At 35.8% G+C, this 72,089-nt stretch overlaps 1 non-coding gene and 1 pseudogene across 1 annotated transcript; one reads left to right on the top strand and one right to left on the bottom strand.

Moving 5' to 3' along the window:
- Nucleotides 1-7,961: 7,961 nt before the first annotated feature.
- LOC114209029 (U6 spliceosomal RNA) lies at nt 7,962-8,063 on the bottom strand. Its single transcript, XR_003609221.1, has one exon. It is a non-coding gene; the product is annotated as a U6 spliceosomal RNA (small nuclear RNA).
- Nucleotides 8,064-41,812: 33,749 nt separating this feature from the next.
- LOC114204759 (prohibitin-2 pseudogene) lies at nt 41,813-43,098 on the top strand (annotated as a pseudogene).
- Nucleotides 43,099-72,089: the final 28,991 nt, after the last annotated feature.

Genomic DNA, 72,089 nt, shown 5'->3' with positions numbered 1-72,089 from the left:
TGAGAAGATTCAAGGATTATGAGGTCAGTCTCTGCAGATCATCTACCTCTCTTCTTTGGTAAATTGTTTTCATAGATTTTCCCATAAAGGTTATTTCTGTACATGTCTGCCTCCTATAGACTGAGTTTCTGGAGGATTGGGATATCCAGTTGAAAATCACAACACCTACAGAGTCACAAGTGCTATTTAGCACTCAACAAATAATTAATGAAGACATAAATGTTCAGCAAATACTTGCTCTATATTTTATAATGGAATTTTCCAAGCATTTATTTAAAATTTTTAGATAGAGAAACAATTTTTCCAACTGATATTTTAAAATAAGATAAAATTAAGAATATAGGTGAAAATTATGTTTTGTTTTCATTAATTTCAGATGATTCTGTTGAAGTTTTGCTGAAAGAAGGATCAGTGAGCATAACTTATTCAGAAAAAAAATAAAGTTAAATCGCCCAGCTAAATAAAAATGTTGCATTAATGATGTTTGTAGATAATTGATAACCTCAACAAAGAATTTGTTCAAATGTGTTTGGGAATTGGAGATGAAGGATTTTGTGATCAGTCATGGCCACTTTTTTTTTTTTAAGATTTTTTATTTATCTGAGAGAGAGAGAGAGAAGATGAGTGGTGGGGGAGGGACAGAGGGAGAGGGAGAAGCAGACTCCCCACTGAGCAGAGAGACCCAACATGGGGCTCAATCCCAGGACCTTGATATCCTGACCTGAGCCAAAGGCAGATGCTTATCCAACACCCAGGCACCCCTCATGGCCACACTTCTAAGACCATACAGCATAGTTTCTTATATTGGAAAAGGAAGAAAAATCAAAATCAAGAAGAAATGATTATGTGGGTAGCACAGTACCATCATAAGTATTCAGTGATGTTAGGAAGGAAGAAAGAAAGGAGGTAAGGAAAGAGACTGGAAAGCAGGGGGTAGGGAAGGAAGCCTATCAGAAATTTTATTTGGTCAGAGCAAGTGAAAGGATTTGCTTGGGTTTCCTTATCCTTCACCTTCATACACAGAAGACAGAGCAAGACAATATTCTGGGGGGAGGAGGGGAGACCCCATTATCCACATTTAGCAGTATGTCACTATTAACTAGATTTTAACAATCATGTTATACAGTAAACGTGTTAATTAATCCAAAATAAAAAGAAGAAATTACTATGATTATGTATTTAAATCTTTCATTTTAAAAGCCATAAAATATTCGCAAATCTGCTAGCTACTTATTGTGGCCCTTAAATTTCACTTTGTCTCTTTAGTAGCCTACATCCCAAATGTAGATATAAATGTTGACAATATTTACATTCTCTATAACTCTCTAGCATAATTCTCTAACAGATGTAAGTCTATTTGGATTTTTCTAAGGCAGTCCAGAGAAGTGAAGGGGTTTTTCCTCACTTGGGGGAAAAAAAAAACACATCAGAATAGGTTTTATTTAATGTTTATTTTTAAAATACATGGATTATGTTTATTTTCTAAGAATATTAAGGGGCAGCAACCCTACCTATTTGTGATAAAGTCCCTACAGGAAAGATAATACTAGACATATATAGGAGTACCTCGGTGGTGCATTCAGTTAAGCATCTGACTCTTGCTTTTGGCTCAAGTCATGGTCGCAGGGTCATCAGATCAAGCTCCATGTAAGGATCCATGTGGGGCATGAAGTCTGTTTAAGATTCTCTCTTAGGGCACTTGGGTGGCTCAGTCGGTTAAGCAGCTGCCTTTGGCTCAGGTCGTGATCCCAGGGTCCTGGGATACAGCCCTGCACTGGGCTCCCTACTCAGTGGGGAGTCTATTTCTCTCCCTCTCCCATGCACCTGCTCTCTCGCTCACTCTCTCTCAAAATCTTTAAAAAAAAAATTCTCTCTCTGCCTCTGCCCCTCCCTCGCTCTCTAAATAAAATTTTTTTAAGTTAAAAAAAAGAAACCTATATGGCAGATAGTATTAGCAACTTGTATTTAATGAGCATTTACCAAGTTCCTTAAGGATCTTAAAACACCTGCCTTCACACCTTTAAAAAATATGACAATAGTTTGATGCTGTTATTTTAAAATATTTATCCTGGGGCACCTGGGTGGCTCAGTTGTTAAGCGTCTGCCTTCGGCTCAGGTCATGATCCCAGGTCCTGGGATCGAGCCCCGAATCGGGCTCCCTGCTCGGCGGGAAGCCTGCTTCTCCCTCTCCCACTCCCCCTGCTTGTGTTCCCTCTCTTGCTGTTTCTCTCTCTATCAAATAAATAAATAAAAATCTTTAAAAAACATATTTATCCTATGCTCCTGTTTGGTCTTTTTGGCAATAACATTTTCCCTTGTTATTTTGCAAATTCACTATGATCCACCTCCATTTACTGCTTTACATAATTTCCCTTGGTTGTTCCATACTATTTTATGGGATAACCTACACATCTTTGTCTTCAAAACATGCATTTGCATTTTCTTCAGCACTGTTCTTTGAATTTCCATTTTTCATCTGTATCTTAGATAAGTAGCTCTTAGTTAAGAAGAATAAAGTACAAGAGAGAAAAAAAAAGGGGGGGGTGGAAACAACTAAACTGAACTTGAATTTAAGAAGTTGCCAAACTGACACTTCCACTACTCAAGAAATTGCAGACTAATCTTTTGGTTGGATTCAAGTTATTCAGAGTGGAGTGAAACTTCCAGTCCACACACTTAACAGTTCTGGGAAGCCAGGATGGCAAGAGTGACCAAAATGATCAAGGTGTTATTATTTATATCCATCTATAAAACAAATATTAAATGTAATTATTTTATCTATTTTTCTATGCCACTTTCTTAGATAATGACTAGTGATACCACCACCACATCCAAATGCAGAGCTTCTTCCTACATAGTATGATCCCCACATACCCATATATCTAGATGCCTTGTATATATAAAAGCAGGAGGTAGATGGGAGAATGGGTGAAATAGGTGAAGGAAATTAAGAACACACTTATCATGATGGGCACTGAGTGATGTATAAAATTCTCGAATCACTATATTGTGCACCTGTAACTCATATAACACTGTAAGTTAATTATACTAGAATTAAAGGGGGAAAAAGGCACAATCAAGAAACATGCTTCAGCCTGTTTTAATGCTATATCACTTCTCTCAAGATAATTATAGACACCAACTATTGTTCTATGCTCGGTATGATTCATAGATTTGTTGCCTTTGAGGTTTACTAGGTCACTTTTAAAATCTTAACTAAAATCTAACTTTATATACAGAGGGCATTACCAGTATCCTTCCTTTGCCTCTCTGTGACAAGGCATATTCACCTGCAGAATAAAATGTAAGCTATTTATATACTATTAACAATACTACTTATATCAAAGGGATAATTTTTTATATATTGACTTCTGTAAAGTAATAAAGATTTGACATTTTAAGGTTATATTAACTTTTTCCTTATGAATCTGTCTTTTCCTAGATTTTATAATTTTTTTCTTTTAGCATACAATATATAAATTCCATTTATCTATTACAGAGGAACTAGTTACCCATATTATCCAGTTAAGATAGTAAAGATAAATACTATATAATAGATATTTAGGAATACTAAATTTTTTTCATAAAATACGTCACTGTCTGATTTTGGTGGATAAGCAGCTAATAAGGAGCAGCTTAAAAATATATAATTCACTGGTGATTTTTCAGAACTACTGTGTTCTAATAACAAGAAACAAGCCAGGGATGATAAACATTTCAATATCTACTTTGAGGCCAGGCAGAGCACAATTACAGGAACAATTATTTCATATACACACATCCATATATTTGGGTGAGAGCCTAGAGAATTTATCACATGAAAATGCAGCCAATATAAAAGTACTGTGTTTAGATAAGGTAAATGGTTTTTTTTAGATATCTCTTATCAAGACCTAGGTTTAGAGCACAGATCCCCTCGCACTAAAATTAAAGCAGCACAGCCTTCGCCTACACGTCTAGGAAGTGGTGTTAGTCCTGCAGCAGAGGCAATAAGGGGTTTACATGCTATTTCTCTTGCTAATAGAATGAAGACAGACTTACTAACTGGAATTGTTTTTCTATTTTCCGTCACAATTTTGCTTCCTTCTCTTTATCTCTTTTCAATTTATGTTCTTTTCTTTCTCTCTCTCTCTCCCAACACCCTTCTTCCAAAAACGCCTCACATATCCCAAAGCTTTAAATGCTTCATTTTTTCCTAGAAAAGTTATTAGAGATCATCATCCATGGGCAAGAAAAACTGAAGAGTAGGAGTCCAGTGGACTATAACAGAATACTGTAAGACTGGGGATATGAAAGAGCAAAAGAGCAAAACCACTCAAAGAGATCTGGATAAACTCCTTAACCATGCAGCAAAATGCAACACGAAGTTGAAAAATTACTGTTATCATCAAAAATTATACAGAGAATAGTACACTGCTTTTCAGGACAGTATGGTCTTGATTCAGCATAAATAATATGCAAACTACAGGGCAAATAACCAAGCTAAAAATAACAAAGGAATGCCCAGAAACAAAGTAAACCAAAACCAAGAAATCCAAAGCTTGCAAAAGCATCCAAAGAGTATGCAGTGTGTCTGTCTTTAAGTACACTGAAGCCTAGTATTGAATAATGTCATGATTTCTATATCTCCCTTTTGAACTTACACATACTAAGTTATTCTTCCAGTCATTATTAATTTTTAAAATCACCTATTTATCAAAATAAAACATGCTCATTGATAAAAATTGAAAAAGTGTATTAAAAAAAGTTTGACAAACACCTAAAACACATATTGTTGTTAATATTTTGGCATATTTTACATTTTCTTTTTAATTTTACTGATTTTTAAAGAAGTTCCTGCCGCATTTATAACTTGAGTCTTCTATTTTCACAACGTATAATTCTTTATATTTATCTCTATTGGGAAATTTATTTTTTTAAAGATTTATCTTTGAGAGAGAAAGAGAAAAAGAGAGAGAGCACACGTGCCAGGGAGAAGGGGCAGAGGGAGAAGCAGACTCCCCACCGAGCAGGGAGCCCAATATGGGACTCGATCCCAAGACCCTGGGATTATGACCTGAGCCGAAGACAGATGCTTAACTGACTGAGCCACCCAGACGCCCTCTCTTGGGAAATTTAAATGGTTTCATTTCACTGGATTACTGTATTGCTTAAACCATTATTAAATAAGCACCACCTTTAAACATTAGTTGGTTAGATAAATGGGCATTACCTCTTCATGATAATTAGAGAACTATATTAAAGTCCTGAACATCACCAGGATATACTGGGTTATTGGTCAGTAGTAAATGCTAGGGTGTGCCGCCCATGCTTTCCCTAACTTCAGATTAGGGCCCTTATTTCCTCAGTTGCTAGAAGTGTCACCTGCTGCCAGTTCACAACTGAATCCCTCCCCTAGAACTCTCACCAGCCCAAGAGAGCTGCCTCAGCCTGGCTTGAAAATCTTCCCCAGTTCCTGGGGCGCCCGGGTGGCTCAGTCATTAAGCGTCTGCCTTCAGCTCAGGTCATGATCCCAGGGTCCTGGGATCGAGCCCCGCATCGGGCTCCCTGTTCGGCGGGAAGCCTGCTTCTCCCTCTCCCACTCCCCCTGCTTGTGTGCCCTCTCTCGCTGCGTCTCTATCAAATAAATAAATAAAATCTTAAAAAAAAAAAAAGACAAATACCACATAATTAAAAAAAAAAAAAATCTTCCCCAGTTCCTGATCTATACATGGATACTAAGCCCCAGCCCTCCTGTTTCCACTCCCACCTCCCAGGGCCACCCAGTTGCAGCACTCCTTGTGGCCCTGCGGTATGGGTGCCAGATCTTGCTTCCTTCATCCCCTCCCTCCCAGGATGTTTTATTCCATTGGAGCTGTTATAACAAAATACCATAGACTGAGTGGCTTACGAACAAAAGGCTTATTTCTCACGGCTCCGAAGGCTGGGATGTCCAAGATCAAGGCACCAGCAGGTGTGGTATCAGATGAGGCCCTCTTCCTTCTGTAACCTCACTTGGCAGAAGGGGTGAGGGAACTCTCTCGGATCTCGTTTATAAGGGTACTAATCCCAATCATGAGGGCCTCACCCTATAAAATAACCACCTCCATAATAACATCACCTTCAGGGTTAGGATTTCAGTGTATGAATTTGAGGGGTCACAAACATTCAATCTGTAGTACAGGTTTTGATACTGAGAGGACTCCCCAATAAACGTGCTGTAAGCAAATCTCCATTTCAGGGTCTAGGATTAAAGACAGTTTATTTCAAGTTTTCAAAGACCAAACAATCCGTAGGAAATAATATCTATTTGTTATTAAGTTGGAATCTATAAATCATTCACTTATGCCCTGTGATTCAATTAATGATTGCCTATCTTATATTATAATTTACCTGGATTGAGATATACATTACTTAGCAACATTAAGACAATATATATTCCTTTTATGTGCACTCATGATAGTGTTCATAACACGAATCTTGGTTTTTACCTATTTAATAATTTTGTTGTTTGACAATATGACACATACTATTTCTTATATGTGTTATTCAATCATTTCATAAGCATGATAAAAAGCACTATATATCTGTCCTATAAGTTTTTGTAACTGTATGTTAATTTATACTTAAAATGTTCAAAAGTGGATAAATCCTCTTTTAAAACAATTTTATGGGAAAATATGAAAAAAAATTCCTTAAAGATGTTAAGATGCAGAAGATGTGATCTGCTCTTTCTCTTTGAGAGAATGTGTCTAAAGAAATTAGCAGAACAAGCAGAATGTGCCCGGTAACATCAGTAACCTAATCACACAGACGATCTTAACGTGATATGACCCAGGGGGATGGCACAGGAGATAAAATACCATGTATCTTCATTATAATTTTGACACATGAGGTGAAATGAAAGAATTAAAAAGAAACCCAGTTGTCTGAGAAGCACAGTTTTGTTCTGACCATGAAAGAAATATAATCCACAGAGGAAATTTACATTGAATTAACAATTTGAGTAAGTCAAACCTGATACCTTATGCCATTAGGACAAAGGGTAGACAATGATCACTAGAAAAACTTTAAAACACAGTATTTTGTATTCTCTGATGCTTCTGATCCTAAGAAGTAATGATTATGTAAAATGCATTTGATAACAAATATTCATAAATAACATTGTAGTGTAATTAGGTACCCCTAGACTCTAAGTTCCATTATCCCAATGAGCAACAGATTTTTGTGTGATTTCTTGCTTAAAAGTAGGTCAAAGAATGTCTGAGAGGCCACCCTTTAGGCCAGTGTCTACAATAAATGTTTCTAACTGCACTCTTAAATTTTGTCAGTCACCTGAAAAAATTGTATTATACTTCTCGCAAGTAGGGCTGGCCAAGTGAGTAAAAATAGCTCAAGCACTTCTTAGCAGTCAAAACATACCACTCAAAATCCATGCCACAAATGATGTTCTTAGACAAAGCTCAGCCCAGTATAACAGACCACAAAATTCACTATTCCAAAATCAATTGCATTGGAGAACAAAGAAAGAAAGGAAAGAAAAAAGCAGAGATAAATGTTACATTGATCTCTAAAACTGAGTTTTTTTTAAAAAATTACTATTCAATGAACACATTGAACTAATAAAAAATATCCCTTAGGAGTTAATCATAAAAATCAGGGCGCCTGGGTGGCTCAGATGGTTGAGCGTCTGCTTTCGGCTCAGGTCATGATCCCAGGGTCCTGGGATCGAGTTCCGCATCGGGCTCCCTGCTCCTTGGGAGCCTGCTCCTCCCTCTGCTTCTTTCTCTCTCTCTCTCCCTCTCTTCTCTCTCTCCCTCTGTCTCTCATGAATAAATAAATAAAAAATTTTAAAAAAATAATAAAAAAATAAAAAAAGGAGTTAATCATAAAAATCAATTTTTATCTATTGAATTTTCTCATGGCATAGTGGTTTCAAAACATTTAGAGGTGCAGAAAACATTGCTCTTTTAAAAAATTTTTTTAAATATGAACGCTTCACAAATTTGCATGTGATCCTTGCACAAGGGTCATGCTAATCTCTTTCATTCCAATTTTAGTATTTGTACTGCCAAACCGAGCATAATATTCTCTTTGTAATAGAAATCTTGCTTTTTCTATATACTGTTGTGGAAATACTAAAAAAAAAAAAACTTGTAGAAAATTTTTGATGTATAATTTAACGTTCTTAATTTTTATTTTACTCATGTTAGCAGATAGAAAAAGTTGACCACCAAATGAGTTGAGCTTTCAATACATACTAGAAATTGATTCCCTAAGTAAAGTCTTTATTGGTAACTTTCAGTTTGATATATTATTTTAAAGACCGAAGACTGCTATATAGAAGGATAGGACACATACATTTAATATACAGCAAGCCAAGGTATTCTGGCAGAAAGAGACTAATATGAGTCACTAATATACATATTAATTATTAGATAGTTTACAAGGAGGTAATGCCATCTACTTTATGAGTAGGTTAAAAAGTATATTCTTGGGTTTCAAAAATATGAGCAATAGGTATTGAACAGCATGTTTACTTAGCAGAGCAAACATAGAAAGATTCAAGTTATATTACTAAATGTATTATTGTTAAGCATCTTAAAATTGAGATGTTGCCCAATATTCTAAAATAGCAAAATGTAAGAAAGTAAAAGACTTATTATTCAAATGATAATAGTGCTAAATTTTTAGAAGGATATAGAATTTATTAATGCTTTAGTGTCCTCATAAATAAAGTATGTATTTGATATACTTTGCTCTACAAATATTTCCTAATGGATACAGAGATACCAAGGCTTTACTTTGCACAATCTTTCATAATAATTCCTAAAATAAGACATCCCAACTCATTTTTGAGCTGGCAAATAACAGGTAATATTTGATTTAAAAAAAAGTGTGTGGGAGGTGGGGGGGAAGCTGATACCAAAAATGGCAGCTTACTTGGAGCACTTGTATTATTTTAAATACTATTTAGTATGAGTGAACAATTCCTGTTTCTAAAAACCATACATCTATTCCACAAGCTAAAAAATAACATCTGTATTATACTTGACACAACATACTTGGTGTTCACATACATGTAACTTAATCTCTCATAAAAACCTCTTAATTGTACCAATAAATCTCTCTCTTAAGTCAATTCACTTCTCCAATTCTACCACCACAAATCTTAATCAAGTGACCTAATTCAAATTTCATCTGAACTACTGAATGACTTCATAAAGGACCTCCACAAATTTACTTTTTCCTCTTCATCTTGATAAATTAAAATCTATAAAAAAAATCAACACTCAGACTAAAAACTACTAGTCTTTATATCACCTATAAGGTCTACATTCTGTCATGCTCATTTTTGTCACAGGAATATTTTACATGCCATTTTGGTGTGGGATTTCATCTGTTTCATTACTCATTTCCATGAGCTTGAAAGATTATCAAGCATATGCCAAAACTCAAGAAATGTTTTCTGAAAGAATAAACATCGGGTGAACTTAGAACACAAATCAACGAAATTGAGCACAGAAAATCAATAGAGACAAAACCAAAAGCTGGTTCTTTGAAAAGATCAGTAAAATCTGTAAGCCTCTAGCCAGGGTAACTCAGAAAAACAGATAGTTCACAATTACTAATATCAGTAATGAAAGAAAAAACATCACAAAATATCCCATGGACATTAAAAGAATAAAGAAATACTATGAACAACTCTATGACTATAAATTTAGTAACTTAGATGAAATGGAACAATTCCTTGAAAGACAGAATTAGCCAAAATTCACCCAAGAAGAAACAGACAATCTGAATAGGCCTGAACAAATCTTTTACAAGCTTTTTCTTTTCTTCCTTTTTTTTTCATTTTTTAAAAATTTTTATTGTTATGTTAATCACCATATATTACATCATTTGTTTTTGATGTAGTATTCCATGATTCATTGTTTGTTCATAACACCCAGTGTTCCATGCAGAATGTGCCCTCTTTAGTACCCATCACCAGGCTAACCCATCCCCCCACCCCCTTCCCCTCTAGAACCCTCAGTTTGTTTTTCAGAGTCCATCATCTCTCATGGTTCATCTCCCCCTCTGATTCACCCCCTTCATTTCTCCCTTCCTACTATCTTCTTTTTTTTTTTTTTTAACATATAATGTATTATTTGTTTCAGAGGTACAGGTCTGTGATTCAACAGTCTTACACAATTCACAGCACTCACCATAGCACATAACCTCCCCAATGTCTATCACCCAGCCACCCAGTCCTTACACCCCCCACCACTCCTAATCTATTAAACAAATTGAATAAACAGTAAGTAAACTTCTAAAGTAGAAAGCACGAGGCCCAGATGAGTTCACTGGTGAATTTTATCAGAAATTTAAGGAAGAAATTATACCAATTCTCTACAATTTCTTCCAGAAAGATAGAAGGAAAAGGAATTTTTTTTTTACTATGTTAGTCACCATACATTACATCATTAGTTTTTTGATGTAGTGATCCACGATTCATTGTTTTCATATAACACCCAGTGCTCTATGCAGTACCCTCCTTAATACCCATCACTGGGCTTTCCTAACTCATTTTATAAGACCAGAATTACTGTGACACCAAAACCAGACAAATATATTACAAGAAAACTACAGACCAGTATCTCTCATGAACACATATACAAGTTTCTCAACAAAATATTAGCAAATCAAATCCAACAATGTATGAAGAATTATATACCATGGCCAAGTGGGATTTAAATGAATCTAGACACAATCTTACATTCTTCACAAAAACTAACTCAGAATGGATCACAGACCTAAATACAACATGTCAAACTATATGACTATTAAAAGATAACATAGGAGAAAACCTACCTAAATGACTTTAGGTATTTTTATTTATTAATTTTTTCTAAAGGCTCACTCTTTTTTTTTTAGATTTTAATTTATTTATTTGACAGAGAGAGACACAGCGAGAGAGGGAACACAAGCAGGGGGATGGGAGAGGGAGAAGCAGGTTTCCCCCTGAGCAGGGAACCCGATGCGGGGCTCCATCCCAGGACCCTGGGATCATGACCTGAGCTGAAATCAGACGCTTAACTGACTGAGCCACCCAGGCACCCCTAGGTATTTTTAGATACAACACAAAAGGTATGATCCAGAAAAGAAATAATTGATATACTGGACATCATTAAAATTAAAAACTCTTCTGTAAAAGAGAGAATTAAAAGAAAAGTCACAGACCAGAAGAAAATATTTGAAAAAACATCTGATTAAGCACTATAATCCAATATATACAAAGAACTCTTAAAACTCATCCATGAGAAAACAAACAACCCAGTCATGTTCACTGCAGCATTATTCACAATAGCTAAGACATAAATAATTTAAGTGTCTGATGATGTGTGAATGGATAAAGAAATTGTAGTTATGCACACACATAGACAAGCATTGGGATATTATTCAGCCTTAAAAATGAAAATGATCTTGCCATTGACAATAACATGGATGAACCTGGAGAATATTTTTCTAACTGAAATAAGTCAGACACATTAAGAATAATACCACACGAATTCACCTATATCCAGAATCTAACAAACTCATATTCATAGAAACCAAGCAAAACACTGATTAGTAGGGATGGGGGGTGGGGGAACAGGGACATGTTGGTCAAAAGGTACAAAGTTGCTATTATGTAGGACAAATAAGTTCTAGACATCTAGGGCACAGCATGGATAACTATAGTTAATAATACTGAATGGTATACTGGAAATTTGCTAGAATTAGATTTCAGATGTTCTTACCACACACAAAAAAAGTAACTATGTGAGGAAATGAATATGTTAATTAGCTTGACTATAGTACTCATTTCAGTCGTATATGTATATCAACACATTGTATTATAGGCCTTAAATTTTATTTTTATAAAAGAAAATTACACAATTAAAAGAATTAGCCGAAGACCTTTACAGAGACCTCATCAAGAAAGATGTATAGATGGCAAATAAATGCACAAAAAGATGCTCTATGTCATGTTATCTGGGTAATACAAATTAAAACAAAAATACCACCACATACCTATTACAATGACCGAAATTCAGAACACTGACCATATCAAATTCTGGCGAGCAAGTGGGGCAGCGGGAATTCTCTTACATTGCCAGTGGGAATGAAAAAATGGTAAAGACACTTTGGAAGACAATATGGCTGTTTCTTGTAAATTTACTCTTATCCTATGATCTAACAGTTGGGGTTTTTGGTATTTACCAAAAGAATCGCCAATTTATGTCTCCACAAAAAACTGCACACAGGCGTTTACAGCAGCCTATTCATAACTGCAAAAGTGTGGAAGCAACCAAAATGCCCTTCAGTAGGTGTATGAATAAATAAACTTGGTAATCTGGACAATGGAATATTATTCAGCCCTAAAAAATGAGCTATCAATCCACTGAAAGACACGGAGAAAGCTTCAAACACGTTTTATTAATTGAAAGAAGCCAATCAAAAAAGGCTACATACTGTATGATTCTAAATGTAGGATATTCTGGAAAAGGCAAAACTATGTAAAGAGTAAAAAGATCAGTAGTTTCCAGAGAGGAGGAGGGAGGAAGGGATCAATTAGTCAAGCAGAGGATTTTTAGGGCATTGAAACTACTCTGTATGATATTATAATGTGAATATCTGGACAATACATTTGTCCAGACCCATGGAATGTACAACACCCACAGTGAACACTAATATAAATTAGACTATGTGATAATGATGTGTCAATGCATCAGTTATAACAAATGTATCACTTAGATGGGAAATGTTGATAATGGGGGAGACTATGCATAAGTGGGAGGCAGGAGGCTTATGAAAAAAATCTCTGTACCTTCTACTGAGTTTTGCTCTGAATCTAAAACTGCTCTAAAAAAACTAAAGTCTATTTAAAAATGAACTTTAAGATCCTTTCTTATACTAATATTAGGTAACCATTGGAAAAATACAGTTGTTCTTTACTTTCTAGATTGAAGTAAAGAAAAAATAGATGCATCATGCTGCCTTGTTAGCAGCATCACACACAGTCAGTTTGTTAACAAGTAATAGGGAGGATGACACAGAAGAGGGAGGAGGCAACAGGTTCAAAAATAGAAAGAAAAGAAATTAAGTTAGAGAGACTTATAAACCTAAATACATGACCTGACCAATTGAGAAATGGGCATTATCCTTAAATTCCTCCCCAAGAAAAGAAACACTATCGTTCAACTTCAATTTGAAAACTTCTGGTAATGAGCAATTGGCAACTTGCTACAACACAAGACAGAATTTTTATTTTTTAATGGAACTCATTCTTACAATTAGCTTCCCTATAACTTCCATTCACCAGGCTTAATTCCAGATTTTGAAGCTAAACAAAAATCAATCTAATTATACTCCTACACAGCAGTAGCTTCTCCCATGATAACTATTACATCTTTACTATGTCTTCTTTCTATATATTTACAATTCCTTTTGGTGTTTCTAGTATCATAGGGTTTCTATTAATGTGTCTTTCCCATTTTACATTTCCACCCTTCTGCAGTTTGTCAATTAGCTCAATTCCCATATTTTGGTGATTTCCTTTCTTCATTGAAAAAATGTATTTTTTTTTTTTTGTATTTTTACATATAGCCTGGTTACCTTAGTTTGCTTGGCAGCTTTGCCACACAACTAAATAGTACTGAGTTTATGATGTACTAAAGTTCTATCTTTTCTGTGTTGGGTTCTGATAAAAAAAAAAAAAAGAATCCTCCATGTCCTATATATTGAGAGTTTTTTTAATCCAGTTTTATTTCTGCCATTTAAAAATTACACTTTGTTAATAAAAAGAAAAGAAATAAAATCACACTTTGTTAGTTTCTTGCCTACGCCAAATGCCTTCCCTTCTCAGATATGTTGCACGTGTTGCTCTATCTTGAATGCTTTTTCCTCTTCATTTTAGTCTTTCTTATCCATTACTCCTTCAAAAAGGTTTTTCCTTTTATATCACTTTATATCATCACCTCTATTTCATCACCATCATTTACTATATCAGAAACCTCTGTACTATTTACAAGCACTTACAGATGTTACTTGTAACATCTTGTTACTTGTAAGGAATACTTGTAAGATTTCCTCAATAATAACAATTTCCATAAAGACTTATGTCTGTTTTGTCCACTATTTTATTCTAGCACCAGTACAGTGCCATGTATCTATTAGATATTAAGAAAATTAATCAAAATTTGGAAATAAGGCTGTAGGAGGAAGATATGACCTCTCAACATCATGCTAGGACAACGTTTAACAAGCTGGCCTTAGAATTAGTCAAGTCCTGAAGACAATTTACTTCCTGCTTCGCTTACCTATTTATTGTACAACTGGAGCCCAGACACTGTGAAATTACATGTTAATTTAGATTTTTGTCATATAAGAATGACGACTTCAAAGTTCGTAGTATAACTGACTTGTAAAACATTAACCAGATCTATATTTATCTATTTATCTCACTCTTTTACTGTCCATAATTACCCTTTCTCATTCTTCTTTGATCCAGATTTACCATTTTACTATTTTCTCATTAATAAAATCAATATAGCTTTGGCAAATATTAACTTGGATAGTTTTGAAACCTATGGAGTTTCCTTCAGAACGTCCAAGAGAATTTGATTGTAGGGTCCAATAAACTGTGTTGCCTGAAAAGTGCATTTTACAGAATAATTAAGTTCATAAATGCTTTTTTTTCTTTTGGCCCCTGAAGGTAACAGGAACAACAGAATTTTATCTTTACCGAGTCTCTCCAAACCCGAGTCTCTCCAAACCAAACTTAGTTACTTTGACACTATATGCTTAAAGAGGCTTAGTCAATTAGCAACTCTTGCTAAACCTAGGTTAATAAGCAGACCTACACATAAAAAGAACAACCTTTTTGTCATCAAGACTGTTTAGAAATTTATCAACATGGGAGAGTACTGTTAGTAAAAGTTAAATATTTAAATATCTAAGACAAGGATAGGCAAACCTTTTTTTTTTATTTAAATATCAAATTTAATCCCACTTGTCATTCTGTTCAGTGGCTGGAATGTGAGATCTAAGACCTTTGTCTGCTGGACCCCTCAGGCTACTTGGTTCTCACGTGTTTCTCCTTGGGCTTGAGTGGGATTCCAGCGTTTTTTTTTTTTTATGTTACATTAATCACCATACATTACATCATTAGTTTTTGATGCAGTGTTCTATGATTCATTGTTTGCATAAAACACCCAGTGCTCCATGCAGTACATGCCCTCCTTAATACCCATCACCAGGCTAACTCATCCCCCCACCCCCTCCCCTCTAGAACCCTCAGTTTGTTTCTCAGAGTCCATAGTCTCTCATGGTTCGTCTCCCCCTCCGATTTCCCCTTTCTTAAGAGTATTTTAGGTTTTGCAGACCATACAGTCTGTATCGCAACTACTCAACTCAGCCACGAACAGGGCATAAATTAATGGATGTGGGTGTGCTCCACTGAAACTTTATGAAAACAGGAGCGTGGAGAGCATACATACTTTGTTGGCCTTCGATCAAGGGAAATATGCCTGTGTTTATATTTGTTGTTGTTTTAAAATTTTTATTTATTTATTATTTGAGAGAGAGAGAGATGGAGAGAATGAGTGGGAGGAGGGGGCAAAAGGAGAAGCAGACTCCCCGTGGAGCAGGGAGCTCAACGCAGCTCCATCCCAGGACCCTGGCATCCTGACCTGAGCTGAAGGCAGATGCTTAATCAACTGAGCCACCCAGGCGCTCTCTTCGTTGTTTTCTATAAAGCAGAGGCATAGGTTCTGCAAGTTTACATGTTAATTTGCACATTTCTGTTCAGCATCAAGGATAATATCCAAAGATTATTGTTCTATTGCCTTGTAGAATATTAACCATTTGTGTAGCTAACCTAGCAATCACAGTTTTTTAATGCCTTTTTGGGAAGACTATATAATCTTATTTCACTAATTCTCATTTGGGCCTGATTTACCCCTTTCCTGGTTCCTTCAATAATGAGTTGACTAATTTCAACATTTTATTCTATATCTCTAAGAAAATATTTTAAAAGTTTGGAAATTATACATGGACAATAAAAAATACATGGATGCTTTTTGAATCCTAGTTCTGCTAGCTTAGATACTTTAGATTCTAAGTATCAACTCTCTCTTAGATTTGGGTTATCTTTAGTGGTAGGATCTGGGATTTCCAAATAGTGCGGCCTCTCATCTCCAGAAGAAATTAAAATGTGATTATTTAAATGTATCAAGACCAAAATGTTTGCGACAAAGAGTCAGGGACCAAGTAGACTGTTTCACGGTACCTTTACTCCCTAAGAAAAATAAGCTGAACATGTATATTTTACTTGCATTTAGTCTTCTACATTAAGGAGGTATTTTTTCAACTCTATGAATAATTCTAACTCCTAAATTGCAGTTGTTTCTCAGGCCACTTAGGGCAGTAAACAGAGATCAGGCCTGTGCTTAGAGAAAAGACGTTGTAGGCCTGGAAGATAGACAATGGTTACAGAGAGAAACTTCTTTAACTACTTTCCTTCAGGACAGAGAACTTGAGCCTTTGATCCATCCAATAAAATTTCTCTTAAGTCATTAAAGACACAGAGGCAAGATTCACTCACAGTTAAATTGCTGCAGAGCACAGGATTTCTGAGTAATAAGCATCCTTCTTGGTCTTCACTAGGCAAAGTTCTTTATGGTTTAGAAACCTCAGAGAAAGACATGTATCGTATGACCTCACTGATATGAGGAATTCTTAATCTCAGGAACAAACTGAGGGTTGCTGGAGTGGTTGGGGGTGGGAGGGATGGGGTGGCTGGGTGATGGACATTGGGGAAGATATGTGCTACGGTGAGCGCTGTGAATGTGTAAGACTGTTGAATCACAGATCTGTACTTCTGAAACAAATAACGCAACATATTTTAAGAAAAAAGAAAAAGAAGAAGATAGCAGGAGAGGAAGAATGAAGGGGAGTAAGTCAGAGGGGGAGACGAACCAGGAGAGATGATGGACTCTGAAAAACAAACTGAGGGTTCTAGAGGGGAGGGGCTGGGGGGATGGGTTAGCCTGGTGATGGGTATTGAGGAGGGCACATTCTGCATGGAGCACTGGGTGTTATGCACAAACAATGAATCATGGAAGAGTACACCAAAACAAATTATGTAATATATGGTGATTAACATAACAATAAAAATTTAAAAAAAAAGAAACCTACAGTTAGACCATAAATGTAAAGCATGGACTAATAACCAAAATTAGAGATTTACTCCAGTTACAATTCTAGAATCTAGACCATTGATTGGAAATTCCTTCCTTTTTACAAGAGGCTTTGGTGCTCTGCCATCTCCTGAGCACTAGGTATGATGGTTTCCATCTTGGCCTCTGTTCTGCAACAATGGAACTAATACAGTTCCTGCTTTAAGGTTGTTTCCCAGTGGATTGTACTCTACAATGGGAGTTATTTTTACACTTGTCAGACAGAAATTGAAAAATTTAGCTACATGGGGGAGGACAGTCTTTTCACCACGGTTTTAATACTATCTCTCTTTTGTTTCTTACTTCCTTTGTTGTGTTTTCTACCATGAACTCTAGCTTGGGGCAGGGTATTAAGATTTACAGTCCTGTCAAGCTGAGGAATATCAGATTCTCAGCCACCCAGTGTCATTAGCTGCAGGCACCAAGAGCTTTTCTTCCTTAGGTTGCATTTATTTCTTCTGTTTTCAGAAAGACTGTTTAGAAGAAGCTAGTCTCTTTCTTGGAGGAACTTATTGAAAGCACAAAAAAAAAAAAAAACCAACAGCTGACACATTCTAAAATACTGCCATTTCTCTACAGAATTTCCAAAAGCCCTAGCCTCAGAGTACTAAAAATCTGAGAACCAAGTGAATCTGCATGAGCATGGCAATATAATTAATTTTTCCACTTTATAACAGTTATCACTCATTTCTCAACTAAGGTTTGGGAGAATCCTCATTCTATTAACAAATAAGCTTAGCCCACAGTTTAAGTGTTCCAATTTTAATACTCTACTTCCAAGGATCAATTTCAGAATTAAAACTCTTTAAGTTCCAAGTAACTCAAAGGGGCATAAGCAAAAGCAGTGTTTCATTTACCTGAAAATTCCAAATAATCAAACCTTGCTGCTAGAGTTCTGTCTCTCTCAGCCTAGACATTCTTTTGTTGGTGACATTCTCAGTTAAGCTTTCCTCGTGATACAAAATGGCCACTAGAAGAACACAAACTCCTATTCCTCTAGTTTAGTGCCAGAAGAAGGGGCTTTCCTTTTTGCAAATGGTTGCAGAAACATCCAGGACTCTGCTTGTTGTCTAGCTGATTCAATAGGCTTGCCAGAGAGATGGAATTATTTGACTGGCAAAACCTAGGCCATGCCTGACCAACACCAAGGACCAAGAGTAGAGTGGGGATGGTTCCACAAAGGAAATAAGGGTTCTTTTACAAGAAAAGAAATGGAAAAAAAGTGTAGTAGAAAGAAACAGCCATAACTTGTTAAAGCATGTTGAAAATTTTAATACATTTAACTTCTGTTGACATTTGTTGGTAGGTCTGTGGCAACTTTTAGTAAGCATCGTTTTCTTTTATAAATGCTTATAAACCATCTGCTGAATAACCTCAGAGTTTGATTAGGTTTACCATTAATAGCTTATAGAATGTTCCTTTCTTTCTGAAAAAAAAAAAGTATGATTCTTTCCTCCATAGTTCTTAACAATGAGTTATTGTGCAAGCATATCTTAAACTTCTTCCAATAATTGGAAAAAAAACTGAATTCATTAAAACAGCTATGTAGTCTCTTATGTCCTGGGTGTCATTCTTTCTTAAGCCTATTTTTCTTAAACACATTCAGATTAGAGATTAAGTTCCTGTTTAATGGTATTATTCCATTTATTATTTTGTTAATATTATATCTTCAAGTGATAGAGGTCTATGCCTCGGTCTTCTTAGTCTTTACATAGTTAAAACACACACATCCTTTTTAAAAATCATTTTCACAGGCTTTTGGCACAGTGTATCATTTAGTATTCCTGACACTATAAATGTCACTTGTACATCTATATTCTAAGACATTTGTTCCAACATTGATGCAATCTTGTAAAATCTGTGCTCCTTTAAAATCCTCAATATTCAATTTCTTTAGCTGATCTCTTACATTTTACTTCTTTATTTGGTAATTTGTAATAAAACTGAAGTATTTTCAATTTTTAGAAATCCTCATTCTCAAAAAAAATTGTTTTCAAAAGCCTAAAACTATGCCATCTTGAGTGTGGTTTCTTAGTCCCTAAATTATGGAGCTTATGTCTGCCTATATCTAACAGCCTCTCCCTTAAGTATTATAAACTTAAGGATTACATGATCTTATTTTTCATGGTCCTTGTCTACTCTCAACAGTACTCCAGGGAGGTATTATAATGCAACATGAAGAACACAGGTTTAAGGATTTCTACTCCTCTTACTGAAATGATTAATAACTTGAGTATTAACTTATTTGATGTCTTAATGTTCTTCTCTATAAAGTGATTATACTATATACATCTTGGAGATGTTGTGAAGATTAGATATAATAACCTGAATAGAGTACATAGTGTGGTATATGGTAGTGCTTAATAGATGGTTGTCTTTTATTATTGTTGTTACTGTTGTAGTCTTGTTAGATTTTTTTCTTTAATGCCTCCATCATGGATAATTTTAACAGCTAGGAACCGTTTTTCTAATATTAGCCTATTCCTGAGTTTAGTTTCACCCTATAGATATCTTCCCATGCACAAAGAACTACCAACTCATACTTCTGTCTTCCTTCTAAATTCCTTCCATCTGTTCTTGTCTGAAAATGCTTTTGTTTCTTGTAGGCTAAAACATACCATTATTTTTTTAAAGATAGGAGTACCTTCTATCTCCTATATGAAAAATAATACAGCTGATACAAAAATCCTATAGTAATCTTTTTTCCCCTTTGTTTTTCCATTCACCAATTTCTGGGTTCTGGTTTACATCCTTGTTTCCTCATTTTCTTTTCTTGTTTTCACCCTTCAAGTCATTCTTCCAAATAGTAAAGGAACAAACACTCCCTCCTCCATAACATTTCAGAAATGAAAGACATTCTGTGAGCATTTTATATTTGCCATGAATGTTAAGGATTGGTGCCTGTCATTTTGAGTTATTTCTCTAGCCTGGATCACCACAATTGTACCCTGTTATCTATCTTAACTTTTGCTTATTCTTCACCTATCCAGAAGTGTTAAAGGACTAGTTCTAAAGGACTAGTATGATTATGAAACTTAAAATTTTTAAAAATTAGAGCTTCCCTACTGCTACAGATCAAAGATCAAGATAAGTAGCATGAAAAAGAAATCCCTCCATTATCCTAATTTACTGCCAAATACCAAATGCATGTATACCTGCCATACTGAGCCAATTACTATCTTATATTAGTACCCATTAGACTTAGTTAATGAATGTTTGTTTATAGACTTGACAATAGAATGGATTATACCCAACTCAGTTTCTGGTTATAGTGGAATGTACTAGAGATAACTTGTGTGCTAAGGCATGAAAAGATGGCCTAGGCTAATCAGATTTCTCTGACAACTTACAATTTTTACATTGAGGAATAAATAGAGTAATCCATGGAGAACTCAGCTACAAAGTCATGTAGGTGGAGGCCAGAAAGCCATCAGCTATGTGTGTATAGAGAAAATAACAGTAGGAAGTCAGTCAGAAGAGTGAAACAAAGTGATGCAGGCTCAGAAGTTTAGTCATTGAGGGCACTCAGACAGAGGCAGACAGGGAAATATGGACAGACTGCCTTGATTCATCACACTTCCTGGATGTTATTTCACTGAGATTTTTGTTCCTTTTTAAAATTAGCTTTCCCTTATTTCTTGAGCCAGCTTTAGTAGGTTTTTGCTCTTTTCCACTGAAAAAGTCCTGACATGAACAAGCTATTCTTGGTCATCTTGTATTTTTTCCCCCCTCTGGCGAATTTTTCTCCCCTCTAAAATTCCTACTTTTATGTTAAAACTTAGCTCAAACATTGCCAACTCTGAATTCATTTTCTACCTTCTTAAGACAAACTGATTTCTGTCCCCAGCATAAATGAAGAATACTATTTACTTACTTACACTATACATATCACATTTTATTTTAATTACTTAGCACTCAACTCACCTGGCCATGCTTCAATTTTTACACTTGGAAAAAGTAAATACTAAGAGTATTTTTTTTTAAGATTTTTTTTTTTTTAAGAGAGAGAGAGAGAGAACACAAGCAAGAGCACACAAGCAGGGGGAAGGGTAGAGGGAGAGAGAGAATCCTCAAGTGGACTCCCCACTGAGAATATGGAGTCCAACCCAGGACCCTGAGATCATGACCTGAGCCAAAACCAAGAGTTAGCCGATTAACCAACTGAGCTACCCAGGCACACCACTAATAGTATTTCTTGTCAGAGAGTTGTAGTCATAATTAAACTATTTGGCACATGTAAAACACTTACAAATTAGCTATTATTGTAATGACTTTCCCATCTAGAAAATATTAGTTGTTAGAACCCACTTTCTAGTACAATTTTCTAACTCAATAATCAAGATAAAAGTATTAAATATTTTAAATTATATCTGTTAAGAAATCTATTTCTATATAATTGTACAGGTGAATAGATAAGTTTAAAGTTAGCAATACCTATGGCCAAGTGTAAAGTTTCAACTAAAATTGATTTGGATGGAAGATAACTTTCTGTAAGATTTCTCACCACTAAATTTTTATCTTAAAATGATTAGTAAGAACGATGTTGGTTAAAACCTGTTTTATACATCACATACCTTATTTTCCATAAAGCAGAGCCAAGGACAAAGGAGGGTGACATATCTATCTTTTAATATGTAAATGTAGAAGCACTTAGAGATATTTAATATGGAATAGTACTTCAGTCATTTATTTGAAAATTCAGTTTTTATAAAGTACTGAGCCAGTTTGTCATAAACCCAAGTGTAACAATGCCCAGAACTACACTGTATGATAAATAGAAAAAAGAGTGCTATTCCTTGACAACTGAGTGCATTCCCACTGTGCTTTAGCCTTTTGCTTGTACTATTAGTGACCTCTGCTCCTTTAGTTGCAAATTCAGAAATAAACATGTAACACTTCAATAGAAAAAAAATTAAAGGAAATAGATAAAACTGATTAATCTGCTTCTCTGACCGTGATCAGGTGGATTAGTTGTATTCTATTTGAAATGTCCTTGGAATAGTAAAATGAGCCCTGTTCCCCAGATCTTCTGTAGCTTGTGGAAAGTGGAAAGAAATTGTCCTATTTAGAGTTCAAACAGCATTAACGTCAAAGAATTGTAGATATCAAAGCCAGGGAAATTCTGCACCTTATATGCCACAAACCTGTAGCCTCACTGTGCATTAATTGCCATGTTCGTTAGGAATGGTTTGACTCTCAGTAGACAAGGCTAGAAACTGATGAAAAGAAACCTCTCTTTGCAAGTGGCTTTAAAATTGAGGCTTTTACTTAAATATTCCTCAGAAAATAAATAGAGATCTGCCAGTAGGCATAAAAAACATAGCCCAGAAAAAATAGACCTCTGTTAAGAATCAGAATAGTTTTTAGAAACCTATGCCAGATAAAGTAATATTTATTCTTGAGTGAAAACTCCTTTCTTTAAAATTTTACAGTAACCATTTTGTTGTGTAAATTAAAAGGCCACAGTGAATTACTACCAGTTGAGGGGCTTCAGCGAAAAGAAATTTGCTTTCTCAGGTTTGGAGGCTAAAAATCCATAATCAGTGTCAGCAGGGTTTGTTCCTTCTGACGGCTGAGAGAGGGACTTCTTCACGCCTCTCTCCTTGCCTTATAGATGGCCATATTTTCCCCACCTATTTGTAACCTCTTCCCTATTTATATGTCCAAATATTTTATAAGCACACCAGACATACTGGATGAGGGGCCCACCTTATTCCAGTAGGAATTCATCTTAACTGTATCTGCAAAGACCCCATGTCCAAATAAGGTCATGTCCTGAGGTGTGAGAGGTTGGGGGCGGGGGGAAGACGGTTAGGATTTCAATACTTCAATTCTGCTAGGACACAACTCAACCCATAGCACCTTACTTCTTAATTTTGCTACAAACAGTCATTTCTTTGGCGATTGCCTTTCTCAGTATGGCTACGGGTGCCCTTCACCCAGAAATGATTCAAACACATTCTTTAAATTTCTATTTTCAGTAACACAGATTGCTTAAAGGTGACAAAACTTGCCTGCCAGTCGACCGTCTCTTAATACCATATCCATAATGGCAAGGAGCTTGCCTTCACATTTTTGGCACCATCTTTCTTCCATGTTTTTCTAATGCACATTGCAAAGAGAAACCCCAAAACTACCATTAACTGCCCCTTCCCACCCAAAACCAAACCCAAACTTTAGGTCTTTTGGCTGAACTTTCCAACCTTTCCCCATATCTACACCCTACTTTCTCGCTTTCCAAATACTTTTAAATTCTGTCCTTTCAGGAAACACCAAATACCAATTTGCCAACTTATTCTTTGGCAGTTCCTTTTTGTTTTATCTGTATTCTCTTTTGAAAATTTTTCATATCAGTTTCTTCTTAATTTAGTAGTCTCTAAAATGCTCTTGAAGTGTCATAGTTCTCAACACTTAAAATAGGGTTAAATTGTATAGGTAGAGACACTGAAAGAAAATACCTTTATATGGTTTCCACTGGTAATTTAAGTAGCTACTCTTTAGAAAGCATAGAAAAATACATATATATGTGTGTGTGTGTATATATATATATATATATATACACACATACATATATACATATGTGTGTGTGTTCTATAATTTAAGGAAAACAGCCATTTGATTATCTTTCAAAGAATAAACAAGGACTCTTATTTTCTTCTATGACACACAGTTCATGGTTATAACATACTCTCACTACTTAGCTCCTAATCATTGATCTTTAATTAGAATTTTTTCCCAGTTATTTTCCAATGGACAAAGGACAATAGTACTCAACTGACCTTCCAACTCTAATAGAATCTGTACACCATTATTTGAGTTTTCCTTTACAAATTCTAATCTAGAAAACCTACATCCATTCATTCAACAAATATTTATAGATCACTCTATGCCAGGCAGTATTCTAAGTGCAGAAAATATAGCAGTTCAATAAAATCTGTGCTCATGACATTTAGGATTTTATGGGAGAAGCATAATGCATGCAATAAATAAGTTAATTGTAATAAGTTAATCGTGTGTTAGAAAGTGATAATGGCTATGGGGAATAATAAGAGATGAAGTGTTGGAAACTTTTAACAATGACCAAAAGTCGAAAACCCGAAATTCAACTACAAGAAAAATGAGAATTCCCAAAGCAGAATAAAAATCCTATAAACAATGTCAAAACACAAATACCAAACTAGGTGAAAAGTATTTGTAGCATGTATGAATATACGATCTCACTTCTACAAAGTGAAATTCAAATCAAAACTACAAAGAGCCTTCAAAAAAACTAACAGATTGAAAAATTCTATTAAAAATTGAATTTCTTAGTTGAAAAGGTCTACAACAAATGTAGTTGTCAGGGCTGTGTGGGAAGGTTGGCCTCATGGATTAATGATGGAAATATAAAAATGATACATGCCCCTTGATTTTACCTGGCTGTTATATTACCAGAAATATATTCCACAGCTATATCTCTTGTGTAAGCTGACACATATGCAACATTATTCCTTGCAGAACTGTTTGTCTTAGAAATATAGAAGATACCATTAAAAATTATCTATAAGGAACTTATTAATAAGATACATGGTGTGTCTCCAAGAAGGAAAAGATGAAGAGTGTGTAAATGGTGAAAAACAATCTATATCTACACTTCCATAAAATGTAAAATGATATTAGTAATAAAGGTAATAAGTAAAAGTAAACAGCAAATCACTTATAGTGTAGAGGATTAGATCTAGTTGGATATGGACAGGGTAGGCGGGAGAATTTAATGTTTACCTCACAATGCATTTTTATTTTTGAATATGCAAATGTAAGAACTATTCAAAATTACCTCTCTTGTAAGAAAATAAAATTCGTCGTTATTTAATCTGAGGACCTTTCACAAAATAACACACAGATTAAACTGTTCTCAACTCCATTTCCACTACTGAAAGGAGATTTTTAATCTTCTCCCTTAAGCAGAAATGGGCATATTGGGAAACACCAACATAATAGCCGATTTCTTGCTCTGGCTTTATTTGGGAATAAGTGGATGTTTCCTTAAAAATAGGCCCTTTTCTAAAAGTGTTAGGCAAATGTCACAGAAGTAAAAGATGTTATAAGGACAAATACTTGAAAAGAATAAAAGCAAAAATCAGGTAATACAATAAACTTTCCTTTTTTAAGTTTTCTAAATTATATTTGATGTTCAATACAAAAAGTTTAACAGTGTCTGACGTGGACTTCAATATATACGTATACATAAAGTATGTATGTATGCAGAAGAAATTAAGACAATTCTATTACAAATAGGAGAGGATAAAAGGACTTAAATAAGGTTTCTACTCTTTACTCAACTGAAATACAGACACTAGTAGATCTTTGTGGAGATAGAATAGTTATGTATCCTGATGGCAGTGGTGGTTACACAGTTCTATAATACATATGATAAAATGGCATAGAATTTTATGTATACACATTGTACCAATGTCAATTTCCTAGTTTTGATACTGTCCTATAGTTACCTAATGTATAGCCATTGGAGAAATTGGGTGGAGAGCATATGGCATCTTTTAACTTTGTTACTGCTTGTGAATCTATAATTAATTGAAAATAAAAATTATAATTAAAATTTGAAGACGCTGACCATGTTTTCATTCTTCTAATACACATAAAATTTGGGCAATGTTTGATATATCTTTCTTTGAATTGTATTTTTAGTGTGCTGTGCACAAATAGAAATCTGCTTCCTGTTTTTAATACATACAGAATTGAAATAGGTCATCTTTGATTGTAAATGGCAGTTCAGTATATGAGTAATGTTAAAAATTTGGCTTTCAATTTTTATCAATACTTATTTAGCAAGTATCATTTTTTCAATTTAAAATACTAACACACATTATTTTTGTTAATACTTTTTTCAAGAGAATGTTGTTATACCTGATTTGAGGGAAAAGACTCTGGAAAGAACTTCTATATTAAGCTAAATGCATAGGAAATACACATTAGCTTGTGTTAGAAATTTAGAAGCCTCTAGCATTCAGAGATTTCTAAGCCAACATTTCCAAATCTTCGTTTTATCTTATTTTTAAAATCATTTTTCTAGTCATGTGAAACCATTTAGACTAAAATATGGTTTTTAAAATCACCTTGTTAGGGGCACCTGGGTGGCTCAGTCAGTCTGCCTTCAGCTCAGGTCATGATCCCAGAGTCCTGGGATCAAGCCCCGCATCAGGCTCCCTGCAACAATGAGAAGTCTGCTTCTCCCTCTCCGTCTGCCCCTCCCCCTGCTTGTGTGTTCTTTCTCTCTCTGTGTCAAATAAATAAAATCTTAAAAAAAAAAATCAAATTGTTAATTGTGAAGAAATTTGTTTTAGACAAAAAGCTCATTTTTACTGCCCCATGTCTCTTTATATGTCAGTTTACCTAAATGGAAAATTAACTGATAAGAAGCACTGCAGCTAAAATATCCTATAAAATTGTTCTCTGAATATCTCGTATTCTTTTCTTCTACTTAGTCATTAGATCTTGGTATGTTTAATCACATTTTGTTTCAATAATATAGTACTCTTAGGGTGCCTGTGTGGCTCAGTTGTTAAGCGTCTGTCTTCGGCTCAGGTCACGATCCCAGGGTCTTGGGATCGAGCCCCACATTGGGCTCCCTGCTCAGAGGGAAGCCTGCTTCTCCCTCTCCCACTCCCCTTGCTTGTGTTCCTGCTCTCGCTCTCTCTCTGTCAAATAAATAAAATCTTTAAAAAGTAATAATAATATAGTACTGTTCTTAATTTACTTAAGTTTCTTTACTTAACATAAAAATGTGTTAACTATAGAATTATATATATAGTGATATGTAAACTTAACATACTTTTTCTTGTATTAACTGATTTCTTGTTATATTAGGCTGCCAAACTGAAATAGCTTAATATTTTAAAATTTCAGTACGTGAAACACAGACACAAGATACACAGGGGTGAAAAAATTAGAATGGGCTTGTGAAAGCCATCCCTCAGGGTAGTCAGCTGACAGAGTAATTTCTGATCACATAGATACAACCTTGTGTCATCTTTATTGCAAATATCTAGAAAGTTAATTAACATAAGAATGTTAATGTTTTATACACATAAATTGTGAAAGTAATGAAATTTTAACTACTTTTAGGATATAAAATTCGTATTTAGTTTTAGATCTTAATGCGAAACATGGAACAAACAGCTGTTTAAGTCTCCTTGTGATATATCCACATGCAGTAAGAGACAACCATCTATCAAAAGTTGCCTATTAAAAGAATTCCTCAATCTCAGTCTTTTGTGTGCCCTGGTATACTTATATTTCAGTGAAACACAGAATTAACACATACAACACACACACACACACAAATGAAATCTGCCAAGTAGGTATCAGCTATCTACTTTAAGGTAATGCTATGATTTCCCTCATCAACTATCATTTAGTTATCTGAAGTCAGTCTTCTAAAACTATTTGGTCAGAGTAGTACCTTGAAAAATAATGTTATCATCCAAGAATGCGTGTCTATGGAGAGGAGGATTCATTATGGCACTAGGATTGAGATTTCCTGAGATAATATCAGTTAACAGCTATTAATACAATTAAAATGACAAAGACTAAAGAAAATTAAGTTGAGCAGACATTTAACAGGTGTATGCATCTTGACAAAAGAAACAGAAGTGCTAAAAATTTAATTTTACTATTATTGAGGACCTACAAAGAAATGGTCTGTAATTTGCCAGGCAAGTCATAATACACTCATATAATAGTAATAGCAAGGTTGGTAAAATCTTATTTCTAGTAGAAAGTTGTAGGTCTCAACAACAAAGATACCAAACTTTTTTTTAATGTTACTTTTAGGAAAAATAGGATTTGGGACAATCAGAAATTCCACATCTTTGTATTTAGATCCATTTCCCAACACATTTCATCAGGAGACGATCACCTGTCTTAAAGGACAATTCCATAATGTCCGTGGTGTAAAGGAAAAGTAAATCATTGGATTTGGGGAATTTAAGTTTTATAGCTGAAGTGTCAATAACACTACCAGAGTTGAATAGATCCCAAGTGTCATATTGAAAAGTCAGTATAAATGACTAATTCTGTGTGGTGAGAAAGTCGATGGGCTTCTTATACCAACCTATCTAAAGAGAGAGGGGAACAGTCAACTCTAGAGGATTGCTTCATTGTACTAACTGGGGAAAAGGAACATCTGAAGATCTGACCACCAGAAACCTTGCAAGGAATAATACTGAGAGAAATTCAGCAGTATTAATCATTAATATCAGTGCCAATGGGTGGATTCCACGAATGAAACAAGGTTTGCAATTAGAAAAGGTCCTCAGGATACAATGGGTAATATAAATAATGTCAGATGTGGTAAATTACATTTAAAAGCACCGTCATTCCCATTTGAATCCCTACAGTGACTCAAGTCTGCTTATCACAGCCTCCTACCATCCCCTTGAAAATAAGAAACAGGGAAACCTCGTGATGGGCTAAACAAAAGAAATACAGATTTGTACTCTTGCTGACTGTAGATCATCCCTGGTTGACTCATGCTGTTTCTATTTTTATAGATAGTCATGATCAAACAGATATAGTAACTTCTCATTTAGGAATAAAACTACCACCACCAACACCAACATAGCAACAAAATCTTTTTTTGGGGGGGGGATTCTCTTTCCATCACTTTCATTAGAGAAGGATATTGAGGAGCACACATAAGAGAATATACCTGAACTTGTACCTTGATGGAAGACAAATGTTTGATACTTGTTCTGGGGCAGGTAAATAGGGCTTCCAAGGTCATGTTTCCTGATCCTCCACTTTGCTTCCTTTGAAGAAAGCCTTAGTGGCAGGTGAAGAACTGTTTGATTAACTGCCAAGTTAAGTCTGAGGGAGCATCCTCAGGAGTCCCTCTCTGGCAGGCTCTTCTAACTGGTCTTTCTCCTATTATGCTTGCAAATATTGGCTAATGTCCATTAATCACATGAATTGGAGACAATGGATTTTGGATAATTTTCTCCCTTTCTCATAAAGAGAATAAATCATTCCAGACAACCTGCACAAGCAATTCAGCTGAATTCTAACCTAGGGTGGACTTACTGCTATCAAGGGGGAAGTTTGGGTTGATGGTTCTTCTGAGCTGCCCAGCTTAATGGTTTTTCTGTTCACATTGTCAGCTTTTTCTTGCAGGGTGTGTTGTAATGGAGACTTAAGCTATAGAAGGAATGTGGGGAACTATTTCTGTTGGGAAAAAAAAGTTCAGCTTCCTTAACTTTCAGCATTAACTTTCCGCATAATTCTCCCCTTATGCTAGAATTTCTGGTTTGCCATTTGTAAAACTGAAATGAAAAGAGGAAGTATAATATTAGCAATCAGTTGCAACATTCAAAGAAAAGCACATGAATGGGGGCCTGAGTGGCTTAGTTGTTAAGTGTCTGCCTTCGGCTCAGGTCATGATCCTAGGGTCCTGGGATCCAGCCCTGCATCAAGCTCCCTGCTTGGCAGGAAGCCTGCTTCCCCCTCTCCCACTCCCCCTGCTTGTGTTCCTTCTCTCCCTGTGTCTCTCTCTGTCAAATAAATAAATAAAATCTTTAAAAAAAAAAAGAAAGAAAAGCACATGAAGCTTTTTTTTTTTTTTTTTTTTTTTTAAATCTACTAGCTGCTTTTCAATGCGTAAAGTCTAATGATCAACTACCACGAAGGAGCAATGAGGGCCTTGGAGTTCAGCTGTTTGCAAGTGAGGCAGTATCTGTGGTCAAATAAACACGGATATAAAGCCAGGGGCAGACAACCCTAGGCTTCCAGGAAGCATAATCCTGCAGTCATTTAATAGCAGTACAGGAAGAACGTGGTCTAATCAGATTTCTGTGTAACAACTTCAAGCATACAAAACTTAGAGCCTCAGCAAGCAGCCTCAATAGGATACTCTTTATCTCTACCCACTGGCATTTCAGAAACTATTTGAAAACCAACTCTTTAAATATAAGAACTACTTCTAAAATTATTGCCAAAAAAGTTATTAAAACATGTTTTCACTGAAAGAGCATTTTAGTTGTTTTTATGTCAAAAAGATATTTTAAATCAAACAGTTAAAGCAATACTTCAAAATGCTATCTTTCCATAATTAAACTTGAAGTACAATATTTATTACAAATAAAATCTAAGATTCCATTTTTGATATGGCAGCAAGAACTCTTGTCCCTAGCAGGTGTTACAGAAGAATCATACAACAACAAAGGGAAACAGTAGATGCTTGCATCAGAGTCTACTTTTAAAATATTTTCTTGCTATAAAATTGAAGAGTAGTTTATAGTCACAGTATTAATAACAAGAAAAAATACATTCATATATAGAATATATACTTCCCTCTAATTTTGCTATAAATGCTAGTGATCTATATTGTATTTAAAGTTCTGATAATAAGAAAAAGTCCAAAAAATAGCATAATTACCCACCTATTTTTTCCATGAAAATTGGATATGTGTATCATTTGACTAAAATTTTACTTTGTTTCTATTTATATTTTAGAAATAATAAAATATTGAACAACTATTCATGTAAGATAAAGCTCAAATTTAATATAGAAATAATAATGATATGTTCTGCATGGAGCACTGGGTGTTATATGCAAACAATGAAATGAATCATGGAACACTACATCAAAAACTAATGATGTAATAAATGGTGATTAACATAATGTAATAAAAAAAGAAATAATAATAATAATAAAGATGTACTGAATTTTCTAGGTAATATTTTCAGATTGTGGTCTGATCCAGATTTCTCCTAATATTAAGGAATTAACATTCCAAAGTATTAAGTAAATAGTTAAAACAGAAAAGTCTAAATAAAATTCAAGGGAATCCTCAGTATTTAGAAATAGGACAGAGAATCAGTCTCTCCAGTGTTTAATCTTGTACATACAAATTTAGAGGGTCCCCCCCCAACTGCCTAGAAAAAGAGAAAATACTCGAGCAGGAAAAAAGAAAATATAGAAGACAAAAGCCAAGTGAAGAATGCAGGCTAGGAAAATAAAATTCCAAAGAATAGAAAAGATATTTACCACAAGTGTTTTTTTTTTCTTTTTTTTTTAATGTTTTACACTAGAACATTTTTTATGAAAACAAATTTGATAAATAAGAATTCAAATAGGAGATGATAAACCGAATTAAAGAGAAACAGGGAACCAAAATGCATTAAGGAACAAAATCACAGTATTAAATAATATAGACTAGGTATAGCAAGGAATGAAATAGACATCATGGACAATTGAAAAGCAAATTATTAACAATGAGTAAGACTTGAATTGATCATAGCAAATATAAGCAATATAAAGAGATTAATGTAGGTCAGAAAAGATAGTGGATAAAGAAAGATCCTTAAAATGAAAGAAATAAATCTGTAAATTGACAGACCACACAGAGTTCCAGGCAAATTCAGTACAAAGTGCTCAAAACTAAGACTTCTGATAGAATTATAGAATTATAGAAAAGAGAAAATTCCATATATTCAAGCAGACAAAGCGTATCGCCTATAATATCTCTGCATCTATAGCACTTGTAAATTCTTCTGGGGTAAAAACTAAACTACATTTAACCAAACAATCCTATTTATTAATAAATACATCAAAATAAACATACAGAATGAAGAAGCCATTTTAAATATACAGTGGTGAACACCAAATCCATTTAAATATAATACTTCTATTAAATAATGGTGTGAGTTATGGTTATATAACATACTATAACTATTAGAAGCCTGACTGCATAAAAACTTAATAAATCAAGAAGTGTAGCAATGGAAGAGAATGTCAGAGTGCAAATTACTCTTACTTTCAAGCAGTGAGTTAATCAATGATGCCTGAATTTTTTTAAAGTTTGAAAACTATATTAAGCTATAATCTCTATTTTATTTCATAATCTCACTTTAATATTAGAGAGCTTTTTAATGCTCAATTTTTGTGAAGATGTATAAGGAGATGAGAAGTTACTGAAATTTCATTCCTGTATTGCTTTTATTTAAAGAATACCATGCGACCTTTTATTTAAATAGCACATACAAAAATCCATTTTTAGATAGAATGATAGATCTCTATTGTCTCTGATCTATAACGGTTATCTAATAGTAATGAAAATTATTTCTGTGCATTAGAATCTGGAGTGGTTTTCTTCAAGTTTATGTAGTTTTTGCTAATAGCTTGAATACGTAATGAAGAGATAATACCAACACTTTATTTTAAACTATTTTTGACTCATTTGATGAACCCAATTTCAACAGTACCAAAAATTTTGTATATGTAGATAGTTCCCTAAATTGAGCATTTCCATATTTTTTTTCAAATTCCTACTATGTGGTTATTTAAATACCACTTTCAAGGCACAGAGTGTTGAAAGTAAATATCATTTCTAAAATGTTTCATTTGGGAAAGTTGCAAAATAAACAGGAAGTGTTTTGACTGGCATGACATAAAAGATGAAATATGGCCTAGAAACTAAACTCCTCTTGTTCGCTCTTCTATGCTTTCTCAAAAATTAGCAAGCGCCTTTGAAAAGAATGGGATAGCTTGTGCTTTACAAAATTTGTTAATTTGTTATGTTTCAATTTCACACAAAAACTATTGGAGCTTCTAAATGAGACTATTCATCACCATCACTCCTACCTCTGCTATCTCTAATAGGCCAAATTTTATAATTTAAATATAATTAAAAATAATTCAGAATAGTGCATGTTTCACCATTTTCTTTGATCCAAAGAAAAATAGAATGAAACCCCTCAAATTTATGGCTACTTTGGGTCTCAGAACATAATTAACATCTAAAAGAATAAATTGTCATGTGATTATTTTCTCATTTTCAATATTTCACCCTTCTAAACAAGCTTAATTACTTAATTTGTAGCATTTAGTTCCTACTCTATATGCTATCTGTTAGATGTGCAGGTTTAAGAGGTTAGGACTTTAGTTTTGTGAATTCAGGGTGAAGTCTGTGCCCTGGTGTACACTCTGATTTGTTACAGGAGATAGCATATTTTATGTAAAGAATATAGGCTCTGTAGTCTGATGAGCTGCTTTAAATCTCAGCTATGTCCCTTACAAATACTATGAGTTTCAGCAAATTATTTAATATTACTGAACTTTAGTTTATGCCTATGTAAATAAAAATATTTCATTGCATGTATGCTATAAAGATTAAGCGATATAAAACTTTTTCACATTTAACATACTATCTATTGTAAATGCCCCCATTTCACTATACCACAACAAATGCAGCTAATTAAGCTATGACACAATGCTTTCTAATCACTTAATTTTTATACTTGAACTCTTAATTATTTAGCCAAAATATTTAGTGTATGTATTTACTTATATATGTAAAAAAAAGTTATCCAAATTCGTTAAGTTATTCTAAAGTCATTTTCATATTCAATGTCCAACTCTCCTGAATTGAATTTAGTTGGCATGGTCAACATGCATTCCCCCCCACACATACACACACATTTTCTGTGATAAGGCACATTGGAAAAGCAACATTTCAAATTGCTCCTATACTGTTTAAAATTTCCTTCCACGAGTGACCCCCTTTCCATAATCTTTTTTAAAGCAAATTTAGATTTAGAAAAGAGTTACAAAAGTAGTACTGAGCATTTCCATGTAACTTCACCCAGCCCCTCCCCATGTTATCACAGATGGAACATCCATGGAAGTATACATCATGGAAGTATAATCCTCAAAACTTAGAAATTAATATTGGTAGAATATTATAAACTAAACTGCAGACTTCACTGAATCTCAACGGTTCTTCCATGATTGTTACTCTTCTGTTTCAGATCAAATCTAGAACTCATACTGCACTGAGTTGCCATTGTCACTGTAGTCCCTTCTATTTGTTACCGTTCCTTGTGTTTCATGCCTTTGACACTTTTGAAGAGTACAGGTTGAGTATTTTGTATTTGTTTGATCTTTTCTCATGACAGAAGTTATTAATTATTGGGAAGGACGCTGTATTCATTTTCTATTTTGTCACATTACTACAAACCTAATGACCCAAAACAACAAAAATTCATCATCTCACTGTTCTATAGGTCAGAAATTCAAGTTGGCTTGGCTGGTTTTCTCTGCTCCAGATTTCACAGGCTGATGTAAAGATGTTGGCAAAGCTGCCTCCTTACTTGAAGTTTTGGCAAAGAGTCTACTTCTATCCTCATTTAGGTTGTTTTATGAATTTAGTTCCCATTTCTTTGCTGGCTCTCAGCCGGGGTTGATTTCAGCTTCTAGAGGGTGTCTACATTCCTTTGTTGCCCTACTTCATCTTTAAACCAGCAAGGGGAGATCACATCCTTCTGATTTTTCAAGTCTGTCTGAAGATATACTGAAGAGCTGACCTAACTTTTAAAAATAAGGTTTTAACTAGGAGACTAAATAAAATGTACTGTTAAGCAACCCTGTAGACTAGTTGGTAAAACAGTTTCTCACGGGAGTGTGGGTTAGCAATTCTGAAACTATTTTATATTACCCTAGGGTTGAACCAACAAGTAAATAAATGATTATAGATAATGAGAGCCAGGTGCCTTCCAGTTGTATAAAAACAGTGACACCATTAGCAATAGGCAATACCTGGGACCAAATCTTAGTTTCTAAATACAATTTAGGTCTATAAGTTTTAATGATTATTTTACTATAATTTATCAGTGGAAGTGTTTCAGGCAGCAACTCTACTCCTTTTTCAAATGATCTTTAAGTTATTTGACATTTAAATGTCAAATTCAACATTTACAGTAATACAATACATATATTCAGTTGATGTGGAAATAAATCTCTATGACTAAGCGCCTGCACGCACAATAATAGAAAATACGTTGCAACTGCTTTCTGGTCAATGATTGTAAAACACCATCAATTGTATATTGACCTCTGAAATCAGGATGCATCAATGATAACTAAAAATGTGTAACTTAGAATGAATGAAATACTGTAAATATAAAATGCCTGAGATATATTGGTCAATTAAGTCAATTAAGTCTAGCTGGGTCACAAATTTAACCTTGATTCCCTATACCAGCTCAAAGACTGAAAAATCTTAATTTACATTTAAATTAACCTTCCAGTGCAACTCCTTTACCTCTCTACCCACTGCTGACAAAAACCATTATTATAAAAAACTGTTAGCCAGCATATGTGCATCCAAAGAAACCCTTTTCCCAACTGAAACATTAAAAAAAAAAAGTAAAGAAATGCATTTCAGGGTAGACTAAAATAGAATTGTATGAATTGGTAATTCACTCTGGTAAGGTTACACATATGCACATACCCACACATGTGCATGTGCATACACATGTATAACTGGTAGACCTGACAGTTACATCAGCTTTAATATATTTGAAGATGTCATCAGAAAAGATACTCAGAAAATTAAGCCTTTACATCAATTTAACCTAGATTCTAATTGTGTCCATTAATTTAAAATATTTCTACTTGAAAATCACTATAAATATCTCTATGAAATTGTTTTAGAATGCAAACACATATACTTTTACTTTTATTCATGTGTTATAAAGTTTTCAACATGGACTTCTTTGGGGTCCAATTCATTGATTTTAGTACATAATCTCACATTGGATGAGAAGTTAATTAATAAGTTTGTGCCATATTTCCTCCACAAATAAATCCTGAGAATGATTCAAAATGGTAATTCATAATCTTATACAAAAGCACACAATAATTTCAACTAGAATTAAACCTTGCCACATATGTTTCCTTTCCATTATCAACAAATGACTACTGGACGAACAAATAATTACTTGGCAGTAATTCTGATTCTAGGAAAAAACCATTTGAAAACATTTTAATAACTATATAATTAATGCAAAAATGAGGTCTTCTGCTTCTGCACACACTTCTGATTTTATACAGTTTAATTACTGATCTGCTTCTACCACTGTTCCTCTTTTACATCATAGGTACTTGCTTAAAATCATTTGCTATTCCTTTCCCTGGAAGAAGGTATCCCTAAAAGTAAAATAGTTCATCTTTGAGTAGCAAATAAGCTTCAGAGGTGTTTGCAACTGATAAAATATTGCTAGCATCTTTATAAGTTTATACATAGTTTATAACCAAGATAGGAAAGCTAGACAATTTTTATCCAGAGAATGGCAATACAACACAGAACGAACATGTACTTTGGCAATAAAAGCTGCTGGTTATATTATCATAGGTGACTTTCTAGCTTGTGATCTTCATCATGTTATCTAACATTTCCCTTAGTTTCCTGATTTATAAAACAGGAAAAATAGTGATACTTCATAACATTGTTGGGATCATTATATTCATGCATATGAAATTCCTGATGTAACAGCGCCCAATAAGTGATATTACACGCATTCAAATGATTCATAATCCATATATACAAGTTTTTCTTTTCACCTTTATTTTCACACTTTATATATTTCACCTTTATATTCTTTTCACCTTTTATATATATATAAATATATAAAATATATTTCAATGAAAGATTAAAACATATTGACTTATTTGTGAATTACTTGTATACATACTATGGGCTTCCATTGAATTATATTTCATTCTAATATTTAACTTTTCAGACATAATCTATAGCACCAGTGAATATCAGAGCTCCTCAGTGACAAGGACATTCTTCACACTTTAATGCTCTTGTCCACCGTGGCACCACAGTCTTTCTAACAAAAATCCTAAAGAGCTTAAAATAATTCTAACAAAAACCAAAGCCAAAACAACAAAAAACACTTGGAAGTGTTACAACCAGTTTAGGTAAGCAGCATTCCATGGAGGGCTTTTTCTTGTTTGGGTGCATAATATACAATTCAAATATAGGACCTTGCTTATAGAAAGTGATTAAATTTTATCAAATTTAATAAATATGCACATAAACCTAACTACTCACATAAAAATCATTCTCTTTTTCTTTCATCCTACACCATCTCATTCTGTTCACATTTTCTAGTCATGTGCATAGATTATTCCTATTTTTTTTTTGTGAAAGGTCAACAGAGAATCATTTGGTTAGTGGAATTACAGACCATTTTTCTACACACTTGTCTCTAAATCTATTAATATTTTGAAAATAAAATGCTGAAACTAAAAAAATTTTTAAGTGAGAGAAGACATTTTAAAGGTATTTGTATCAGTATATATATACTTATATGTATACTTATATACACACACACACACTTATATCAGTACATATACTTATATATACACGTACACACTTATATATATGTTAACACGTACATAAGAAACTATAGGGTTGCCCCGATGGCTCAGTCAGTTAAGTGTCAAACTCTTGATTTTAGCTCAGAGTTGTAAGATGGAGCCCCACCTCGGACTCCATGATCAGCCAGGGAGTCTGCTGGAGATTCTCTCTCTCCCTTTGTCCCTCCCCTTCTCACTGTCTCACTCTTTAAAATAAATAAATAAAATCTTAAAAAACTATAATGTAATAGGTTTCAAAACAAACGACGAATTTAATCTTGCTTGTCCAAAATGTTTTGAATTATTGAAAAGACAAATTTCATTCAAGAAAACAGGTCAAGCAAAATTTACTTTCTGTCAGCAAAAAGTCAGTTTGGTGAACAGTCAGTAAATCCTTAACGGGCACAGAAGGAGAGAACTACTTCTGTTAAGTGAAAGAGCCTAAGCATCTAAACATCAGAGCCAGGAGCAAAGGCTACAAGGCCCACATTTGGAAAAACAAAACATCCACCTATTTTGCTGCACAGCAAAAAGACACTAAAGCCTTTCTGCCATAGAAATACCCCTGAAAACTGAGGAGATACAAAGCCAAACAAATCCTCACATTTAATCTGTGATTTCATTTGACACATTATGTGATGAAATGTTACAACTAGAAGGATGTTCGAGAGCCTGTCATCCAACCCCCTTAATTCACAATAAAATGTCCATTGGATTTGGAGTCCAAATACCTGAGTTAATTTCCTTGTCAGTATTTAATGATTGAGTTTCCCTAATATGCCGTTTAAACTCTAAGCCTCCTCTCCACATCCACAAAACAAGGATAATGATATCTGTTACACATTCGTAATGGTAATTATATTAGTTTCCTAATACTGCTGTAAAAAAAAAATCATCACAAACCTGATGAATTAAAACAACATGAATTCATTATCTTACAATTCCGGAGGCCAGAAATCTGAAAAGGTCACACTGGGCTAAAAATCAAGGTATTGGCAGGCCCGAATTCCTTTTGGAGGCCCAAGGGTAAATGTTACCTTACCTTTTCCAGCTTTAGAGGCTGCCTGAAGTTCTTGGCTCCTGGTGAACTTCTTCCCACTCTGACATCGACTCTCCTGCCTTTCCCACTCTCCTTCTCTTATAAAGACCCATTTAAAACATTGGGCACCCTTGGATAAACCAAGATACCCTCACTACCTCAGGGCCAGCTGATTAACAACCTTAAGTCTGTGAGTAGCCTTAATTCCTCTTTCCCTTTAAAAACATATTCACAGGTTCTAGGGATTTGGATGTGGATGTTTAGGGTGGGGAGTGCATTATTTTGCCTACCATTACAACTACTCAAGCAATACATCATAAAGCGCTTTATAGACATAAACAAATTCTGTTAGAAGAATTAAGGAAACAATGGTCAGAGTCTCATTGTTAGTCAGAAGCAGAGCTCACCTTGGCCTCAGGTCTCCTACGTACCTGACCAGAATGTTATACACCACAACATGAGGGACCTGGCAGGAAGCATATACAGGCAAGACCAAAAACTTGGTTTAGATTCAGTAATAGATATTCTGAAGGCATAGCTGCTGGTTTCAAGATGAATTCTGACATCAAACTGCCTAGATTGACTAGTTCCATAATTATTAATTCTGAGAACTTTAGCAAGTTTCTCAACGTCTCTGAACCATATGTAAAATAAGTATAGTAGTACTTACCTCAGAGGTTTATTGAAAAAGTTAAATGAGAAAATTCATGTGAAGTGCTTAGAAAATTGACGCACACAGAGCAAGTACTCAATAGAAGTTAATTATCTTTAATGCCCTAGATCAATACATCCACCTCCCAGTCACAAAATAGTTACACTAAGCACCCTGGAATATAAAAATTTAATTTAGACTCATGCTATGGTCTTAAGAAGTTTATAGTCCAATAGTGAAATAAGTTAAATATATTTGTTTAGCTAATTAAGGTATTTTCATATGTAAAGTAGCCTTCTTCACACTTCTCTAACACATTTTAATCTACAAAGTGGCAGAAGCTGCCAAGTCACAGGGAAAACCTATAAAAGCTCATTGCTGAGCATGACCAAATCCAAAAGCTTCTGACCGACAGAATGAAAATTAAATTACCAGATCAAGAAAAACATCAACTGCTAAAAATTAGATCTATGGAAATTATGTAAGATATTTTAAAATATAAATATATTTCTATATATATGAGTTTGTGTATATGCATGTATATACACACTCATTTTATACACACACACACACACAAAACCAAGGTTAATTTACACAGATTCAAGAGCTGTCATATTTTTAGAAATTGATCTGTGAATGAGCTTGATGCTCAATGGGGAATTATTTAAGATAAACTTGTAGACTTTATCAAGGGTATAAACTGGATAATGAGTTTTTAGTGAAATTCTTTAAGAAAACTCTGATGAAAGATTCTGAAGGGCAAGGGCACAACAGGATCTTAAAGTGAGTCAATGACCTAGTGGTCATAATGGATGAGCTAAGAATGTGATATTTTATACAGTTAGAAGGACTTGATTCCCAAAAGTCAAGAAAACTTATATAGTAATGCCAAATATATCTCCATTGAATGAGTTATCCTATTCTGTAACATCAATAGTTACCCCATTCCCATCAAAGTAGATATCATGTTCTTGGATGAAGCTCAATATCTTAGTGTTCCACAAATTCAATTTAATTCCAAACAAAATCACAATAAGAAGTTTTAAGTACCTGAAAAAGCTGATTCTCAAGTTAAGCTAGAAGAAAATGTGCCTGAAAATATAAAATTATTTTCTAAAAAATATAAACAGGAGATTTGATCCATAAAATGTTATAAAATATATTAACTAAAATATTGTGGAAACTGCCAGTTTTTATTTCCACATATAAGAAGCTTTAAAATCACCACTCTAACCTCACAACAAAAAAGCTGAACAGACTGAAAAAACAGCTCTTCTTGGATCCATAGAAGAAGGGAGGACACACAGCACACTTCTGCCCCCAAGACTGGAGAGACAGAGAGTTGAAGGTATGAGTCATGACTTCCTGAAGCAGAGACTTATTAGCAGAAATTGCCAGGGGAACCACTGCTGGAGTAAGAAAACCTGAACTATAATTGACAAATTGCTGGAGGCTGAGTGCTGACAACTCTGAGAGTTAAAAATTCCAATGGGCCTCCACAATATTGTGGGATTTACCTAGAGATCTTGATCAGATTCCCATAGTAAATATCAGAGAAAAAATATTCCTTCTTGCTTCCTGAAGGGAAGTGTCCAACTTCAACTGGCTCTAGTATTCCACCTGGAAAAGGGAAAATACTTAAATCCAGCCCAACTAAGGGGAGAGAAAAAACTCAGAAATACTTCTGAAGTTCACAGTCCAGAGGCATGGGCTCACTAAAAGACTGAGTCTTAATTATACAAATACAAAACACTTCCCCTTTCCCACACCTCACTGTTACAAATTAAGAACTAGTTACAGTAATTCCTTTACTTGGTATACCATGTGCAGCCATCAGGAACAAATAACAAGGCATATCAAAATGCAAAAAACAAACAAACAAACAAACAAAAAAAACCCCACAATTGGAGGAGGCAAAGCAAGTATCAGAACCAGACATGGCAGGAATGTTGAAACCAGCAGACTGGGAATTTAAAACAACTATGATTAATATGCTTAGTGGTCTAATGGATAAAGAAGACAATGCAAAAGAACAAATAGATAATATAAACAGAGAGAAGGAAATCCTAAGAATGAAAATAAATACTAGACAAAAACACTATAAAAGAAAAGAATACTTTGGATGGGCTTATTAAGTAAACTGAACAAGGCTGAGGAAATAATCTTTGAGCTAGAATATATATCAATAGAATCCTCAAAAACTGGAAAGCAAAAAGAACAAAGATTGAAAAAAAAAAGAACAGAATGTTTAAAAACTATGGGACAACTACAAAAGGTGGAACATATGTGTAATGGGAATAGCAGGAGGAGGAAAAAGAGAAAAAAATAAATATTTGAGACAATAATGATTGAGAATTTCCTCAAATTAATGTCAGATACTAAACCACAGATCCAGGAAGCTCTGAGGACACCAAGCAGGATAAATGAAACCACAACAGCAGCAATAACAACAACTCACCTAGGCATATCATTTTTAAACTGTAGAAAATCAAAGGTAAAATACTGGAAAAAGTTAGAAGAAAAAACACCTTACTTATAAAAGGACAGATAAGAATTATATCTGACTTCCTCTCAGAAGTCATGGTATCAAGAATAGAGTGGAGCCTTTCTCCCGCGAGCCCCGTGGCCCCGGACCCTCGTGTGAAGGGTGCGATCTCTGAACTGGAGTGGGGTTAAGGTGGGCCGGCACCCGCTTCTGACCACTGGTGCCGCCTGCCTCAGGATCGGACATGGCCCAGAACTTGAAGGACTTAGCGGGACGGCTGCCCTCCGGGCCCCGGGGCACGGGCACGGCACTGAAGCTGCTGCTGGGGGCCGGCGCCATGGCGTATGGTGTCCGCGAATCCGTGTTCACCGTGGAAGGCGGGCACAGAGCCGTTTTCTTTAATCGGATCGGTGGCGTGCAGCAAGACACCATACTGGCCGAAGGCCTTCACTTCAGGATCCCCTGGTTCCAGTACCCCATCATCTATGACCTTCGGGCCAGACCCCGAAAAATTTCCTCCCCCACAGGCTCCAAAGACCTGCAGATGGTGAACATCTCCCTGCGAGTGCTGTCTCGACCCAATGCCATGGAGCTTCCCAGCATGTATCAGCGCCTAAGGCTATATACTACGAGGAGCGAGTGCTCCCGTCCATTGTCAACGAGGTGCTGAAGAGTGTGGTGGCCAAGTTCAGTGCCTCACAGCTGATCACCCAGCGGGCCCAGGTATCCTTGTTGATCCAGCGGGAGCTGACAGAGAGGGCCAAGGACTTCAGCCTCATTCTGGATGATGTGGCCATCACAGAGCTCAGCTTTAGCCGAGAATACACAGCTGCTGCGGAAGCCAAACTAGTGGCTCAGCAGGAAGCCCAGCAAGCCCAGTTTTTGGTGGAAAAAGCAAAGCAGGAACAGGGGCAGAAGACTGTGCAGGCCGAGGGTGAGGCTGAGGCCGCCAAAATGCTTGGAGAAGCCCTGAGCAAGAACCCTGGCTATATCAAACTGCGCAAGATCCGGGCAGCCCAGAACATCTCCAAGACGATTGCCACATCACAGAACCGTATCTATCTCACTGCGGACAACCTCGTCCTGAACCTACAGGATGAAAGTTTCACCCGGGGCAGTGACAGCCTCATCAAGGGTAAGAAATGAGCCTGGTGACTGGGAACTCCACTCCCAGAGAAGAAGTGGATCTGTTCCTCCCCTGGGTTTTGAGGAGCCAGCTTGGGGTCCAGCGCACCCCCATCCCACCCCCAGTATCATGTGATGGTCCTTCCCGTATCTGTCCTCCCAACCCTTCTTGGATGAACAAAGCCTGACAGGTTTTCTGGGGAATGATTTTGCTCCTCCCTGTGTCGGCCAGAGGTGTTGGGACAGTGTGATTTCAGAGTGATTGCCTACAGTGTTGGTTCCTCCCTTCAGGTCGGGAGGCGATAACCACCATCCCAGGAATTCTCAATAAATTTTTATTACTTAAAAAAAAAAAAAGAAGAGTGGAATGAAATACTAAAAATGTTGCGAGAGAAAAATCCACCAACCTAGAATTCTGTTCCCTGTACAATTATCCTTCAAAAGTGAAGAAATTAACACCTTCTCAGATAAACAAAACTTGAGGAAACTTATTGCTGATAAACCTGCCTCAAAAAAAATGATAAAAGAAGTTCTTTAGAGGCAAGGTAAATAATACAGGTCAGAAACTCTGATGTACATAGAAAAAGCAAGAGCAGCAAAGATGGAATAAATAAAGGTAAAATAAACATTTTTATTTTCCTTATTCTTAATTAATCTAATAGTAGTTTGATCAAAATAATAGCAAGATAACAATAAGTGAAATGAATGACAGCAATCATACAAGGAATGGAAAAAGGAATTAGAATTATTTTGTTATTAAAAAGTATTCACATTACTTGGGAAATGATATAATTTGAAAAAGAACTTGGATTAGATGTAAATGAATATTGAAAGCTCTTGAGCAACCACTCAAAAAAAGAAAACACAGATTAATTGATATGCTAAGTGCTACAAATTTGTTAAATTAACACTTGTTGAGTGGTGCATGGGGTTCCACTTTGGCTTTGTTTAGCAAACACTGCTATCAGAATGTCCAAAATCCAGAATACTTACAACACCAAATGCTGACAAGGATGTGAAGCTACGTGAACTCTCACTCATTACTGGTGGGAATGCAAAATGATACAGCCATTTTTATTTTTTTTAAGTACAATCCACACCCAGAGTGAAGCCCAATATGGGGCTTGAACTCATGACCCTGAGACCAAGACCTGAGATCAAGAGTTGGATGCTTAACCAACTGAGCCACACAGGCCATACAGCCATTTTTTAAAGACAGTTTGGTGGTTTCTTACAAAACTAAACATACTGTTACCATATGACCAAACAATCATGCTCCCTGGTATTTACACAAAGGAGTTGAAAAATTATGTCTACGTAAAATTCTGCACATGAGTGTTTAGCAGCCTTATTCATAAATGCCAAAACTTGGAAGCAACTAATATGTCCTTCTGTGGGTGAATGGATTAATAAACTGTGGTACATCCAGACAATAGAATATTATTCAGCACTAAAAAGGAATGAGGTGTTAAGCCATAAAAAGACATAGATTTTTTTAAGATATGAAGGATTCTTAAATGCATTTTACTAAGTGAAACAAGCCAATCTGAAAAGGCTACATACTTATTATTTCAAATACATGACATATTGGAGAAGGCAAAACTATGGAGACAATAAAAGGATCAGTGGTTGGTAGGCATGAGCCAGGGAGAGATGAATAGGCGAGCACAGAGGATTTTTAGGGCACTGAAGATACTCTATGATATTATAATGATGGATGTATACCATGATACATTATATGAACCCACAAAATATAAAACACCAAGAGTGATCTCTAAGATAAACTGTAGACTTTGGGTGACTATGATGGATCAATGTCAGTTCATCCTTTTGGTAAAACTGTACAATTCTTATGTGTGATATTGAAAATGGGGGAAGCTATACATGTATAAGGGCAGGAGGTATATGGGAAATCTATTACCTTTCTCTCAATTTTGCTATAAATCTGAAACTGCTCCTAAAAATTTGTGTTTATACCAAAAAATAATTGTGGTGTTGGTACAGGATTAATACACAGCTCAATCACTGAAATAGAAATCAGAAACAGTAATGCAATTTTCAACTGATATGCACTGGTATATTGCAGTTTACGTCCTGCTCAGGGTGCCCCAGTATCTAATTCCAATCCCAGCCCTTTTCAGGAACCCTGGAAGAACTTCCACAATCTAGGATCCAGTAGCAGTAGGCATAATTCCTAGCAAAACAGGTTTCTAGGAACTTCTTCAGCACAAAAGTCAGTGTCAATTCTGGTTGATCAGTGCATGTGTCAGTCTGGTTATTAAACATGTTGAATATCACTTTATATATTTATATGTATAAATATTTGGTAAGATTAGAGTATGGGAAAACTAAGAAGATGACATTTTATACAGTTATAAGAACTTGATTCCCAAAAGTAAGACATCAATTTTTATGTATAGTGTTTTCAGTATACATATATATATATATATATATATATATATATATATATATATATAATCTACATATAGAGAAAATGTTATGGACTACATATTTGCATCTCCACAAACTCATGTTGAAACCCAAATTCTCAATGTGATGGAATGTGGAGATGGGGCCTTTGGGTGGTAATTAGGTAATGAGAATGGAGCCCTCACAATGGAATTAGTGCCCTTCTAAGAAGAGACAGGACAGGGGTGCCTGGGTGACTCAGTTGGTTGAGTGTTTGACTCTTGGTTTTGGCTCAGGTCATGACCTCATGGGTCTTGGAGTCAAGCCCTGCAGTGGGGGGGAGGGTCCAAGCTCAGCAGGGAGTCTACTTGAAGATTCTCTCCCTCTGCCCCTCCCCCGACTCATGCACACTCTCTCTCCCTTCCTCCCACCCTCTCTCTGTCTCTGTCTCTCTTTCTTCTCTCTGTCTCGCTCCTTTCTTCCCTCTTCCCCCCACCATATGAGGATACAGAGGGAGAGTCTACAAGCCAGAAAACAGGTTCTTCCCAGACACCTTGATCTTGGATCTCCCAGCCTCCAAAACTGTGAGAAATAAATGTTTGTTGTTGAGGCCATTCAGTCTATGAAATTTTTGTTATAGCAGGCCATACTGGTTATGCCAGAAACTGGCACTGAGGAGTAGGGTGCTGCTTTTACAAATGCCTGAAAATGGGAAGTGGGTTTGCAACTGGGTAATGGGTAGAGGTTGGAAGAGTTTTGAATTTCATGCTAGAAGCAGCCAGTATTGCTATGAAAGGAATTTTGAAGGTGAGTCTGGTGAGAGCTAAGAAAGAAAAGAGAACCGCAGGGAAAGTTTCCATCTTTCTAAAGAATATATAAATACTCCTGTGCAAAATGTTGGCTGAAATATGGACATTAAGATCAATTCTAATGAGATCTCAGATAGAAATGGGGAACATGTTTAATAGACAATAGAGAAAAGCCAATCCTTGTTACAAAAGTGGCAAAGAACTTAGCCAAATTGTGTTCCTGTTCTAATATTTTGTGGAAGTTAAAACTTATGAAAGATGCAACTGGATATTTAGTTGAGGAGATTTCTAAGCAAAGTATGGAAGAAGTGGCTTAGTTCCTCCTGACTGCTTATAGTAAAATGCACAAGAAAAGAGAAATGAATTGAAGAAGAAATTGTTAAGCAAAAAATTCTCAGCCTATCCATATTGCCAAAAAAAATACAAAACAAAAACAAAAAACAGAAACAATGAGGAGTTTGTTCTGAAGGAGGAGATTAGTACACTGTGAACCATAAACTTAATCTGCTACCCCCAAAAGAAAACCCTGGTTTGAAATGAAGCAGGAGATGGGAGAAATGAAAGAAGGCTGTCAGATTTCTTGGATTTTACAGGATTGGTCCATTGAGGTATTGGGCCATGAACATGCTCTATTCTTCAAGACAAGGGAAGAATGACCCCAACAGGGATTTAGAGATCACAAGGGCTCTTTCCCAGGTTTTAAGGGTGAAAGGCATCACCTCAGTTTCAACAGGCCAGGCAACAGCCACCCAGAGCTTCGAGGCAACTTTGCAGGACCTGGCAGCCGTGATGCTTTCCAATAGTTGTGGAAGGAGTAACCACCGCCTCAGTGGGTTTACAAGGCAGAGCATCTAGCCAATGAGGATTATTCTCAAATCTTAAAGTCTAATGGACTTTGCTTTGCTAGGTTTAGGACCAACTTGGGATCCATCACCACTTTCTTCTTTCCTATTTCTCCCTTTTGGAATGGGAAAAGCTATTCTTTGCCTATCCCATGACTGTATTTTGGAAGTACATAACTTGTTTCATTTCACAGTACACAAACTAGAGAGGAATTTTGCCTCAGGATGACTAGTACCTCAAGTCTCACCCATATCTGATTTAGATGGTATTTAGATGAGACTTTGGACTTTAGCTTTTAGAACTGATGCTAGAGGAGTTAAGACATTTGAGGGTATTGGGATGAAATAAATGCATTCGTCATGAGGGAAAGACATGAATTTTGGGTGTCCAAGGGTAGAATGTTGTGGACTGCATGTTTGTACCCCACCTCAAATTCATATGTTGAAACCCTAATTCCCAATATGATGGTATTTGGAGATGGGGCCTTTGGGAGGTAATTAGGTCATGAGGTTGGGGCCCACCTGATGGGATTAGTTCTCGTGTATGAGAGACATCAGTGTTTCCTCTCTCTCTCTCTTCTGCCTCCCTCCCTTTCTTCCTTCCTCTCCAAACCCCCCAAACCCCTGCCAATGAGGATACAGCAAGAAGGCAGCTGTCTACAAGCCAGGAGCCCAACCTCACCAGACACCAGGTCTTCCAACACTTTGATCCTGGATTTCCCACCTTCCAGGACTGTGAGAAATAAATGTTTGTTGTTTAAACCACCTAGTCTATGGTATTATTTTATAGCAGTCCAAAATGACAAAGACAGAAAGTAATACCATTTCCTTTCCAATTCTGAGGGGTTGTATAAAGTCAAAGATTTGAATTGTTACAGTTAATATAAATTGGGTCACTCAACACAGATTCCAATCCCTTTCTCTTTTTCTCTTTTTCTTACCTACTCCCATGGCTGGAAAACTAAAATACGAAATTTACCTGTGCTTCTAGGTGGGGCAGTACGACAGAAATATAAAAGTACACAAGTGTCGTATTTTCTCATTCCATCCTTATCACCTGGAATATGTGTTATATTTGTAATGTAGCAGTTGTCACTAGGGACAATGGACAAAAAGAAAGAAAGCCTTTGGTTCCTTTATGAAAGTTTTGGATTGCTATAATGTCCCTGGACTACCCACTTCTAGACTATTCTCATGCAAGAAAATTAAACCTTTTATTTGCCTAAGCCTCTATAGTAGAGCTTTCTGTAACCCATTAAAAAAATTCTATCCTAACTGATATATAAGACCCAGGAAAAATTTTACTTCTACTCTAACCCCTTCTCCAGTGGCCTTAATGGAGTCTTCTATATGTAATTAAAGTATGGCTACCTTTCTTCCTTTGTATTTTGTAACTCTATAGAGTAATGGCAATATCAGTTGGCTTTATGTTTCATTTACCTGAATCTATTCAGGTAAATGAAACATAAAGGTACACAGAGCTGTGTACCTTTGAAGGACAAAGACAGCCTTCACAATATTTACATAACCTATGGTGTTTAGGACAGTACCTTTCTTTTAGCAGATGCACAAAAATATCTTATTTAAATTGAAGAATAAAGTAGAAAGTCATAGTGAAAGAATAGAGCAGGTATGAAAAAGAATAATTTAGGAAAATAAGTTTATAAGACAAGGAATAAAAATCCTTGGACCACATTATTTGGTTTTTGTCTTTTATCAGAAATGCAATAATGATTTCAAAATCTGTGTTTTACTAAGAATTCAGTAGCTATTGGCTTAACCTAAGGCATCAGCACTTCTTAGCTTCTATTAATTCCCAGGTAATGTCTTATGTCTCAACCATTATTGCTTAATTAAAATAGCATAATATTTCAACTTTGTCTTCAGAACAAAGGTGACAGAAATACCAAAATTCTTTTGAGCTTAAAATATTTTTCTTTTTTTTAAAGATTTTATTTATTAATTTATTTGAGAGAGCGAGAATGAGAGAGAGAGAGAGCGCACATGAGAGAGGAGAGGGTCAGAGGGAGAAGCAGACTCCCTGCTGAGCAGGGAGCCCAATGTGGGACTGGATCCCGGGACTCCAGGATCATGACCTGAGCCAAAGGCAGTTGCTTAACCAACTGAGCCACCCAGGCACCCATTTTTCTATTTTTTAATAGAGAAAATGTGCAACTGAGACAAAATGAGGAAAAGGCAAATCTAACTTTGTAACTGACAGCTGAAGTTAGTGTAGGAAATATGAAGAAGACCAACACAGTGATTGTAACTTTTTAACCTCCCCTTTTCATTTAGTTTTCAGTCTAAAATGTGGGTCATGGAAATTTTGCAACCATTTGGGCCAGAGTCAAGCAACCTTCTCAGCAACATGCATTAACTTTTTATATCATCACCATCATTTACTAAAGAACTGTTACCAAAATTCAGCAAGAAAGTTAATTGAATTCTTGAGCTCCATTTTCTACCTGCTTTCAGTTGGCTATCTGTGGAAATGAGGAAAATTGACAGGTGACTCATAACTGTTTATAAGTAGTATAAATATTTACTGTTACCTTCCTTTTCACTCACCAAAATTTAGACTGCCATAATTACCTTTGTCTCCAGAGTAAAAGGGACACAGCAACACTTGTAGACCCATATCCTATGAAGTCTCCATAGGTGCAAAGTGTTTGAATCTTCTGTTCTCCATTGAAAAAAAAAAGTAAAAGAAATATCTTCTTAGACATAATGAGAAACAGTTCTCAAAGAATAGCAGAGCATTGTAGTATATTCTATGCATCATCCTTTCAACTAATTATGTCAATTTTAAATCAGCTGATCATTTACTTGATAGACACAAGTAAAATTTAGGTAGGGCGTCTTCTAGTGGCTATATAGTTTGAATTTTTTTTAAAGGATGAGAAAATTATATGGAGAAATTATTTTTTGTCTTCAATTATTTTAATTTCCTGAAACTATTAGACACTAGAGACTGCATAGTTTGTAGAATTACACTGACATGAAGACAGAATTTTCATGAAAATAAAATTCTACAATTCTGATTCTCATTTTAATTACATTTTGAGATCAAAGAGGATCTAAGAACTACAAAGTATCTTATTTTATAAAAACTATAGCCATCTTATAATGCTTTAAAGATATTATGGACTCTCTGGTTATATATTGTTGACATTACAGATATTGGGTAACAAATAGATGTATCTTGGTCCTATGAAAACCAAATTAAAACTCAGCATTCAGATAGTCTTGCTACAAAGTCCCTATTGTCTACCTAGGGTTGGCTCTTCAATCTCTTGCCTTTCATAACCTATAGGACCCATTCTTGAGCAGTTCTCCTAGCATGCAGGCTAATGGGAGTCACATAATTCCTCACCATCACAAGCTTGTTATTTTAATATACAGATTAAAACTAATTAAAGTTTTATTATACCTGAAAATCAACATAATGTAACTTTGTTATTCTTTACAGAAAGACACTTACATATGTGCTATTTAGTGGAACACAGAAATTTTATAAGGTAAATGTGGAAATCTCACATTGAATAAATAAAGCAACTTTAGGGGCTCAAGAACTAAAACACTTGATAAACGTTAGAGAGATGAGTCTTAAAAATGGTCTGTGTAGTTCCAGCTTCAAGGCACCTACCTAATGATCATTCTCTTTCATGTATTCTTATGAAAGGCCTTCAAGACATTGTACAATGAGAAAGAGGGAGGGGGAAACATATGACATAAAGGAAAAAGGAAAAGAAGATATAGATTGATCAATACAAGGGGATGAAGGGAGGGGAAGCATAGACTTATGTCTGTCTGCTTTTAAAATTATCCTAAAGTCATTGATATATTACACTCAATCTTCCTCTAGAGTTTGGAGAAACAATGGATACTTTTCTAGTTATGGCACTCATAGCTCTTCTCTGACAGGAACCTGCAAAAAGAGATTAATATTTATCCAAACTCTTATAAATGTTACTAGTAGTATAACCAGATGCTTTGTCCTATCAAGAAGCTCTACCTAAAGCCAAATTTGCCATGGGGCTGTTATTAGGGTTCTCTAAAGCAACAACCATCAGGAGATATACATGTATATACACATTCATTCATTCATTCATAGGAATTTTCTTTTGCTTAGATGATTATAGATGCTAAGAAACACCAACATCTGCAGTCAGCAAGCTGAAGACCCAGGAGGGCTGATGGTATGATCCCAGTTAGAGTCTGAAGACCTGAGAATGTACCAGGTTAACTGATGATGGAATTTCCAGCCTGAGAGCCAGCAGGCTTGAAACCAAAAAAAGAGCAGCTATTGAATCTGAAGGCAGGAAAAGACCAAGGTCCCAACCCAATAGGCAGGAGGAGTTTCCTCTTACTCAGGCTTTTTGTTCTATGTAAGTCTTCAGTTCACTGGATGAGGCCCACCCACATTAGGGAGGGCAATCTGCTGTGCTAAGTACAAATTCAAATGTTAATCCCATCCAGAAACATCCTCACAGATGTACATATCCAGAATAATGTTTAACCCAATGTCTGGGCACTTCATGGCCTGATCAAGTAGTCACACAAAATTAACCATTACAGGGCTCTACTGCCCACCACAAGAGAAGAAAAGAAAATCTGGGCTAGGTAACCACAGCAACCATGATTTCATCAACTAATTTTTTTTTAATGTTGTTCATTGTTAGGGTGGTTAATACAAATAAAACTTGTTTATAACTTATTTTTAAATTCTATACTGTCAAAAAAGAAATTGTACTGGACACTTGTTAAAAATGGTAAGGAAGAATTTATTCAAGAATATTGCAATATGGATCAATGTTATTGCAATAGGGGAGAAAGACTGAACTCCATTGAAACGAAAGGCAAAGAGTGTTTAAGCACTGAGGTGAGCTAGTGAAAAAGTCCTAGAAGACATTAGAGGAAAGATTGGTCATCATGATTAGGCCATCTCTGTTTGCCAACTGGTTATAAAAATTAGGCTCCTACCCTCTCATAGACATTGGGAGACAGGGCCCTATACATTTTGGTGATTACATTTCAGAGGGATAGCCTCCAGATTCCTAAGAAAGACATTCCTGGAGTCTAAAACTTGCAAGAGGCTGGGTGAAAATCTACATCTCAAAGAAGCAGAAAAATAATTCACAATTTCAAGTTTTCTAAAGTGTATGTTCTAAAAAAATGGAGGTCAGGGGCCAATAGTCAGGAAGAAACCTCTCTAAAGTTTAGTCAAGCTGAGGAGAACATTAAGGACATTTTGGTGAATACCAAAACTTTACTCAAACTTTCCAGTTTATCATTCAAAAGAAAAACTAAGGTGTGGGGTGTAGTACATGGTGCATACATTTCAGGATTGTAAAAACTAAGAATTTTTAAACTTAATTTACCAATTTTCAGTGTCCAATATTTAAAATTCTGCCTCTTTGTTATGTCAGTCAATCTCAGTATATACACTGTAGCTGAAGCAAGTGATACTGGATTACTAGGTAATAACATTGAGCTTACTAGCATCCAGGGGACTTTTACAACCGTAAGCAGATGGAAGTGTTTTTAATGCATGTTGAATGAAATTGACAGATAAAGTGTTTACCTATTCCCTCTTGTTCTTGCTTCTTCTTTACAACTGCACTTGCTTTCCCAAATATTTTCTTCAGAAAATCCTACATACTCAGTGTTAATATATCCCTTTACATTCTTAAAATTAGGAATAACAGCTGAATTAAAAGAATTTGGTCTAAACAGTAGACAATATAATGCATGCTCCAGGTTTTTTGTTTTTTTTTTTTTAACTTTTAACATAGGTGATAGTCCTGAGAAACAAATCTAGGGCTAAATATTTGATATATAATGATATATACTATTTTATATAACATATAAAACAGCACAATTATTTATAACAATATATTGCATTTGTTTCTAAAAATGTTAAATAAATGTGTGAATTATGTGCTATCTTTCATCAATTTGATTTAGGTCCAGAAATATCCTAGTTTATTCCCCCCATTAGTAATACTTCTGTTTATACCCACTGATCAATTTTAATTGTAGTTCTATTCCCATTTCTTTCACTGAATAATTGATTCATTTATTCAATAAATATTTATTGAACACTACATATGTATCAGGCATTGTGATAATTACTGAAAATATGAGAATTAAGTAGTGTCTACATTAAGTACTTGTAATTTTCAAATAATTATAACACAATATAACAATTGCTCTAAGAGATATTCTTTGAATTTGATATAATCACAGAAAGCAAAGTTGCTAGGCCTAAGGGAGATGAAAAAGTTTTCACAGAGAAAGTGATATTTGATTTAATTATTTAAGAAGGAGTAGAAGCTTCCTCATTTTCTAGCATCCATTGAAAAGGGGAAAAATGAAATATAAATGCATAGTAATAAAGAGTACTACTCTTTTTTTCCAGATTATGAGAGATATGTACCCAGGAGAATATAGAAATGAGGGGCTAGAGAAGATAAACTGTGTTAATGCTCCACCAAATATAAGTACAATATATAGGCTTGTGTTACTAAATATCTTATTGTGGAAAAAATATTTTTGATTATGATACAATAAATGAATATCTAAAATGTACAATATTTGCTTATTTAATTTTATTTATTTAGGCTCCTTACCCAGCATGGAGCCCAACACAGGGCCCAATCATGACCTTGAGATCAAGACCTAAGCTGAGATCAAGAGCCGCCTCTTAACTGAGTCACCCAGGTGCCCCCAAACCTACAAGATTATTTGATAAAATAAGTAAGTGCTCAAGCTGCATGTAATTCTTGAGAATCTTCACTTAAGATCTTTTTTAATTGAAAAATGGTGGCGTGTTTTAATGATACTCAAGGGTAACAAAATCCAAGTTAGTTTTAAAATATTTGGTTAAATAAATTTCCAGAAATATACCATCATTGTTTATTATCACTCTTATTTTCATGTGATTACAGGATATTTGTGAAAATATTAAAATATACAGCTATTCAGCTAAACCTTATGTGTGTGTGTGTGAATTAAGAATTTTGAACATATAGGGCGCCTGGGTGGCTCAGTTGGTTAAGCACTGCCTTCTGCTCGGGTCATGATCCTGGAGTCCCAGGATCGAGTCCCACATCGGGCTCCCTGCTCATCAGGGAGTCTGCTTCTCCCTCTGACCCTCTTCCCTCTCGTGCTCTCTATCTCTCATTCTCTCTCTCTCAAATAAATAAATAAAATCTTTAAAAAAAATAAAGAATTTTGAACATATATATAATATATATAATTTGAAAATGAATTTGATTAATCAAAGTGGAAAAATACTAGAAAAATTAAAAATGTCTCAATGTATAAAATCTCTGAAAAACCACAGAGGAAATGTCAATGAAACATTAATGTATTTTTAATTAATTGTATGTTAAATTAATTATTTATTAATGTGTTCACATAGGAGTAATCTATTCCCTAAGCTAAATAGCACCTGATCTAAAAATGATCAAATTTAAAATTTTATTTTATGTGTCAACAAATAAGGTACAATCAAAACAGTATGGTACTGGCACAAAAATAGACACATAGATCAATAGATCAGAATAGAAAACCCAGAAATGAACCCACAAGTATATGGTCAATTAATTTTGCCAAAGCAGGAAAGAATATTCAATGGGAAAATTACTGTCTCTTCAACAAATTGTGTTAGGAAAACTAGACAGCAACATACAAAAGAATGAAACTGGATCACATACTTTCTTATACCATCCACAGAAATAAGCTCAAAATGGATTAAAGACCTCAGTGTGAAACCTGGAACCATAAAAATCCTAGAGGAGAACATAGGCAGTGACCTCTTTGACATCAGCCCTACCAACTTCTTTCTAGATATGTCTCCTGAGACAAGGGAAATAAAAGCAAAAATAAACTATTGGGATTTCATCAAAATAAAAACTTCTGCACAGCAAAGGAAACAATCAACAAAACTAAAGGGCAATCTCCTGAATGGGAAAAGATATCGTAAATGACATACCTGATAAAAGGTTAGTTAGTATCCAAAATCTAAAGAACTTTTCAAACTCAACACCCAAGAAACAAATAATCCAGTTAAGAAATGGGCAGAAGACATGAACAAAGATTTTTCCAAAGAAGACAGACCGACGGCCAACAGACACATGAAAAGATGTTCAACATCACTCCTCATCAGGAAAATGCTAATCAAAACTACAATGAGATAGCACTTTACACCAGTCAGAATGGCTAAAACAACAACAAAGAAACAACAGGTCTTGTCAAAGATGCAAAGAAAGGGGAACCCTCTTACACTTTTGGTGGGAAGGCAAACCATTGCAGCCACTCTGGAAAACAGTATGGAGGGTCCTCAAAAATTTAAAAATTGAGCTACCCTACAACCCAGCAATTGCACTACTGGGTATTTAACCAAAGAATACAGAAATACTAATTCAAAAGGATACATGCACCCCAATGTTTATAGCAGCATTACCTATAATAGCTAAATTATGGAAACAGCCCAAGGGTCCATCTATTGATGAATGGATAAAGAAGATGTGATATGTGTATATACATATATACATCTGCACATACACAAGGGAATATTATTCAGCCATAAGAAAGAATGAAATCTTGCCATTTGCAATGACACGGATAGAGCTAGAGGGTATTATGCTAAGTGAAATAAGTCAGAGAGAGACAAATCCATATGATTTCACTCATATGTGGAATTGAAGAAACGAAACAGATGAACATAGGGGAAAAATAAAAAGAGAGAGGCAAACCAGAAAACAGACTCTAATGGCCATCATTTAGTTTATAAAAGTCTTTTGACAGTTGTCAAAATGTTATTAATTCAAATTAAAAATCATTCTTCAGCTTAACTTATCATGGTTTTATCAATTTGTTTTTCCAGGCTATTAAAGGTACATTTCCTTTGTTCTAAATTTTTCTACAATAAGCCTGACTACTAATTTAAAGAGCACTTGAGATCATTATTGCTTGAATTTTAATTAGGTAATACATTAGACTTGTTATTACAATGAGTGTCCAGTCAACAAAATATAATAAAGCTTAGTTGTGGTAGTGGTGTATATATACATGTATATATGAATATATAAAGTTTAGTTGTGGTAGTGGTGTATAATAAAGCTTGGTTTTGGTAGTGGTGTATATATAAATGTATAATGAATATGTATCAGAGATGAAGATGAATCTGCTGCTAATAGCAGAGATTCAAATTTTCTCTGGTATGAGCCAAACCTCCAAATTTGGGACCTTGGTGCAAAGGAAATGTCTTAATTGTCTTTGATTATCCAACAAGAAGCACAAAGAAAGGTAAAGTAGCTTCTATATTGTAAATTGTAAAATATTATTATGATTTCCTCTTTAGAAAAATCAATCAAATTTAAGCTAATTATACCTAGGTTTCAAACAGTGAGTATATTTTCACATAAAATGCTCTCAGAATTATCAATAGCATTGCACTCATAAATACGATCTGACAGAAGAGTTTTGATTTCTAATGTTATGAAATCATCCCCTTGAGTAATAAATGAGACAATAAAAAGAGTCTCATTCTTTCGAATAAGGCAAGAGTAAAGAAAAAACTAAGAAGAAACAATCCCCCACCACTTCCTGAACTTTCATCAAGGAGGACTACTTGCAAAGAACCAGCATCTCAGGGTTGCCCACAGGAGAGACCAGTATAACAGGATGAACTGCAGTCCTGGCTGGGATTCTTGGAGGACATACTGTCCTTTAGATGATGCTCTGAGACCCAGATGAGACTGTCAAGAATGCCTATAGGACCTAGTAAAGTGGTCCAAAATAGAGGCCCTAAGTAGCCAAGTCATCCTACTAGCTAGTACCTTTCTGAGGAGGATGCCCAGATTGTAAGGAATATTTTTTCAGGACCAAGGAGGAAAGCAAAAGAGTAATAGCTATTGGTGCCATTTTTCTCTTTTTCTTTTTTTATCCACAGTGCCCAAATTAATAGGCCTTTTTTTTTTTTTCTATGTAGAGTCTGGTGTATAGAGTATATAGTTTATTGAAAACATCTGAGGAGACTGGACAAATGTATAACTGGTTCTCTTAAATCAATTAAAAAGGAATTATATCTAGGGACGCCTGGGTGGCTCAGTCGGTTAAGCGTCTGCCTTCGGCTCAGGTCATGATCCCAGTGCCCTGGGATCAAGTCCTGCGTCAGGCTCCTTGCTCAGCAGGGAGCCTGCTTCTCCCTCTGCCTGCAGCTCCCCCTGCTTGTACCCTTGCTCACTCTCTCTCACCCACGTTCTCTCTCTCTAACAAATAAATAAAATCTTAAAAAAAAATGAATTGTATCTATTCTGCAATAGCTTGTATAAGCTAATTAACATTTCCAATCTCAGTTTGCTCATGTGTGAATGGGCATATAAATTACATTTACTTCATGGAATCATTATGAAGATTAAATGTTATAAAGCTTAGGTCAGCAAACTTTTCCCATAACTTCGCCCATAAAGGGCCAGTTAGTAAATATTTTCTTCTGTGTGGGCCATACAGTCTTGGTCTCAGCTACTCAATGCTGCTTTTGTAGCATGAAAGCAGCTACAGACAATATACAAAAGAATGGAGGTAACTGTTTCAGTAATACTTTATTTACAAAGACAGGCAACAGACAAGATGTGGATTATAGACCATAGTTTGCTGACTGCTATTATCATGCATGATAAATAATTACCATAGGTCTTGGAACATGGCACAACAATATCAGTAGATGCTATTATTATCATTGGATCTTAATTTAATATAGCTATTTAATTTCAGTAATAATAGCTAATGGTAATAGGAAGCTCATTCTTTCTTTATTCAACAAATATTTAAGTCAGTATGCCAGGTTATATAGAAAACTGTATCTTCTCTGGAGTAGTCTATTGGTTATAGACCATAAAGGTAGGGCTCCTAGAGCAGATAGGAGAGTTGAGAAGTGTAAGGAGTGGGTCTTAAGGTACAAAAGAAACACATTACCAGATATATATTATCTTAATTAATCTTTACTACAACAGTTTACTTGAATACTAGGATCCTCATTTTCTGAAGCAGAAACTGAAGCCCAAAGAAGTAAAGTATTCTGCAGAATGTCACATAACTAGTAAGGAAACATTATATGAATTCAGAGCCATCAGAAAATAAAGTCCATGGTTTTGTTGTTGTTCTTGTTGTTGTTGTTGTTTTCTGCCATTCTGCCCTGCTGCCTACCTTGAAATATGAATAAGATCTCAGAAATACTGAACTCAAGAATCTCAGTACTTCATATAATTCTCTAAAGGTTAAATAGGTATATCATTGAGCATTATCTGAGAACCACTGAGGGGGCAGAAAAAATAATAGCCAGTTAGATGAAAGGCTCAGAGTAGCTGAGTCCATATGTCTATTTCCTAATATGTCCCCAAGTTACTTAACTGCTAGAAAACTTATTTTTTAAAAAAAGAATTAGCTTCCCATTTCCAACAACTTGTAAAAATGTAATGAAAATATTCTCAGCTAAAAAATTGTTAAATTTTAAAATATCTTCTCAAAACACGGATAAGAAAGAGGACAGAAGAGATAAAGAAGCAAGATTACAAAACGACAAGAAGATACCCAAGCAGCTATTTTCCCTGAAGGGATCTTCTAAATCTGGTTTAGAGCCTGGGATTTAATTGACCTCCAGAGCATTGAAACTAGAAGATAAAGCTTGGGGCTACTACAATCACAACAGCACATAAATATAGTTTATAACTTCAAAATTAGTAAAGGTAAAAAATAAATTGAAGCACTCAAAACAGCATTAAAATCAAAAGAAATCAAGGAAGTGCTAAAAAGGAAAGAAAAAGAATTATAGACCAAGGAGGACAAATAAACATAAATTAAAACAATGGTACATAAATTTTTCATGTCCTGATTGAACATTTATGAAAACTGGCCATAATGCGGACATTTAAAACATAAAACCAAAAAATTTACTAGTTAATAATAAAAATATTACAAAATATGCAATGCATTTATTATATATATATATATATATATATATATATATATATATATATATGTTATAAAACACCTCACAATTCTAAATAACCTGTGGGTTAAACAAGAAATTGTAATGAAAATTACAAAAATGGAACAACATAATGAAAATACTACCAAATAAAACCTGAGGTACAGCTAAGTGAAGTCTAGAAATAAGTGTATATAAGTTCAAAAATAGGCAAACTTAAACTGGAATGGAAATCAGGATAGTGGTTTCATATTGGGGTTTGCAATTGGGAGTTCTAAAATGCTAGTAGTACTCTATTTCTCTATCTGAGTTCTGGTTATTACTGGTTACAATGGTATATTTATTTTGCATACGATTGTACATTAGGATTTCTGCATGTTTCTGTAGGTGAACAATCAAAAAGCTTATGAAAGAAGAAACAACAGCCAGGGTGCCTGGGTGGCTCAGTTGGTTAAGCGACTGCCTTCGGCTCAGGTCATGATCCTGGAGTCCCGGGATCGAGTCCCACATCGGACTCCCTGCTCGGCAGGGAGTCTGCTTCTCCCTCTGACCCTCTTCCCTCTCATGCTCTCTATCTCTCATTCTCTCTCTCTCTCAAATAAATAAATAAAATCTTTAAAAAAAAAAAAAGAAGAAACAACAGCCAAGTTAGCCCTAAAGATAAATCAGGCAGAGGATTTGTTCTGTAAGATATTAAAACAATATGAATATACAGATAATAACTGCAATATTGGCACATTGGCACACAGACAAATAGACAGATGGGATAGAATAGGGAACCTAATTCCAGACATATAGAAAATGAAATATGATACAGTTGACTTACACTATACAAAAGTGTCAATTCTGGATGGATTAAGGTCTTTATATATAGAAGCCAGCACTATAAAACTTTAAAGAAAATGTAAAATAGGTTTAATGATCTTCAGATATGAAGAGAATCTTAAGTAGAATTCAAAAGTCATAAATCATTAAGGAAAATAAATTAACAAAATCAATTGCATTAAATTTAGAAATATCTATTTATCAAAAGATACCATCTCATGATTGAAAAGATAAGCCAGAAGCAAGGAGATTTTGCAACCCATATAACTGTTTAAAGACTAATATCTAGAACATATAAAGAACTCCTATGAATCAATAAATAATAAATAATCCAAAGGACTTAACAAAAATTTGATAGACAAGGGAAAACAAAAGGTGAGTAGGGAGAATGAGTTAAGACGGTGGAGGAGCAGGAGGACCCTGAGTTTGTCTCCTCCCTTGAACACAACTAAAGAGTTAGCAAATCATCCTAAACACCCAAGAAATCAATCAGAGGTCTACAAGTAGAAAAGTGACCACCTTTTGGAAGGTTCACTTGGGGGAGATATAGCTGTGGATGCAGCAGCAGGGATGGATCCCTACTTATGGAGGCTACCATATAGTATTAGAAATCTTGAAGTATAAAATCTGAACTTTTGGAAGTCTTTTACCCTGGGGGATGTGCCTGGCTTCAAGGTACTCAGGTGGCAAAAAGAGACATAATCCCAGGAGTTAGAGGGAGGTCTGAGGATCCCCTGGGTTACAGGGAAAACAGGTGGCACCAAGGTGCTATGCTGTTACCAGGCATAGGAGCGAAGAAGGATAGGGTAGGTAGAGAGCAGTGGGTCTTGGTGCTGGCATTCTGCTATAAACTGCAAAGCCTAGCGCAGTAGTGTGACTGCTTTCCTGGGACAGGCCAGCAAGCTTGGCAAGACCATCCCCAGGAGGAAGAGCGTGGGTCCCTGCCAAGGGCATCCCTGAAATTTGGAGTTTTGAAACTTGGTCACACACCCAAGATAAAAAGTTTTGGACATGGGCAGAGTGAATGCAAGGTTCAGAGAAAACCAGGGACACAAGAGGAGAAATTGATTGCTCTTCTGTGAGGGCTGACTGAAGAGGAGGGATCCAGAATTTTCGCCTCCAAGGCTAGAAAGCAGGGCTCAAATATTTTCATCCTGCTCATCAGTTCTGAAAGCCTTTAGGGAGTAAAACAGCGCCACCTAATGGAGGACAGCGCCACATACACCAATGCCCACCCACCCTATTCCCTGGAGGGACATTTCAGCCTGAGAATCACTGCAGCAGGCCCCTCCCACAGAAGACCAGCACAAACTAGCCAACACAAAGTTTATTGATAATAGAGTGCAGCAAAGCTTCAGCTCTGCAGGAAATAGGATCCTACCGTCCTTGTTATTTTTATTCTTTTTTTGTTATAATTATTTTTCATTTATTTTCTTATATTTTCCAATTCCTTTTTTAAGTATTTTATTATTAATTTTTAAAATTTTTATTTATATATATTTTTATTTTTTTATATTTTTTTTTAATTTTGGAACCTAGATTCTCTTAACAAGTAGACCAAAATACACCAGGACCCAGGGGTTTCTTTTTTCTTTTTTTTGGTTTTCTTGTTTTTGTTTTTCTCATTTTTTTTTCTTTGTCGTTGTTTTGCTTTGTTTTTGTTTTTGGCTTTTGTTGTTGTTCTTTTTTCTCTTTTTTCTTTTCTTTTCTGGACAAAAATGACAAGACGGAGGAATTTGCCCCAAAAGAAAGAACATGAGGTAGAACTCATGGCCAATGATTTAATCAATACAGAGGTAAGTAAGATGTCTGAACTAGAATTTAAAACAATGTTTATAAGTATACTAGCTAGACTTGGAAAAAAGCATAGAAGACACTAGAGAATCTCTTACTGCAGAGATAAAAGAACTAAAATCCAGTCAGGGTGAAATGAAAATGCTATAACTGAGATGCAAACACAAATGGAAGTCATAAAAGAGGGGATGGATGAAGCAGAGGAGTGAATCAGCAATACAGAAGATAAAATTATGGAAAATAATGCACACGGAACATTCTCCAGAATAGATCACATACCAGGTCACAAATCAGCCCTCAGGAGGTACAGAAAGATCAAGATCATATCATACATATTTTCAGGCCACAAAGCTATGAAACTGGGATTCAACCATTAGAGAAAAATTGGAAAGACCTTGAATACATGGAGGTTAAAGAAAATCTTACTAAAGAATAAATGTGTTAACCAGGAAATTAGAGAAAAAATTTTTAAAAAAATACATGGAAGCAAATAAAAATGAAAGCATGACAGCCCAAAACCTTTGGGATGCAGCAAAGGCTGTCCTAAGAGGAAAGTATACTGCAACACAGGCCTACCTCAAGAAGCAAGAAAAAAATCTCAGATATACAACCTAGCCTTTTATGCCTAAAGGAGCTAGAAAAGGAACAGTAAATAAAACCTAAAGCCAGCAGAATAAGGGAAATAATAAAGATTAGAGCAGAAATAAATGATATAGAAATAAACAACAACAACAAAACAGTAGAATGGGTTAATGAGACTAAGAGCTGGTTCTTCAAAAGAACTAATAAAATTGATAAACCCCTAATAAAATTGATAAAATTTGACAGACTTATCAAAAAGAAAAGAGAAAGGACCCAAATAGATAAAATCACAAATGAAAGAGGAGAGATCACAATCAACACCACAGAAATACAAATAATTACAAGAGAATACTCTGAAAAATTATATGCCAATAAACTGGGTACCTGGAAGAAATGGACAAATTCCCAGAAACTTACAAACCACAAAAACTCAAACAGGAAGAAATAGAAAACTTGAACATACCCATAAACAGCAAAGAAATTGAATCAGTAATCAAAAATCTCCCAATAAATAAAAGTCCTGGGCTGTATGGGTTCCCTGGGGAATTCACCAGACATTTAAAGAATAGTTAATACCTATTCTTCTCAAACTGCTCCAAAAAATAGAAATGGAAGGAAAACTTCCAAACTTATTTTACAAAGCCAGCATTACCTTGATTCCAAAACCAAAGACCCCACTAAAAAGGAGAATTATAGGCCAATACTCCTGATGGATGCAAAATTCTCAATAAAATACTAGCAAAATGAATTCAACAGTACATTAAAAGAATTATTCACCACAATCAAGTGGGATTTATTCCTGGTCTGTACAGGTGGTTCAATGTCCACAAATCAATCAACGTGATACATCATATTCATAAAAGAAAGGATAAGAATCATGTGATCCTGTCAATAGGTACAGAAAAAGCATTGCAGAAAGTACAGCATGCTTTCATGATAAAAACCTCCAACAAAGTAGGGATAGATAGAACATACTTCAGTATCATAAAGGCCATATACGAAAGACCCACAACTAATATCATCCTCAATGGGGAAAAACAGACACTTTCTCTTATGGTCAGGAAAAAAACAAGGATGTACACTCCACCATTACTATTTAACATAGTACTGGAAGTCTTAGCTTGAGCAATCAGACAACAAAAAGAAATACAAGGCATCCAGTTGGCAAGGAAGAAGTCAAACTTTCACTATTTGCAGACAACATGATACTCTATGTAGAAAACCCTAAAGACTCCACCCTAAATTGCTAGAACTCATATATGAATTCAACAAAGTAGCAGGATATAAAATAAATGTACAGAAATATGTTGCACTTCTAAACACCAATAACGAATCAGCAGAAAAAGAAATCAAGAAGTCAATCCCATTTGCAATTGTACCAAAAACATTAATACTTAGGAATAAACCTAACTAAAGAAATAAAAGATCTCTACTCTGAAAACTATAGAACACTTATGAAAGAAATTGAAGAGGACACAAAGAAATGGACAAACATTCCATGTTCATGGATTGGAAGAACATTGCTAAAATGTCTATACTATCCAAAGCAATCTACATACAATTCAATTCCTATCAAAATACCACCAGCATTTTTCACAGAGCTAGACCAAACAATCCTAAAATCTGTATGGACCCACAAAAGAACCCAAATAGCCAAAGCAATTCTGAAAGAGAAAAACAAAACTGGAGGCATCACAATTCTGGATTTCAAGCTATATTACAAAGCTGTAATCATCATGACAGTATGGTACTGGCACAAAAACGGACACATAGATCAATGGAACAGAATAGAGAACCCAGAAATGGACCCACAACTATATGGTCAACTCATCTTCGACAAAACAGGAAAAAATATGCAATGGGAAAAAGATGATCTCTTCAACAAATGGTGTTGGGAAAACTGGACAGCAACATGCAGAAAAATAAAACTGGACCACTTTCTTACACCATACACAAAAAATAAATTCAAAATGCATGAAAGACCTAAATGTGAGACAGAAAAATATCAAAATCCCAGAAGAAGACACAGGTAGAAACCTCTTTGACCTTGGCTGTAGCAGCTTGTTACTAGACATGTCACCACAGGCAAGGGAAACAAAAGCAAAAATGAACTATTGGGATTTCATCAAGATAAAAAGCTTCTGCACAGCAAAGGAAACAATCAACAAAACTAAAAGGCAGCCTATGGAATGGGAGAAGATATGTGCAAATGACATATCTGATAAAAGTTTAATACCCAAAATCTACAAAGAACTTACCAACTCAACACCCAAAAAACAAATAACCCAGTTAAGCAATGGACAGACGATATGAACAGACACTTTTCCAAAGAAGACACCCAGATGGCTAACAGACATATGAAAAGATACTCAACATCACTCATCATCAGTTAAATACAAATCAAAACCAGGATGAGATACCACCTTACACTTGTCAGGATAGCTAAACTTAACAGTACAAGAAACAACAGGTGTTAGCAAGAATGCAGAGAAACGGAAACCCTCCTGTACTATTGGTGGGAATGCAAACCAATAGAGCCACTCTGGAAAACAGTATGGAGGTTCCTCAAAAAGTTAAAAATAAAACTACTTTATAATCCAGCAGTGGAACTACTAGATATTTATCCGAAGGATACAAAAATAAAGATTTGAAGGAATATGCACCCCAATGTTTATAGCAGCATTATCAACAATAGCCAAACTATGGAGAAAGCCCAAATTTCCACTGACCAATAAATGGATAGACAGCCACACACACACACGTACACACACACACACACACACACACACACACACACACACAATGGAATATTACTCAGGCATCAAAAAATTGAAATCTTGCCATTTGCAATGACGTGGATGGAACTAGAGTATATTATGCTAAGTGAAATAAGTCAGTCAGAGAAAGACAAATACCATTATGATCTCACTCATATGTGAAATTTAAGAAAGAAAATAGATGAATATATAGGAAGGGGAAATGAAAAAAAGAAGGGAGGGCGCCTGGGTGGCTCAGTTGGTTAAGCGACTACCTTTGGCTCAGGTCATGATCCCGGAGTCCCGGGATCAAGTCCCACTTCAGGCTCCCTGCTCGGCGAGGAACCTGCTTCTCCCTCTGACCCTCTCCCCTCTCATGTATTCTCGCTCTCTCAAATAAATAAATCTTAAAAAAAAAAAAAGAAAGAAGGGAACAAGCCATAAGAGACTCTTAAAGAGGGTGCTTGTGTGGCTCAGTTTGGTTAAGTGTCTGCCTTTGGCGCTCAGGTCATGATCCTGGAGTTCTGGGATCGAGTCCTGCATCAGGCTCTCTGTTCAGTGGGGAGTCTGCTTCTCCCTGTCCCTCTGTCTCTCCCCCCCCCATTCGTGCTCTCTCTCTCTCTCTCTCAAATAAATAAAATCTTAAAAAAAAGAGAAAGAGAGAGAGACACTTAAAGATAGAAAAGAAGCTGAGGGTTGATGGAGGGAGGTGGGTGCGGCATGGGCTAGATGGGTGATGGGTATTAAGGAGGGCACTTATTGTGATGAGCACTGGGTGTCATATGTAAGTGATCAATCACTGAATTCTACTCCACAAACCAATATTGCGCTGTCTGTTAACTACCTAAAATTTAAATTAAAAAAAAAAGTGAGTAGACATACGAAAATATTCACATCCTATTTCAATTCAGAGAAGTGTATACTTAATCTACAATGAGATTCAATCTCACCCTTCCAATTGGCCAAAATCAAATATATGTAATACATTCAGTATGTTTATATTAATAGGGTCTATTTATATTCATATTACTTATATATTCTTAATAAGTAGTAGTAAAAATGTGGATCAATAGGGACATTCGTCCGATTATTTGAGAAAACAATTCAAGATTACCTACTGAAATTTAAATACGACAATCTTCTATGATCTAACAATTCTCCTAGGCCTAGCAATACATATTCACATGCACATTGAAAGATGGACATATAGATATACATATACAGAGAAAGAAATAAAGATAGAGATATGAAAGAGATAAAGGCAGAGGGTGAGATAGAGATAGAGATATGTACTCAGAAGACCAGAATTTGGACAGTAAAAAGAAGGGTGTGTGTGTGTGTGTGTGTGTGTGTGTGTGTGTGTGTGTGTCTATCTGAACAAGAGGGTGGGGCAAAGATACCAAACTCAAAGCATGGAGTTAAAATCAAGATACAGAAAGAAATTCCTACCTGCCTTTCCCTCTCAGCCTCCCTCCCCAAAAACACTGGTAGTAAGACAGTCAACTTTATATTTCTCAAAAAGCCATATAGAGCATCTACTTTGGGAAAAAAAATAAGAACTTGAAATACTGACAGATTGAATATATACTTACATATGGCCAGTTACAATTTAAGAAGTATTTAAAATTAATAAAGTTTGCTCATTGTTAAAAACACAGAGAGTACTAATTTGGGATATGGCTTTTTCTATTTGAGTATAGCTGACACACACAGATTTATACCATCCCAAACCCAAGTCCTCTGAGCTCATCTCTATCTACATCAATTCTTCTGTTGGTCTTATCTATTTCTTCTAATGACTCTCATGCAATCACAATTTCCACCGGACCAGACCACATATCTTCTCTACCTGCCTGAAACCTCTTTAAACTTAATAAATCCATTCCAACTTAAAATGTCACCAGAACTCTTGATTCTGTAGCCTCTATTGACCATATGTCAGGGATCCCTAGCTTTGGATATGACATTATCATTCTCCCTTTGCTCAGGCCCCAGAACTTACCCCTCTTTGATTCCTGTCTTTCTTTCACACATGTCAGCAAATTCTTTTCACATCAAAAGCACTTCCTAGCATCTCATCCCCTGCCCAAGCTATCATCCTCTTTGATCGTGACTACTGCACTTCTGGACTGGAAGCCCCAGGTTCCCTCTTGCACCCTCTACATTGATTATCCATACATCATCCAGAGTGCTCATTTAAAATATAAATTCAACCAAGCCACTGCTCTGCCAAACACCTTTTAAGGGTCTCTCATTTCACCCAGAGTAAGACCCAAAGATGTTTACTAAAAGTCTTCCAGGGGGCGGAGCAAGATGGCGGAGGAGTAGGAGACCTAGATTTTGTCTGGTCTCAGGAATTCAGCTGAATAGGGATCAAACCATTCTGAACACCTACGAACTCAACAGGAGATCGAACAGGAGAGTAGCAACAACTCTCTGAACAGAGAAGCGACCACTTACTGGAAGGTAGGGCGTGCGGAGAAGTGAATCTGAGGCGATATTCGGGAGGATAGACGGCGGGGGAGGGGCCTCCGCCGGCCGCTTCTGGCAAGTGCTAGAGCCGCGGAGCACAAAATCGGACCTTTTAAAAGTTGGCTCGGCGGAGGGACGTCGCTGCAGTGGCTAAGCGGGGGGTGGAATCCTCCCGGGACAGTGTGGTCTCAGGACCCTTGGGGTCACAGAGAGACTGGGGGTGCCTGAGTGCAGCAGAGCTCCCAGGTATCAGAGCAGGGAAGCCGGCTGCAGAGACGGAGCCGAGTCGCGGGCTCTCAGCTCTGGGTTGCCACAAACTGTGATCTGCGGCCCAGTCGGGGCATGGCTCCCCCAGCAGGGACCCAACAAGCAGCAGATCCGGGGAGACTCCCCTTCCTTCCCGGGGAGGAGCGGTGCGGGAACACACTGCAGGGATCTGCTGGGTTTGGAGACTCCGAGCGGGGTCGGGTGCCAGAGATAGCAACGCTCAATCACAGGCCGGGTGAGCACCGAGTGCGGCCAGAGACCGGGGACACGGGAGTGACTGCTTTTCTCTGGGGGTGCACTGAGGAGTGGGGCCCCGAGTTCTCGGCTCCTCCGGGCGGAGACTGGGAGGCCGCCATTTTCGCCCTGGTCCTCCAAAGCCCTACCGAGAGCTTGCAGGGAACAAAAGCTCCTGAGAGCAAACTGGAGCAGCTTCCTTAGCCCGGACCGACAAGGGCGGGGCAATTCCGCCTCCGGCAAAGACATTTGGAAACCACAGCAACAGGCCCCTCCCCCAGAAGATCAGCACAAACAGCCAGCAAGCCAAGACCAAGTTGATCGATCAAGGAGAATAGGAGAACTCCAGCGCTAGGGGAATACTGCACAAAGATTCATGGCTTCATTTTTTTTTTTTTTTTTTTTTACCATGATTCATTATTTCATCAAAGTTAATTTTTGTTGACTTTTTTTATTTTTCTTTTTCCCTTTTTCAACCAACATCTTATAAATCCCTTTTTTTAAAAAAAAACATTTTTTATTTTTTTTTCATTTTTAGAGTCATATTTTATCCCTTCATAGTAGTTATCCTTGTTTTTGGCATATATATATAAGTTGTTCTCTCTTTAAAATTTTGAGGTACAGTTTCTTCTAACAGATCAAAATATACCCTAAACCACTAGTGTATGGCTTTGTTCTAGTCTTCTGCCTGATCACATTCTCTCCCTTTTTCCTTTTTTTTTTTCCCTTAAATCTTCTTTCTTTTTTCAAACAACTTATCTTACCAAGTCCTTTTATAAAATCTTTTATAATTTTCATCTTTACACTCATCTTCCATCCCTTCATTGTATCAACCCTTATTTTGTACATATATGTCTTTCTTCCTTTAAAATTTCAGGAGGCACTTTTTCTAACAGACCAAAATACGCCCAAAATCTAGTGTGTGGCACTGATCTATGCACTAGCCTGATCATATTTGATCATATTCTGCCTTTTTTTAATTGTTTTGTTTTTGTTTTTATCTTTTTTTCTTTTTTTTTTTCTTTTTCTCTTTCTTTTTTCTTTCTTTCCCTTTCTTTTCCCCTGGTTTCAGGTCTTTTCTGATTTGTATACAGTATATTTGCTGGGGACGTTGTAAACCTGTTAGCCTTTTGTTCTCTCATTCATCTATTCTCCTCTGGACAAAATGACAAGACGAAAGAAATCACCTCAGCAAAAAGAACAAGAGGTAGTACCGTCAGCCAGGGACCTACTCAATACGGACATTAGTACGATGTCGGACCTAGAGTTCAGAATCATGACTTTAAAGATACTAGCTGGGCTTGAAAAAGGCGTGGAAGTTATTAGAGAAACCCTTTCTGGAGAAATAAAAGAACTAAAATCTAACCAAATCGAAATCAAAAAGGCTATTGATGAGGTGCAATCAAAAATGGGGGCACTAAATGCTAGGATAAATGAGGCAGAAGAGAGAATCAGCGATATAGAAGACCAAATGATGGAAAATAAAGAGGCTGAGAAAAAGAGAGAGAAACAACTACAGGATCACGAGGGCAGAATTCGAGAGATAAGTGATACGATAAGACGAAACAACATTAGAATAATTGGGATCCCAGAAGAAGAAGAGAGAGAGAGGGGGGCAGAAGGTATATTGGAGCAAATTATAGCAGAGAACTTCCCTAATGTGAGGAAGGAAACAGGCATTAAAATCCAGGAGGCACAGAGAACCCCTCTCAAAATCAATAAAAATAGGTCAACACCCCGACATCTAATAGTAAAACTTACGAGTCTCAGAGACAAAGAGAAGATCCTGAAAGCAGCTCGGGAGAAGAGATATGTAACCTACAATGGTAGAAACATTAGATTGGCAACAGACCTATCCACAGAGACCTGGCAGGCCAGAAAGGACTGGCAAGATATCTTCAGAGCACTAAACGAGAAAAATATGCAGCCAAGAATACTATATCCAGCTAGGCTATCATTGAAAATAGAAGGAGAGATAAAAAGCTTCCAGAACAAACAAAAACTAAAGGAATTTGCAAACACGAAACCAGCCCTCCAAGAAATATTGAGAGGGGTCCTCTAAGCAAAGAGAGAACCTAAAAGCAGCAAAGAGCAGAAACAAACACAGACAACAGACAGTTAACAGTCACCTTACAGGTAATACAATGGCACTAAATTCATACCTTTCAATAGTTACCCTGAATGTAAATGGGCTAAATGCCCCAATCAAAAGACACAGGCTATCAGATTGGATTAAAAAACAAGACCCATCAATATGCTGTCTGCAAGAGACTCATTTTACACCCAAAGACACCCCCAGATTGAAAGTGAGGGGGTGGAAAACCATTTACCATGCTAATGGACACCAAAAGAAAGCTGGGGTGGCAATCCTTATATCAGACAAACTAGATTTTAAAACAAAGACTGTAATAAGAGATGAGGAAGGACACTATATCCTACTTAAAGGGTCTATCCAACAAGAAGATCTAACAATTGTAAATATCTATGCCCCGAACATGGGAGCAGCCAATTATATAAGGCAATTAATAACAAAAGCAAAGAAACACATTGACAACAATACAATAATAGTGGGGGACTTTAACACCCCCCTGACTGAAATGGACAGATCATCTAAGCAAAAGATCAACAAGGAAATAAAGACTTTAAATGACACACTGGACCAAATGGACTTCACAGACATATTCAGAACATTCCATCCCAAAGCAACGGAATACACATTCTTCTCTAGTGCCCATGGAACATTCTCCAGAATTGATCACATCCTAGGTCACAAATCAGGTCTCAATCGGTACCAAAAGATTGGGATCATTCCCTGCATATTTTCAGACCACAATGCTTTGAAACTAGAACTCAACCACAAGAGGAAAGTCGGAAAGAACTCAAATACATGGAGGCTAAAGAGCATCCTACTAAAGAATGAATGGGTCAACCAAGAAATTAAAGAAGAATTAAAAAAATTCATGGAAACCAATGAAAATGAAAACACAACTGTTCAAAATCTTTGGGATACAGCAAAGGCAGTCCTGAGAGGAAAGTATATAGCAATACAAGCCTTTCTCAAGAAACAAGAAAGGTCTCAAATACACAACCTAACCCTACACCTAAAGGAGCTGGAGAAAGAACAGCAAAGAAAGCCTAAACCCAGCAGGAGAAGAGAAATCATAAAGATCAGAGCAGAAATCAATGAACTAGAAACCAAAAGAACAGTAGAACAGATCAACGAAACTAGGAGCTGGTTCTTTGAAAGAATTAACAAGATTGATAAACCCCTGGCCAGACTGATCAAAAAGAAAAGAGAAATGACCCAAATCAACAAAATCATGAATGAAAGAGGAGAGATCACAAGCAACACCAAAGAAATACAAACAATTATAAGAACATATTATGAGCAACTCTATGCCAGCAAATTAGATAACCTGGAAGAAATGGGTGCATTCCTAGAGATGTATCAACTACCAAAACTGAACCAGGAAGAAATAGAAAACCTGAACAGACCTATAACCACTAAGGAAATTGAAACAGTCATCAAAAATCTCCCAAGAAATAAAAGCCCAGGGCCAGATGGCTTCCCAGGGGAATTCTATCAGACATTTCAAGAAGAATTAATACCTATTCTCCTGAAACTGTTCCAAAAAATAGAAATGGAAGGGAAACTTCCAAACTCATTTTATGAGGCCAGCATTACCTTGATCCCAAAACCAGACAAAGACCCCATCAAAAAAGAGAATTACAGACCAATATCCTTGATGAACATGGATGCAAAAATTCTCACCAAAATACTAGCCAATAGGATCCAACAGTACATTAAAAGGATTATTCACCACGACCAAGTGGGATTTATTCCTGGGCTGCAAGGCTGGTTCAACATCCGCAAATCAATCAACGTGATACAATACATTAACAAAAGAAAGAACAAGAATCATATGATCCTCTCAATAGATGCAGAAAAAGCATTTGACAAAGTACAGCATCCTTTCTTGATCAAAACTCTTCAGAGTATAGGGATAGAGGGTACATACCTCAATATCATAAAAGCCATCTATGAAAAACCTACAGCCAATATCATTCTCAATGGGGAAAGGCTGAGAGCTTTTCCCCTAAGGTCAGGAACGCGGCAGGGATGTCCACTCTCACCACTGCTATTCAACATAGTATTAGAAGTCCTAGCCACAGCAATCAGACAACAAAAAGAAATCAAAGGCATCCAAATCGGCAAAGAGGAAGTCAAACTCTCACTCTTTGCAGATGATATGATACTGTATGTGGAAAACCCAAAAGACTCCACCCCAAAACTGCTAGAACTCATACAGGAATTCAGTAAAGTAGCAGGATATAAAATCAATGCACAGAAATC

The sequence above is a fragment of the Eumetopias jubatus genome, unplaced genomic scaffold (assembly GCF_037043125.1).
Source record: "Eumetopias jubatus isolate StellerSeaLion01/CBP00866 unplaced genomic scaffold, mEumJub1_p1.0 scaffold_7, whole genome shotgun sequence".
Classification (NCBI taxonomy): Eukaryota; Metazoa; Chordata; class Mammalia; order Carnivora; family Otariidae; genus Eumetopias; species Eumetopias jubatus.
This window is presented reverse-complemented; position numbering and strand designations above follow the sequence as displayed.